This window comes from Zalophus californianus, chromosome 4, assembly GCF_009762305.2.
Source record: "Zalophus californianus isolate mZalCal1 chromosome 4, mZalCal1.pri.v2, whole genome shotgun sequence".
Taxonomy (NCBI): Eukaryota; Metazoa; Chordata; class Mammalia; order Carnivora; family Otariidae; genus Zalophus; species Zalophus californianus.
Genome location: NC_045598.1, coordinates 47,758,195 through 47,830,283, shown reverse-complemented (window position 1 = coordinate 47,830,283; position 72,089 = coordinate 47,758,195).

Sequence of the window (72,089 nt, the reverse complement as noted above, 5' to 3'; positions counted from 1 at the left end):
TGTTGGTTGGCTGGTCTGAGAGCACTTTTGCCCTCAAAGCTCACTTGGTGACCAGAGATAAATGACCTACCCTCAGCCCACTGGCAATCAAGCCCCTCTACAACTCAGGTTAGTGGCTCCACCTACGTTTTTAAGGAATTCATTTCCCAGAAGCCTCTCTTAGCAAGGATGAATAAGACATGGTCTGAGCCTTCTAATAGCAGCTCTCAGCAGAGTGACGGAGATAGAAACTATCATTCAGTGTTCAGTTCAAGAAATGGAAGCCATTCCAGATATTTCAAACAGAAAATATTTTAATATGGGGATTAGATGCTAATAAAATCATTGCAAGTTTCTGAAGGAGTAGGTTGTAGGCTCCAGTGACAACTTCCAGAGGGAGCTGTTACTGCTGCCCCAACAGGTAAGTAGAAATCAGGAGGACCCAAACTGAATAGGGAGTTCTAGATTCTAGAATCTGTAACAGATCACATACTTTTAATCAAGGGAATCAGAAAGGCAGCACTGGGAAGCTGTCGTGCTGCTGTTAAGACTGACTCTGGATAATCATGAAACTGTTGACTGGTTACTGGAATACAATGCAGAAAAATGTCAGGTCTCCACAACTGGGCTTGCCAGCAGAAAATCTCTAAAACAGCAAGATTTTCTTTGTTTCTTTTCTACTTTTCAAATCTTACATATGTGCATCTATTAGTGGAATTTAATTGGTCTGCAGAACCCTATCTCTCTACAGAGAAATCTGGAAAATGGTCTTATACTCCAGTCAATGAGCACGGATACTGGGAGCATAACAAGCAGTGTCTTCCATAGACTCATGAACATATGTGTGCACTAAAGTATAGAGGAAACATGCTCTACAAGGTATGACATGGGTCACAAAGAAGGGAGAAAACAGTTTTACCTGGGGTTTGGGGAAAGTGGCAGAAAAAAGACTCCTCCAGCCGGATCTTGAAGAATATCCCTTAGAAGTTTGCCTCAAAGAGGGCTGAAGGGCATTTGAAGCAGAGTAAGCATTATGAGTTATGGTAGAGAGTATGAAAAAGTATGGCGTACTTAGGATCAGCCTATGCTTCCTTCATCTGAAGCAGAAGGGAGAAAGAGGAGAGCATTGAACAATGAGGTCCACGGCAGGCAGGGCCCAGGTCAAGGCAGACCCCACATGCCATGCTCAGGAGCTCAGACTTTCTCCTGGGAGTGATGGGGGCCTTTGGAAGGTTTTACACAAGATAAGATGGGTTTTAGAAAGCTCCCTCTGGATGCTGTGTGGAAGGTACATTGGAAGGGGGAAGAATCAAGATAAAGAGAGCAGTTGGAAGGATATTGCAAAATGGCAGACTGGACATGGTCAGAACCTAAACTAGCACCATGAATGTTGGAATGGGAAGAGAGGGCTTGCAATATATCCGGAAGTTGAATCAGTAGGACTCAACTGAGCTAAAGTAATTAGGAACAACTAGTGTAGGCATACTATGTGCCAGGTTCTATTCTATATACTCTGCATTTATGAATTCACCCAATCCTTACAAAACTCTGTGAAGTAGGCTCCATTATTAACCCACATCTACAGTGAGGAAACTGAAGCATGGCTGGCAAATGGCAGAGCCAGGATTTGAAACCAGGTAGTCTAGTTTTAGGAAACAAATATTCAACCAATTTGCTATAAAACTGGTAAAATTTGCTTTCCTGTCTTTACTGATAAAATTCACTTTCCTGTACTTTGTGATTCTGCATTTCACTTATGAATTCCAGTTTTGACTGTGAATTGGGAGTTCTTTTAACCTGGATGTTCATGAATGAATTTGTGCAAGTCTAACGAATCCTGAAATTATAATCAAGTTTTTACATTTTTTTTAGCATTCGTGTAATTGTTTTTCTGGGAAGTGGTGGCAAGGCCTATCAAATGGGTTGTCAAGGATTCTCAAATGGATCTTTGACCTAAAAATACATTTAAGGATACATTTAAAATACATTTAAGAAAACATTTGCCTGAGAGCAGTAGTTCTCAAAGGATGATCCCTGAACCAACAGCATCAGCACCTCCTGGGAAATTGTTAGGAATGCTTATTTCCAGGCTCCATCCAAGACCTAGGGAACCAGAAGCTCTGAGGGTAAGGCCCAGGAATTTGTGTCAATTGATCTTCCAGCTGCTTCTGATGGATGCTTAAGTTTGGCACCCACTGCCCTAGAGCAAGGGTAAGCATGAGTGATATGGCAACAGGGGCCGCACCCCAGCCTCGGTGGGCCATTCACAGTGGATGTGGTATCAAGGAGGGCAGAGCAAAATCTTAGAAGTCTGAGATCTTTTTTAGATACTCTCAGGAAGGAAATACTGCAACATAAGCTCTGAAGCGTGCCAGTATTTTGCACAAGGCACTAAGGGCTTCTGTGATGCTCATGCATTTCTGGGAGCTGCTGTGCTCGGGACTAGCAGCTGAGAAGATGCAATCCGGGGACCAGGTACCAGTCCCGCGGCGCCTCAGATGCTAGCTTCCCCCTCTCCCACACCGTTTCTTCTAGGGCTGCAGTTTAGGGATCTTATTTCATCCAAGGTACACGGACCTCTAATGACATTTCAGCAGAGGATAACCTGCCTGGCTTTCAGGGCATTTAGTACCCACTGACACCTTAACTGCTCACAGGGAGGTGCCAGGGTCTCTGGTCCACACCTGGCCCAGTTGACACAACAGCTGTGTGATCTCTGCAGGATTTGTGTCTGCCAGTCTTTTTACGTCTTCTTGGAGACTTGAAAAGTCACAGAAACCACCTGCAGCGCTAGATAAGGGGAACCCCCCCACCCCACCCAAGGCTTCCTGAGCCCTCCTTTCCTGCGGCCCCTCCCTTCCAGAAAGGCCCAGCTCCTCCTTTCTGCTAAGTCACAAAGCTGGAAAGCTCTTAGGGTAGGGAGAGAGCATGTGCCTGCTGGTTGGCTCGGAGAGGTTCTGGGAATTCATTCTGATCTAAACAACTATTCCAGTTATTCATGTGACTCAGCCCCTGAAAGCGGGATCTTCCTGTGTCCACAGGGCTGGGTGTTGCTGAGTCAGTGCTGAAGAGGGCACCTTGTCAGCCCTCCTGGTCTCCCAGCTCCCCTCCCCCTCCCCTTCGTCCCCAGAGGACACGGAAAAGAAGCAGAGAGGGAGGGTGAGCTGCCCAGCTGGTTCTGTTTCATTTCTAAATAAGCAGCCAGCCTCCTCCCATTACAGTTGGCACCGCACACATCTGTCAGTCTTCTGGGCATTTTGGAAGGGACATAATCAGAAACAGTCACCCCTATGCATTCCCGTAAGCCTTTCACACATTTTATCCAGCACCTACTATGTGTCTGGCTGACTGTTAAGGGTACCTTTCAGGGGCCTGGTGGGGGAAAACGCAATAACAGTCATTCAGGAAGGAACAGAAAAAGCACTGTAGCAGAGCTATAAAGAGCTTTGAGAATGCCAAGAAGCAACTGACAACCCTTTCTAGGTACTTGGGATTTCTCTTTAACATGTGGAAAAATTCAGAGTGTGGATGAGAATTACTTCCGTCTGTGGAAGACAGAGAAGAAAATGCCAGGAACCAACATGGTACAAGAGAAGGACTTTCTGGAAGAATTAGGCAAGAACGAAGAAAGAGGGAAAAGGGCAAGAAGACTAAAGTGGTAAATTTTCCAGTTTTGCCAAAGGGCCTTTTCTTAACTTGAACCAGCTACACATTGTATCTACCAGGCAGGATGGCTCAATTTCCCCAATAGTAAACTGCTTGACGTTTTCTCCTGCCTTTGAGAAGGAGGAGAAAAGAAAGATCACATGCATGAAAATTTTCTGGATGAAAATTAAAGTGAAGACACTAATACGGATATTGACTATGTATTAAACCTTTATATGTATGATATCACACCTCATTAAATACTAAAAGAATACACACTCACGTACATACCTGGTTAGGTGTTGAGGCACAGAGGGGTTAGGTAAACTGCTTGAGGGTATCCGAGCTTCGACTAGGGCCCGTGTTCTTGCCACTTGCAAACTTACTGAGTAGGAAGATACCTAATATAAAGAGATGCTCATATCCCCATTTTATGGTTGGGGAAACTGAGGGTTGGAACTGTTAACTAAACTCTCCAAGGTCATACAAGTAGAAAGTGATTTAACAGGACTTCAGACCCAGGTCTGTCTGAATTCAAAGTCTGTGCCTTTCTACCACACCACCCTGTTTTTCTCCCTGTTTTGAGACCAGCTTTTATCTCTCTTTAGGATCTACTGTCTGACCCTCTAAAAATAGAACCTAATATCATCCAGGATTATGATTTTATAGACTGTAATGTTAGAATGAAAATGTTTCATCCTAACCCCAAGCACACTTTCTTATCACGCATTCCTTCATTCAATCGGTTTATATGGAATATTCATCCCCTTGTGCCAGACACAAGGTTCTGAGACTAGAGCAATGAGAAAGGTAGGCAGAGTTCCTTCTTCTCACGAAGCCTGCAGTATGGCAGGGAGAGGGAAACGTGAAGTAAGAGTTACACAACCAAGCAGTCTATGACAATTGCAGTAGGTGCTATAATAATGATAGCTAACCCTTCAATTGAACTTACTATATGCCAGGAATTATTCTAAGTGCTCTACTCAAAAAAATGCACTTCATTCTCCCAGGGCAATGAAGGGAAGAAGAGAGATCAATGAAGGCTTCCTGAAGGAAGTGTCAGCCCATCTGGGAACAGGAGTTAGTTATGCTGAGGAGAGGGGCAGACAGGAACAGGGGTACAGTCTAGGACTGTGCTGCCCAAGTAGCTACTAGCCACGTGAGGCTAGTGGCTACTTGAAATGTGGCTAGTCTGAATTGAGGTGTCCTATAAGTGTAAAACACATCCTGGGTTTCAGAGATTTAGTACAGAAAAAAATAATGTAAAATATCTCATTAGTTTTGTGTATTGATTACATGATGACATGATGATAACTTGGATATATTGGGTTAAATATATTATTAAAATTAGTTTTGCCTTTTTTAAAACTTTTTTTTTGCTATTTAAAAAGATTTTTTAAATGTGGTCACTCAGAAAATTTTAAAAGATGTATGTGGCTCACATTATATTTTGATTGGACAGTGCCAGTCTAGAAGGCTGGGAAGGCTCAGGGAGCAGGCACATCAGGGGAACTAGAGCCTGGAGGAGGTGTGGAGAAATGATGGGGGAAGAGGAGAGGATGCTGAAGGCAAATGTGAACTGCCAACCTTCCATGTGAAGGTCTGAAAGGGTGACTAACTGCAACCCTTGTGAGCCCCCATCTGAGATGCGGGGGTTGACTGACTTACTGAAAGTTGCCTCTTCCTCAAATCCAGCTCCAGCTATGAGCCAGGGAATGGTTAATGTTATTCTTGAGCCTCATGTTATAGATGGAAGAAGTAAGAACAAACAGGGCAAAATGTAAAGAAAAATGCAGGAACATCATAGGGTAAAAGTCAAGGCCCTAACAATGACCCACCCAACCCTAAAACATCTTCCTGCCAGCCCTGTACTCCTCGGACCTCATCTCCTATTCAGCTCCTCCTTCCACCCCATTCCACTGCAGTGACACTGGCATCTTTGCTGGGCCTCAAACATACCAGGCATGGTATGCCTGCCTCAGAACCATTGCATTGGCTGCTTCCCTTGCCTGAAGCATTCTTCCCCCAGCTATTGCATAGCCAACTACCTTAACTCCTGGTTTAAATATCACCTTCCCAGTAAGGCCTACCTTGACCATCTTATTTACAATCCCCATCAGCAATCCCTTACCCTACTCTTGTTTTTTTCCACAGCATCTTTACCTTTTAACATCCTCAATAATTTACTCTTGTTATGTTTACTGTTAATCTCCCTACTAGAAAGTATTTGCCCCAAGGACAGCGATCTCATTTTATTGCCTGCATTATCCCTGATACTGAGACAGTGCCTGACATACAGTAGCTGCTCAGTTAAGATTTTTTTTAAATAAATGAAAGTGTCGGTGGCACTGTGTAGGGCACCACTGGTTGATGAATAGGCATCCTCCATGCAGTCTTTTCCTTTTTCTCCCTTCCCTGCAGCCACACTTGGTTAACCGTGCTTCCCATTGAAACTTTACTGCTCAGGGTTCTGCCCTGCTCTGGATCCCTCACACAGGGATCCTCCCTCCCAAGAGACTATAGGCAGCAGCTGATGCTGCAGAAAGCGTCCCGCACCCCCATCTTCGGACTGGGAGTTGGGACACAAGGCCCCCTCCCCCTGTTTCTCCAGCTGTCAAGGATTCCAGGCTCCCTGGGAGGCTGAACACTTAGTGGATTAAGTGGAAGGGAGACAGGGCAGCAACTCTCAAGTGATGGTCCCTAGACCAGAAGCATCAGCATCACCTGGGAGCTTATTAGAAATGCATAGTCTCAGGCCATACCCTAAACCCACTGAATCAGAAACAGTGGAGGGAGGGTAGCAGTGGTGTTAATAATGATGAAATCATTGACTTAATTTATTAAGTAAAAAAATTAATAAAGCCTCCACATGATTCCGATGCACTCAAGTGTGAGAATCCCTGGGCTAGGGAAAAGGGGGGATTTTGTCGGAGCCTTGAAGGTTTAAAAGGTCAGGTGAGAGGTCCAGTCCCCTGGACGGGCTAGCAGTCGGTGGCCTGCTTGCCATCAGAGGACTGCGGGGTGGTCCCAGCCCCAGCAGGACCTAGGAAGCTAAAGGCTAGCGCTCCCAGGTCCTCCCAGTTCCACCCCAGGAAAGTCCCCACAGCGAGGAGGGCCATGACCTTCCTCAGGCTCAGGAGGAGGTGGCTGTGCCCTGTGCTCTCTCTTCCCTCCCGGCCCCTCCTGGGGTGAGGGGCCCGGCCTCCCTGCCCCAGCCAGCCACGTCCCCTCCCCTTCTGTCTGGCCCCTCGGTTTGGAGCCCTCTTTCTGCCTCTGACCGCCCTCTCCGTGTCTCTCCCCTGCCTGATTGATTTGTTCTCTCTGCCCGACTTGACTTTTTCATTCCCATTCAGTGTTTTAACCAAGTTACTAAGTGTCCACTGCGTGCCTTGGACATGCATCCTGGGCTCTGGGCGGTCAGAAGCCTGCCTCGGCAGGGAGCTCACTGGGCCTTGTTCTGTTTCTCTTCATCTTCGTTCTTTAAACAGTTATCACCCGTTAACACCTCAACCCAAATTTGTTTATTAACCTAATGCAGACAGCCCCATCCTATGGGTGTTACCTAGCTGAGAGAAACAAATATTTACCTACTTTCACCTCTGTGATAGATGCCCATTTGTTCAAGAAAATGTATGCATTCAGTCCACAATTTATTAAGTAGTTAGTGATCCAGATGTTGTTCAGGAGGATCACTGTTCATTAGAAATCATAATATAAACCACACAGTGTTCTCCATCGCGCTATGAAGAACTTAAAACAATTACATAAGTGATTGAAAATTACTCATCTAAGCCTTACAATCCCCCTTCAACTTGAATAATACTATATGACCATTTTATATATATGAAAACTGAGCCTGAGAGAGACCATGCAATTTGTCCAAGTACCTGCAGCGGTGAGTGGTATGGCCAAGACTCAGACCCCAGTCTGACCGACTCCAAGCTGGTTGCCAGTATCCTACAAGGCCAGGTTGAAGGCAAGGCTACCATACAGAAGAGGGAGATGAGGAAAGAGGAGTGGAATGGCTTTGGAGATTACTCTGCGCTTTGGTTTCCTTATCTGTCAAGTGGTGATGATCAGGTGCCTTCCTCCTACGGTCGTTGCCGAGAAGTCGCATTAAACACCATAGTGGCTGGTGCATAATAGGTGCTCTGTAGATTTCAACTTTTATTAATATTTCTGTCTTTCTTATTTGATAGCAAGGATCGGGTCTTCTCCTCAGTGCCCAGGCATATATAGGAGGGGTTCAACAGATAGTAGTTGAATGAATGACTCAGAATCCTACATGCAATGAATTCTTTTGTCTCTATTCAGCCCTCTCCCCTACCCCCTGGGTTTGCCCACTCTCCAGTTTTCCTTAGAAATGGGTCTTGCAGCTTCTGCTTTCCATTCAGTGCCAGTGCTACTTTCTTGGTCAGAGGCTCCCCCACCTCTTGCCTGGCTTCCTGTGTTTCTTTCTGATTCAGGTTCTGTTCTTCCTATCCCACTCCAGCCCATAGCTTGGCTTCAGACCCAACCTGCTACCACTCCTCCTCTGCTTCTGATCCCTCTGGATCTCATGTTACTGAATTAATTCAGACGACTCCACCCAGGGGTTTCAAGGTCCTCCAGCATTTGGGTCCCCCGCAACCATGGATGCACCTGTCCCTTTCTCACTGCTTGCCTGTGCCTTTCTCTGAGCATGGCAACCCCCTCACCATCTTAACCAGCCATCCACCAGAAGCACTCACCTATCTGGACTGATATCTGTGTCCCCCCAGATTCATCTGTTGAAGCCCTAACCCTCCATGTAATAGCATTAGGAGGCAGGGCTTTTGGAAGTAATTAAGTTGAGATGAGGTCATGAGGCTGGAGCCCCCCACGATGGGATTAGTGATCCTATAAAAAGAAGATACAACAGAGCTTCCTCCCTCTGCCTTATGAGGACCCAGCAAGAAGGTGGCCATCTGTGAGCCTTGAAGAGCGTCCTCAGTGCCTGACAATGCAGGCACCCTGATCTGAGACTTCCCACTCTCCAGAACCATGAGGGGAAAACATGCCTCTTTTTAAAACCATCTAGTCTATGATATTTTGTTACAGTAGCCAGAGCTAGGACACTATATGCCTGGCACTGCTTCTTCTAGTTCTGCAAACTTAGCTACATCCCCATTGAGCATATAGGAATGGGAGAGAAATAAGGGGAAGGACACTAGCCTTTACTGAGCGCTGGGCGAGGCAGTATCAAGTTTTCGAAATAAGTGTATTATCCCTATTTTACAGAGGAGGAAGCTCAGAGAGGGAAAGCAAGGACCACAGCCACAGTCACAAGGGGTGGGGTGAGGATTTGAACCCAGGTCACCAGGGCTCTGGAATCCCGAGATCTCTACCTCTCTCCAAAGCTCACCGAGTAAGCGCTTTAGGACTGTAAAACATGGCTCGCTCTTTTAAGAGAAGATGTTGTTGTTTGTGCTTAGAGAACGTTAAAGGAGTTTTACAAGCGCAAGGAATTGCTGTCATTAAATTTTCAACAGCCTCCAAAAAGAACGACCTTTTCCTGTGGATTCTGCCCACGTAAAAGGTCAGTGAGTGTTGGCTCTCACCCAGAGTGTTATCACAGCAGTTTCCAGGAACAAGGCTGGGCACAGGGCAGTCACTCAGCAAGCACTTGTGGGTGGGTCTGTTGGCAGAGAGGTGCTCCCAGCCCCCTGCCAGCCTGCACGGCCCCCTCTCCTGCGGGGCTCCGCCTGAGGAGGTTGGCAGCCTGTGTTATCACAGCTAGCAGAAAAGGGGTAGCGCCGAACTGCCACGTTGCCTGCCACCATGGGCCCTGCCGGCAGGACATGCACTCCCAGGCCCGGGGCGTTTCTGAAACTTCAAGAAAGCTTGAGTCCAGGCTGACTGCCCACCCAGATTATTCCCCTGCAGCCTAACGCTCCCCCATGGCACCCTGCACTGAAGGAATTCAAACCCAGGTTGAAAACCACTGGACTTCTTGCAAGGGGAGAGGGAACCAAGTGATTGGTTGGCATGGATTAAGGGAGAAAATATTTTTTCAACTAAAATTGTTTTCTCCTTGAAGGCAAGGACTATCTCATTCCTTGACTTAGCCTTGTAACTAGCGTTACCCTCCTCTCCTCTCCATGCCCTTGGCCCTCACCCTAGTCAAGAGCACCACAGCCATTGCCCCGAATCACTGCTACAGCCTCCTAATGGGTGTCCTCGTGTGTATCTTGTTCTGTCCTGGCTGCACTCAGAAGCCAGACAGGTGCTTCTAGATGGATTGCATTCGATCTCTGGCCTTTCTATAATTCTTCAACTGTTCTCCTTGATGGATTTTGAGATCTGACATTCTTCCAACTGCTCAACTCTCCTAACTTATCTCTTTATTCCTTATGCCTTTGTACCCTACGCTCTGGCCACCCCACCGTCCCCCGCACTGCAGGCGCCTCCCCTGTGCTCGTCTCCCCACTCCTGGCGCCCTCAGCTCCCCGCCGATCTCCTCCACAGCCTGCAGGTCTCGGGCACTAACACAGGGAACGAGTCCTTTCCCGGGACCCCTGCATCTCAGGCAGGTGGCCTCCTCTGGGCTCCGGCAGCACTCACAGCCTTCTTCGGCCTGTGTTGTAATTTTCTGGTACGTTTTCTGTCTTTCTCGCCAGCTGTAAGCTCCAGGCAGGATGTGTCCGTTTGCTTGCTTAGCGTCATCTTTCAGTGTCCAGCCCAGTAAGACCCTCACTCACATAAGAGGCACTTTATTGACGTGTTTCTGTTCCACCGAGCAGGGCTCTATTCTGAGGCCAGGTCAGACTCCTTGCCTCCTTCAGAGGTTGAAAGGCTTTGTTGCAGAAGGGCCCCAGCGTGGAAGCCATTAGCGAAACCTCCCCCTGCTCTTAACTGAATTTGCTCGGAGCAGGCAGGGGGCTTTGGAAGCACCTGAATCCTACTATAGAGCTTGGCCCTAAAGCCAGACATAATTGGGCCGCCTTCCCCACCTCCCCGCCTTTTTTAGCCAGATGACCAGCATCCTGTCCCCTCAGGATCCCTGCCTGCCTCTTCGCCAGCATGTTCTGGCTGTGACAGCGCTGTCACCGCTGAATGGGCAGCTGCAGTCGCATTCAGGGAGGGTGAGGCGGAGAGACTCCCTTCAACTCTGACATTCAATCTTTCTCTTGTGACTCAGGTTGCCACTTACCCCTGGGACTGCAGCATGCAAGAAGGGATAACCCTTTCATTAGCTATCTGTGACATGGGAAAAGGTCAGACAGGCGGGCTGGGCTGCTGAGTCATGGAGCGCGGGCGCCCACCCCTTCGGCTCCACACCATGGCGGGCCCATCTCAAGGGGCCCCCGGTCCCCTCGCTGAGGCCGGTCTGATGCATGGGAAATGGATTCAAGTCAGGGCATGCAAGGAAGGATGTTCCTTGTCTACCTCTGTAAAGGGAGGTGACAGTGATATAATATGGTCAGGAGGAAAGCCTGCTGTGTGTCAGACACAGCTGAGTTAGAATCCCAGCTCTGCAACTTACTAGCTGTGGCACCCAACACAAATTCCTTAGCCTCTCTGACCCTCAGCTCCTCCTCTATCAGGTGGCGGTAATATTACCTAATGCATAGGAAGATTGTTGTGAGAATACATGAGGTCAAATGTGTAAGCCGCTTAGCAGAATGTTTGGCCGGCAGTAAACGGTCCGTGCCCATAAAGGTGTAGGGTTATTACTGTACACCCTGGGTTCTCAGTAGACGCTTGCTCCCCCCCTTTACCCCCAGTCACCAGGCTCCAGCCCCTACTTTCCAAATCTGCAGTCACACAGTCCCGATTTTGGAACATGGAGTTTAAGTAGGCTGAGGTGGGAGGAAGCAAAAGGAACTTAAGGGCTGGTGACATTTGAAAAAGTTCACTATTTCAGATCGACAAACTGTTTCCCTGACTCGAATGATTCCTGGCTGTGTTTGTCGGAGGGGAACCAGTTGCACAGGTGGGCATGGGGACCGCAGGAGCCCAGAAAGCAGAGTTTTATGGAGGCAAGTTTTTGCCTCAGAGAACTAGAGAAAACAGAGCTCTGAGACCCCCAAAGCACACACACTTCCCTGCGACTCCCTGAATTCAGACTGAGGCTGTGCCCTTTGCTCTTGGCTCAACATCCTCTCCTGTTCCTCCAATACTTCTAACCCTCTGAATAGAGAAAAGACATCACAGGACTCTTTGGACCAACATGGAGAAGACCGAATTCACTCAGCGTCAGTTGGCAAGCTGTTTAACCTCCCTTGTAACCTAGCTATCTTTAGCCTCCTTGATGCTATTTTGAAATGTCAAACTAGCAAATACTGCTTCCAAAATGGTTCTGATCTGGGATGTGACAGGATGCTTGGGGGTGGGGAGACAAGGAGGAGGTGGGGACAGTAAAGGAGCCTTCTGGTAGAGGGTGAGATAATGCACCAACTTTACGACTGCCAAGACTCCCTCCCTTCTTCTGTCCCAGCCACCTTCTCCAGGGGCCGGCCCATTTAAGGGGAAGTGGGGCATTGAGTCCCACCTGGGCCTAATCTGGAGGGATGTCTGCTTATCTGACTCGAGCCAGAACTGGACGTCCCATTAGTCAATACAGCAAATAGACTCTTGGGTGCCCAGCCCAGTTCTAAAAATATTTGCTCATTCACTCACTCATTGATTCATTCAACAGGTATTTATTGAGTAGCAACTATGTGCCAGGTACTATAGTAGGCACTAGGGATATGGTAGCTTGAAAAGGTTACTATCCATTGGAATCGTCTGGGGAGTTTATTAAAATGCATGTTCTCAAGTCCAGCCCCCAGAGTCGATGCAGGAGGTTTGATGCACACCTGGGAGGGTGCATTTTTTTAAAAAAAGATTTTATTTATTTATTTGACAGAGAGACAGTGAGAGCAGGAACATAAGCAGGGGGAGTGGGAGAGGGAGGAGCAGGCTTCCCACCGAGCAGGGAGCCTGATGCGGGGCTCGATCCCAGGACCCCGGGACCATGACCTGAGCCGAAGGCAGACGCTTAATGACTGAGCCACCCAGGCGCCCCAGGAGGATGCATTTTTAACCAGCACACAGGCATTCTGATGCAGGTAGTTCAGGGTGTATGAGAAACCCTAGTCTAGCTTGTAGTCTAGTTTGTTTTCTAAGAAGTTTTCCAGTGTGGAAAGCTAGGACTATAGAAACACAGGTTATAGCCCAGACCTTGAAGAGCTCACAGTTCACAGCATCCAAGAGAGACAGAGAAATATCATTTCAGGTGCTAAGTGCTCTGAAAGCAGAGATTACAAAGTGCTATCATGTGCCGTGGAGGAGGTAACTAGCTCTGGGAGAGATGGAGAGGCTTTATAAAGGAGGTGATATTTGAGCTGGGTCTCGAGCATGAGGAGAGTTTTTCAGATAGAAAGAGTGGGTGCAGAAAATAGTTTCCAAAGACAGACTCATCAAGGTCTATCTCCCATCCCACCCTCTCTTCTAACAATGGGAATGGCATGCCTCACAGAAGTGGGGCTCTGTGTTCCCTGCTCTTGACTCTTGGTGGGGGCCTGTGACTGCTTCCACCCAGGGGGTGAGGCAGAAGTGACACCTGTGACTCCTGAGGCTAGGAAACCACCAGGCCATACAGCTTCTTCTTGGTTCTTTCTCTCTCGGGACACATGCCTCAGACGCCCTGAGCCTACCTGTAAGGAGTCTGGCTTCCCAGAAGCTGCCATGCTATTGACACCATGTGGAGAAGCCACATAGCTTCTCCATAGAGAAGGTATAGAGGGAGATGTCAAAGGAGCCCACCTTTGGAAAATTCTAGCCCCCAGCCTTTGAGCCTCCCGAGCTGACACCGAGTGGAACAGAGATGAGCTATTCCCTCTCAGCCAGGCTACGCTGCAGACTTGTGAGTAAAAGAAGTGTTTTCATGGTTTCAACCGCTCCATCTCGGGGCACTTTGCTGTGCAGCATTAGGTGCCTAGAAGAGGCTGTAAAGGCATTCTGGGAAGAGGAAATAATGGCAGTTCAAAGGCGTGGAAGGTGAAAGGTGCATTAACTCTTTTTGAAACTTAGATTTAATATCCTCGTGTAGAATTTAGGGGCCTTGATCCACTACAGACCAAAATGTACAAGGAAGCTCCCTGTGTGTTTGCCTCAGCAGGGAGGTCTGTGCTCTTTCCCGAGGCCTCGCGACCCACCCACTTGGCGACGTCCCAAATTGGCAAACATGGTTTTAACTGTCCTGTCTTTGTAGTGATGTAATTTTAAGGGTGTGGGTGGCACCTTCTCAATTCCTAGGGAAAGGATTCAGAGGCTGTTGAAACTAGTGATTGTGGACATTGCTGCTATGGACATTGGGGTGCATATAGCCCTTCTTTTCAGTATGGTGACTAATATAACATAATAAAAAATCATTAAAAAAAAAAGAAACTGTAGTGATTTAGGTGTCATTCAGTCTAATAGCCTTTCAAGTCTGACCACACCGAGCACAGTGCCCAGAGCACAGCGGGCCATCGACAATGTGACCAAGTGTTTAAATGAGGCCGGCGTGTGAGTAGCGACGTCAGAACCAGGGCCTGCGTCCGTGACTCGCGGGATCCCAGTATCTTGGTCATGGGAGGGATCTTCACAGGTCATCCTGCCAACAAGCCTGTTGATATGAAAGACGTGGCTACGTCTGCTTACACACCTCTTCTAGCAACCATTCCTGCCTATTACAAAGTTCCCTTTTTGACTGGAACCCAGCGATCTTCCCTGTGAGGTAACAGAAATCCAGTCCATGAGTGAGGAAATAGAAGCTGGGTGGTTTCTCTGAGCTTCAAAGGGATCAGCTAGATGTGACCCCCATAGCTGAATGTCTTTCCACTCCCATAGACTTGTAAAACCTACAAATGAAACAGAAGCCTACCACCTCTGTACTTTTGTCACACTGTTTCCCCACCTGAAATGGCTTCCCCATCTTCTCTCCTTTGAAGTTCCTGCTCTGAGCCTATCTCCTATGGGAGACATCGTTCACAAGTGTGTAAGACCCCAAAGATGAAGCCTGTGGCGAACATCAACCCATGGCCCTTTCCTCTATGGGGCTCCTAGGAAAAGAGCCAGCTGTCACCCATTGGGGGCCCATGTTCTCTTCCAAGTTCTCTTGTCCCTGTGGCTCTGAGATGACCACAACATTTAGTGTCCAGTCCAGCCAAGTACAAAGAAGATCTTTGTGCTTCTCAAAGGCTCAATAGGGCAAATTGCTTGGGTGGGAATTAGAAATTATACTGTGAATATTCCTTTCTGTATTTCCCCTGAATTTTAGGTTTTTGTCTTTTCCATGATGCCAGTAACAGTCTAAATCTGACCCTGTGATCTCTAGTTGCTCCTGAGCAGCCCATCACATTTATATTACCTCCTGCATGGCCCCAACCCCTTCTCAAAATGCCTGATTTAGAGCTTATACCACACCTTCAAGGTAATAAGTCTCATTTACATAATATTAATTTTTTTTATTTGGATCTCACAATTAAATTTTTATTTGATTTCTTGGAAATCATATGCATATAGATGAGGGGGATTTGATGCCTATTAACACATGAAATAAGGAGAGTTACTTGGGTTTTTAAGGAGAGAGACTTGTGCCAAGAGAAGTATGGCAACTTCCTGAAATAAGTGGAGATATTTCAGGCCCAACAGTTACAATTAGAGAATCCCAGCCAAATGATAAAGTCATACTGGAGAAACTAAACTGCTGTGGGTCAAAGGTAGTTGAATTTATGGAATGAGCACTAACTCCAGAGGCAATGGCTTCTAATGAAATGAATTATAAACCCAGGTTCTAGGTTGTCCATCCATCCATCCATCCATCCATCCATCCATCCATCCATCCAACCATCCACCCATCCATCCATTCCCCCACCCACCCACCTATTCAGGGAGATACCTTCCAGGCAGATGAATAGCATATGTTTTGACCAAACAGTAAGAAAAAGCATATCCTATTTGGGAAAAGATAAAGATGTTCCATATGAATGAGTTCAGGGATGGGGGTGGGTCAGGGCAATAAGAGATGGAGTTTGCTGGATAAGTAGAGGCTAACTTTTAGAGAATTTTGTAAGCCTTGCCCTGAAGTTTGTCTTTAAGGCAATGGCAGGAGTGGGGTTGGTGGTATCAAAGAGATGCAGGAAAAGGGAATACTTATGTTAATTCATCAATTTGTTATGAAAATACTTTGAACATTTCAGGAATATTTTTGGAGCTCTTCACATACTCTTCACGTTTTGGTGGTCCTGAGTTTGTAGAGCAGAGCCAGGAATTAATTTCATTTCTAACTCATAGCATGACTTGGGGAAGTCACTTCTTACTTGGGGTCCTTAGTTTTCTCACTTATAAAAGAAAAAGAAAAGGGATGCCTGGGTGGTGCAGTCAGTTGAGCATCCAACTCTTGGTTTCAGCTCAGGTTTTGATCTTGGGTAATGATCTTGGGTCGTGAGATGGAGCCCCACACTGGGCTCTGCAATCAATGCAGAGTCTGCTTGAGATTCTCTCTCCCTCTACCTCTGCCCCTCCTGCTCATGCTCTTTCTCTCTCTAAAATAAATAAATAAATCTTCAAAAAAAGAAAAAAGTGAGGGGATTGGCAAGTTGAGCACAATGAATAGTTTTACTTTACTGGACCATTCCCAGAGGGTCAACCAGATTTCAGTAGGTGTGATTAATAAATTACAAAAGATAAATAGAGTGCCTTGAAAGATTTTATGTTCCTTATTTAAATTTTACCTGTCTTTACAGCCTGCCGGGAAGCCTGTCATTCAACCCTTAGCAATAAAACAGCCCTGCACAAACGAAGACAAAATAAATCAGAAGCTATATGCTTTTAAACTCAGTAAATGAAAGCCCGGCATGCATGTGCCTCCCTCCAAATTAATCACTGGATTAAATGCGAGACATGCGCCCCAAATCAATAGCTTGTGACAGAGAACTCCTGCCTCTGCTTCAGGAAAATTCCACTTCCTTTCAGATGTTGTCGCTTGAAATGTCAGGAAGTCTCCATTCATCACCCACCCTTGAAAAGGCCACCATCACCATACTTCACATTTCCTTGCTGCCTTTCTTCAGGGGAATCAAGGCATATTGCCTAGGAAGCCTACTCATTGTCACAGCCTCTTCTGCAAAGAGGAGAGGTATAGAGATGCCCAAGTTAGGAATAAGAAAACCAAAGTATAAAGATGCCCAAAGTCTTGTTCAAAAGTCCCAAAGAAACAAGACTCATATATTCCCTTGGATGGCAACATAGCATAGTGGCAAGAAGATGGGCTTAGGAGTTTGAGAGACGTGGATTTAAATCTTGGCTCTAACACCACTTTGAGCTTCACTTTTCTTATCTGTGAAATAGAGGAAATACAAATGCAATGTGTCATGAGCTGTGTAACCTTGTGCAAGTTGTGTAACATCTCTGTGCCTGAGCATCTTCATCTGTAAATGAGGTGATGGAGGTTAAATGTCCAACCCATTGTCACAGCTCAACACATGATGAGAATGGGATGTTTCATCTCCAGATCAAAGCTCTACCCAATTTCTCTGCTTTTCAAAACTCAATTCTGCCATCACCTTCTCCAGTAGCCCCCAGATTGGGTTACGTCCCTCTTGCTCTGTCATTACAATATTATAAATAGTAATTAAGAAAGGGGCGCCTGGGTGGCTCAGTGGTTAAGCATCTGCCTTCAGCTCAGGTCATGATCCCAGGGTCCTGGGATCAAGCCCCTCATCAAGCTCCCTGCTCAGCGGGAAGCCTGCTTCTCCCTCTCCCACTCCCCCTGCTTGTGGTCCCTTACTCGCTGTGTCTCTCTGTCAAATAAATAAATAAAATCTTTTAGAAAAAGGTGGTATTTAAAAAAATTGTAATTAAGAAAAACAGTGATAATGATAACACTAAAAACTAACACTTATTGAACACTTACTACATGACAGACTCCAAGTTACTTGAATCTACTCATTTAGTCCTCAAAATAATCCTATAAGGTGTTACTGTGTTCTATATTTTACAGAAACTGAGGCAACAGAGTTTACATTACCTACCCAAGATCTCTTCACTGATAAGCGGGAGAACTGTCCTGTCTCCCAGCACACCCTGGGCTTCACTCTTTCTTGACTTGACTGTACGACTATGATAATTCCCTTTATACGACTTTCATCTCTACTGGACTTCAGGTTCCCCTGAAATAGTGACTGAGTGTTATCCAATTTTGTATTCCCAAAGTTTAGCACAGAGTAGGTGTTCTTGAATTTGAAATGAAAGGAAATTGACTCATCATGCAAAGATAATAGGCTACAAGTATTTAATACCAAGGGTTCTGAATTGAGAAGGTGACTTCCTAGGTCAGAATATTGCAGAGCTAGACATCATCTTACACGGAAGGGACTCAGACAGATTGGGACAAAGCAAAGACAAGAGCAGTACAGATGAGAAAACCAAAAACAAAACAAAACAAAAAAAAACCCCAAACCCACACAAAACTCTTCCATTAGTCACACAAATGAAAGATCCTTAATAGATGCTTAATATTGCTGGAAGTTGCCCTCAGAACTTCAGTGCATGGTATGTATGGTTGTCAAACACAGAGATGCCAAGTAAACTCCAAAAGAAAGCAGTCATTCTCAAAAAATTCTTGTGTCAGTATCACAATCTTGAGTTGAAACTTCCTGGAGTATTTGCAGAGATAGATTTTAGGACTGAGGGGAACTCATTGCAGTCAAGATTCTGATAGTTATGGCATGAAAGAAAAACCTATAAATATATAGAAAGGTGCTCAACTGCATATTATTCAAGGTTTGCAAAAGTTACAAAGATCAACAATATCCAGGTTCGTGAGGCTCTGAGGGAATGGGTATGATTATACCTAGTTAGTGGGAATATAACTTTGGAGTCTTCACCAAAATTCCATTTCTAGGACTCTATCACAGAAATACCTGCTCATGTGTTTGCAAATATATTTTCAAGTATGTTCATTCTAGTCCCATTTGTAATAGTAAAAAAACTAAAAGTTTCTAAAGTAGGGAAATGGTTTAAAAATTATGGTATATTCATACAATGGTTAGGGAATGATGACAACAAATTCAATGGGTCCATATGAATTGAAATGGAAAGATGGCCAGATTCTGGCAACCAAAACATGAACCCTTGTCTCCACAGGAGGCCTTTAGCAGTCTGCTTCAGCTCTTTGTTCTAATTGGTCCATGTTTGTGCCATGCCAGACACATAACTAAGTGATTATAGGGGATAGGAATGGGAAGGATCGGATGGGACTTTTTTTCCCATTTATATCTGTGACTTACTCCCTTCCTTCCTTCCTTCCTTTCCTCCTTCAGTATAATGAACATGCATTTTTTTTGTTATCAGTATTATTCTATCTGTTCTTTTTTTTTTTTTTAATTCTATCTGTTCTTTTTAAAGTTCTGGTATCCAGTGACGGCAAAGTCAGACTCATGATGAGTTTTAGTTCAGTGTAGGTATACCATGTGTTACACTATAATAAAAGTATGGACAAAGTCCCATGTTATTAGAGACAAAAATGTGAAACAAATAAGACCTCTGTCTGGAAGCACAGGGGAAGATCTCACAGGAGAGGAGGGTCTAAGTTTCAGCCTGAGCCTTGACCTGGGAATAGGAGCTCTCTAGGGGAAACAATGAAGACAAAGCTCTCCAGGCAGAGGTGCACAAGGGTCCAAAACTAGAGGCATGGAACAGGTGGAGTACTGTGGGTCTGCAGCTGGAATAACTCCCTTGGTGCTCAGATGGTTATTCCTTCTTGGGGTGGGGCACCAGAAGAAGCACAGTCTGAGGTGTAGCCCACATTTAACTCTAGCTGGGGAGCAGCCACAGGGGAAGGAGGCAAGGATGCCAGGATGGATGGGTTTGCATGCTGTTTTCATCTGACCTGCTGTGGAATGTGGCTCATAACTCATCTGCATAGGCAGCTCTTGGAGTGGACAAAGGAAACCCAGCCAGTGGAAATACCTGGGAAAGATGGGGCCCAAATAGGAAATGCCAGTCAAGAGATTTTACTGGTGCTAAGCTCAAGTACCGATGTTGTGGAGTTGTGCTCCTCAAAGATCCTGCTTGTCAACTGCAGAAGAGACACTGGCAACAGGGATATGGATAATAATCAGGGTCCCATTGGTATCATTCTTTCCAACCCTTTTGCATTCACCATCTAACTTGATGCTTTGAGAACCTTTGATCCAGGGGTGATTATCCTCATTTCATATACTTTGGAACTGAGACTCAGGGAGATTTAGTGACTTGCTCAAGGTCACATAGCTAAGGGACATTGGATGGTATCAGAAAAACAAAACCAAAAAATCTTTTACTTTTGGAATGATACAGACTTGTTTTAAAAACTTTATTCTATAACTCATTATTTGGGGTGATTTTGACCAACTTACTTTCCTCTCTGACTCCATTTTCCCATAGTAGAATGTGGATAACATTATCTACCTTATAAAACTGTTGGAAAAATGGAGCAAGATTATATATGCTGCCTACTTGCTACCTATTTGCCTGTTTCTTAGTGACTCAACCCTAATTTGGGATTCAGGGGGAAAGCAAATACATTCTGTTAAAATGTTCCATTTCCCAGCCTCCCTTGCACTTGAGAGTGGCCATATGACACAGTTCTGGCCAAAGAAATGTAGCAGAAGTCTCTAGAAAGGGTATCTGGTCCTGAATTAGAAAGTTAAACCTTTTTAGGAAAAGCCTTTCTCCTCTGCTTCTTCCTTCTTGGAATGGAACTTCATTCCAAGGAATGGAAGAAATGCAGATTCAGCAGTCATCTTGGAACGATGGAGGAACTTGCATCTCTGATGGTAATACTGGACTGCTTTTTCCTGGACTTGTCATTGCTTAAGACATATAGACCCTTGTTAGTTTAAGCAGTTTGCAGCGGTCCATATTCCTGATGGAGTAATCTAGGCTTTGACTTATCATACATACCCAAGGAATCATAGGCATTTTGATTAGAGCCAGGACCTTTCTCTGAGGTGGAGGAAGAATTCAAGCCCCTGTCTCCTACCCATAAAATAGCATTAACCTGCCCAACAATCCCCACCCCAGACTTATGTGTTCATTTCTCTCTTCTCTGCCTTGCTTACCTCCAAATTTGGGTACATAGCCCTCTCCACCTGCAGACCAATCCCAGTTTAAGTGAGATAAGATAATGAAATCCCTAGCATGGTTCCTGACACACAAGTGTAAAACAAGTGAGATTTCTTGTTCATTAGTCAGAAAGTTTTAAAGCAACCTCAGCATACCGGAATCTTTTTACTTTAACAAATACGTATGGAACAGTTTAGAGGGTCTCCTGATCTATAAGATAAACAAACCCAAGCAGCTTTAGCATGGCATTCAACTCCCTAACTCCTGTATACAGCTCTGGGTTTCTCTTCCTGAGTCCTTTGATAACGTCCCTTCCCTTGTCACAATAGCACTGTAAGGTTTTGCTTTCCATCAGCTATAGCACCCATGTGATCATAGTCACTGTGGCTGCCTCTCTTACTAAAGGTGAGGCTTGAATCTCATTTATCTTTGACTCCCTGGTAACCCTGCATGCACTTGATAAATTACTGCTGAAGGAATAAATAAGTCCCCAGTCAGTGCCTAGAAGTCAAGTCACATGGAGGTCTTGGATTTTGCTGAACACAGTTGAGCATTTTCATGCTTCAGAAGTTTTGCACATGCTCTTCCTTTTGCTTAGAATTTTCTTCCGCCATTTTATGTCTGTAGGATTGCTACTCACCCTCCTGCAGCCACCTCAAACATCACCTCTGCCAACTCTCTCAGTTGCTCTCTGTTCTCTCTTAAGGCATCTGATGCTTACTTCTGCTATGGCACATTACTTGCTGCTCATTATTACTATGATTTGTCCACATGCTTCTCTTCCTTGCTGGACAAAGAACTCTTAAGAGCATTTAATCATATTTTTCTGTCACTTATATTAAACATAGTTCCCGGCACATGGTAGGTATTGAGAATTTCAGTGAATTTAGTTACAAAAATTTTTGAATTTACACAAAATTGTGGTTTTGAGTTGTTGCCTATCCCTGGCTCTATAAGGAGGCTCATAACATCAGGTATTGAGGTGGGGAATGAAAGGAAATGAGCTTTTATTTAGTATCTACTGTGGACCGGACATTATTATTGTCCATGTTGTTTCCAGAGTAAGTATGAAACTCACCCTGAAAGAGCTTATAACTTTATTAGGGAGATGCACTATACTTATATAAATGCTTTAGGGATTGGTATAAATTTTGGTAACAGCCCCTTTGTCACTTTAGACCACACCTCCTGGGTCTGATGCACAAGGCACCCATAGTTCTAAGAAGCTTGTAGATAATCAGTGGCCCTGACTGTATTGTGACTCTTCCTGCACACCCTCAATAGAGACCTGAGAGTCTGACCCAAGCTGGCCCAGATTCTCTCTGAAATAAATATGAAATTTGGAATGGATTGCTGAAGAGATTGGAGTTGTTGGGGGTGAGTCACATGTGTGGCAGTCCTCCAGAGTGAAAGGCCATAAAGAATTCTGAGATACCAGAACTGCCTTGGGTTCTCCTATCTTGGTAGTTCAGCATTTCCTTTGATTCTCATTCTCTGAGACACCCCCAGCATCCTTCCAATAAATTTCCCCTTTGCTTCAGCTAGACAAAGTCCATTTCAGATGCTTACAGGTTAAAAAATAAAATAAAATAAAAGAACAAATTCAGTCTGAATGCCAAAAGAATTTCCTGTTTGGTCTCTGAATTGGTTAAGATTTGCATCAGCAGCAAATGACAGAAAACCCATAATAGTGGCTTTAAAAGGACATAAGATTATTTCTCTCTCAAGTGAATGTAGGCAACCAGAATTAGCTGCTTGATCTGCAGGAATCCAGATTCCCTCTATTATCAATCTCAGGATGTACTTTCTGTCTCAGGGACCAAGATGGCTGCTCAAATTCCAACCATCATGTCACCAATCTAGCCTACAGGAAGGAGGAAGACATGCCCCTCCCTTTAAAGGTGTCCCCAGAGCTGAACACACTATTTCTGCTCCATTCTATTGGCCAAAATGTAGTTACATAACTCTCATATGCCAGTTATCTTCCATCTGCCTGTCCAGACCCACTGTCTACTCTCACCTGCTCTCTGTCTTGAGAGGCTGGCCTGTGTAGACCATATCAATGGGAGAGTTTAACCTCTGGCTTTTATGGTTCTAGCTCAGACAACAGAGGTTTTGGCAGGAAATTAGAAAAAGAGAAGAGACTTGACTCTCTTTTTCTAGGCTTTGGTAGCTATTCCCTTCCTTCATTCCATTATGCCCTAAGGGAGGCAACAGCCTAGCTGCTATGAGCTCTGGATTACTGCACTATACTGACAATTCCTCCACACCCTATCTTAGTAAATAGCTCCTTTATAAATAAATCCTCCTTGGCTTATCCCATTTTGAGTGTGTCATCTCTTTTCTGTTGGGACTTTGACATACCCACAAAACTACAAGGTTTTTATTATGGGCCAGGTACTAAAATTTGAATCTATTACCAAAAAAGGAGAGGAGAACCCATATTATGGGACAACTGGCAGTTTTTGCCATAGTCCCATCAGTCTTTTTTGATCAGTCCTTATATCCAATTTTTATGGGTTGAACCTTCTATCCCTTACTCCTAATATCCATAAGGCAAGGTAATCACCATCCTTTTACCTTATACAAAGTTAAATAAAACTGTAAAAATCTACAGATACACATCTATATATGGGAGAGTTATAATTACTAACAACTGCTAAGGAAGGCTAGTAAAATCAACACATGTTTAGTAAATGTATGGATGAAATGATGAAACTATGTTTTCAGTTTTTCAACTGCAATATTGGTGCGTTATACCATATGATGCCCTAAGTCTTTTCCAGTACTGATCTCCATGTATTAGTTTGTTGGTTCTGTATCACAATTTCCCATGAGTCATAGAAAGAAATATGGTAGAACTGTCAAGCTGGAGGTACAAGGGCCAGGGAACACATAGGAGTGAGACAGATCCAAGAATATCCCTGACTTGGTAATCCAGGCAGAATCAGGAGAGCAGTCAGGAGTATTGGCTCATGCAGATTCTGACTGTTGAAAGATACTAGAGACAGAAGGTAAGCTTAGCAGACAGAAAGTAAACTCAAACACCAGAGGAAGTGCATAGGCCTAGGCAACCAGGAGGCTGGAATCACACACGTGGCAAGACAGTAGTCAACCTAGACAGAAACCAAGAAATCTGCTACCCCTAAAGAGAAAACTTGAGTCACCCAAGTCAAACCCCAGGTGCTATCTATGGCTCCTGCCTCTTTCCTTAACCCCATATCCAACCAGTCTTCAGACTCAGTTGATAATGCCTTTTAAATATCTCTCCATTCACTACTCATCTCAGTTCCCATTTCCAATAACAGCTCAGGCCTAAATTATCTTTGGCTTGCATTAGTTCTACATCGTCCTAGTGGATCATTATTTCACCCATTCAACCCCATTTCCCAAACTACTCCATGACATCTTTCTAAAATACAAACAGACCATGTTAGTCACCTGAATAAACAATTCAATAGTTCCTCAGTTCTCCTAGAATAAAATTAAAATGTTTAACAAGACCTTGTATTACTCAGCTCCTACATCTCTTTTTAGCTTCATTTCACCCCACTCCTCTTCTTCCCACTTGACACTTCAGCCACTCTGAAATACTTGTAATTTCCCAAAGAAATTAAATAGGCTTTTGCATGTGTATGCTTTACTCCCAACCCCTCCCGCTTCCTTCCTCTGATGCATTCTTACTCATCCATCAGGACTCTACTCATAAGCTACTATCTCCTACAGACAGTCCATCTTGACACCCCTACCTTCATTCACGTTGGAATAGGTACTTCTCTGTGTTCTCATAAGCTCTGGGCTTATCTCTACTGTATCACTTATCATAATCTATTATTATTTCCATGTTAGTTGTCTATTTGTCTCTGGTCTATGAGTTTCTTAAGGGCAAGAGCTATATCTTATTTAACACGCTATTTCAGTGTCTAGCATAGAGAAGAAAAAGATGGTGCTCAAAACACACTTATGAAATAAAAGAATGAACAAGACAATAGTATGCAAAGTAGGGCTAAGGGCAATATCACCTTCCTTGTCTTAGATACCACACTTCAATTAATGCAGACTAGGATGCCTTTCACATTTTAGATATTACTCTTTATATATGTTGTTTTGTTTTGTTGTAATATGAATATTCCTGCTTCCAGTCTTGAGGTTTACTCTCTTCTCTAATGTACAAATAAATCACAATAGCTGAACTTCCATTTCAAGCCATGATAGAGTGACAGGGTTCAGACGTATTCTCCCATCATAAACAATAAGGAGACTGGGAAAAATTATGTAAAACTGTTTGCCATTGAACAACAGATGGTATGCGATTATGATTCCCAAGAAAAGGGAAGTAAGTGAGATAAACACTTGGAATCACATTCTGGATCCTGTTGCAGGAAGGGAATCCTAAGCAGAGTACAGCAATCTCACTGTTGAGGAGACAGAGATCAGAGATCTGGGAGGTTGAGGTGACTTAAATCAGTGGAGCAGAGTTTCAGAGAAGAGCAACATAGAAAAATACTTCAGAGTCTTTGCTGAATATCAGGCCATGTATGCCTAGGACAAAACTCCATCAGACCAGGCAATGGATGACTGGGGGACTGTAGACGGAGAATTTCACAGAGATTACAGAATTGGGAGACTCTATCCACCAAGAGTAGAAGGTCCTTGCAGATCCCCTGGGACATTCAGTAACCACAGAAGTGTTATGTGTTAGTAGTGGGTTTAAACTATCCCTAGAGTAAAGACTTCTCTATTCTTGTCCTACAACATCTTTAAAAGAAGTCTGGAAAATATCAAGCTAATCAGCAAGTAACTTATCTGCCTGCTAGAACAAAGCTCAATACTCTTTACAGGATAATAACAAAATCCAGACACTCAACATAAAACACAATACTCAGTATCAAAAAAAAAAAAAAAAAAAAAAAAAGAAAGCTAGACATGCCAAGAAGTAGGCAAATAAGTGTGATCTATCCTTGGGGGAAAAATCAGTCAATAGGAGCAGACCCAGAAATAATAGAGATGATAGAATAGCAGATAAGGACTTTAAACCACTATTAAGTTATACTGAATTATTTTATTCAGATATTTTAAAAAGGGCAAAATGAAACTTTTAGAGATTTAAAAATATAATATATGCTTATAAAAACTCCTTTTGAAAGATGAAGCGTTTAATATATATTGCAGAAGAAAATATTAGTGATCTTGAAGTTATAGTAATAGAAGCTCTCCAAAATGCATCATATAGAAGAACATGATTGAAAAACATTAACTTGTGGGACGATTTGAAATGGTCTCACACAGAATTCTAGAAGGAGAGGCTGGGGCAAGGAGAAACAGAAACATATTTGAGAATATAATGGCTAAAAATTTCCAGACTTGAAAAATATAAGCTCAACGAACCTCAGTCAGGATAACAAAGAAAACTCTACCAGGGCACATTATAAGTCATTTTTAAAAATAAGTGATTTATGTGTGCAATGAAAATATTATATTGTATGTAAATATTCCATAAACCCTGAGCTTCCAGCGGTCTTCCCAAGGGTTCCAAAGAGAGGATCATTCAAATTTCTGGAGACTGCCCTGTGAACCTCTGCTTCTTTGTTCTACAAATTCCTCCACTGAAATTACCCACCCCCTTCTCACTCTCCCATCTTTGCTCCTCATGGTTGTTCTCTCTAGTATGTTCCACTGGAAAATCCCACCATGTTTCTCTCTCCTTCATCCCTCAGTGCACCATCAGCACAGAGCCATCTTGTATAGAGCATTTTACTAAAGGTTTAGTGATGAAGTGGGGAAGTCACGTCGCAAGAGAACAAACAATTAAAGCTAAATGTCAAACAGCATGTCAGTGGTATACATCATCCACTCCTTGAAGGCAGTGACTCACTGTCGCCTCACTCTTGGCTGCAGCCTGCTTCCATGGGGCCAGCCACGTTCCTATCTCTCTATAATTCAAACACTGAGACTCTGACAAGGACTGACAATGGGAAAACCCTCAAGTCCTATTATACTGTGAAATAGAAACATGTAAATCTCATCATTTTTTGACCTCTCTCATCAAGACGAGCCCTGGCATCTATATTTGCAGAACCCCAAAGGCCATTTAAAGTAATTTCTCAAGCAAAAGAGGATTTATTTCTTAAAAACAGAGTGTTCCTGGATTAGTATCTTCACCTGGGATGATTATAAAAAATTGCAAAGAACTGTGTTCACATCAGAGCCACTGAACAAGAATGCCTTGGCTTGGAGCCCAGGAATCTGCATTTCAACTACCAACCCACCTCAATAAATCTCCCTGCCTTGATTTTTTTTTTAGAAAGTTTAAAACAGAAAAAAAATCTCATTGTTTTGTGATTAATAAATCCTCCCAATATACTCCATAAATTGTCCTTTCAGCCAGGGGACTCTTACCCTTGATTTCAGTAGTCAATGTTTAAATTTTATGTACAGGATTGGTTTCTCTCCCGTTCTCCCTCTCCACAGCCCACCTTTGGACCACCAGCCTACCAATACTGCAGTGGGGGTAGAATCACAAAAATGTTGTTGTGTCATAGGCCTTTCTTTGCGTTCCAGATTGTATTTAAGTCTGGTAGCCTGGGAAACATCTTAAAAGTCCATAACACGAAGTCTGTCGATTCTGAAAGCACAACGTCACCCCAAACAATTATCACTGTTCTTACCCACAGATTATTGTGGGCTGCTTGTGCCCCCAGGACATTTTATGGCAAGCTCTGAAAACATGAGTTACCTTTTAGGATCTTTAGACTGGCAAGATCAGATTGAGATTGTTACCAGATTCTGGAAAAATGGTCTGGGCATGGGCTTTGCCTAGAGCCAAAGAAGTGCTTAAGGGAAAACCTTGAAATAGCAAATGACAGAACTTTCCCTGAAGTTCACAGATGTTCTCTCCAAATTCTAAAAGTATGCCAAGAGCTAAATTTCATTTTGGGGGCTTCCTATCAGCAAGCAGACAACGATCAAGAATCAACACTAAACATGTGGTTTGCTGTAAATAAAGTTCTCAAAGCCCCTCTGTTTGTCATTCTAATAATTGATTACAGCATGATTCTCTCTCCCACTCCCAGACCCTGCCGAATTGCTTTGATTTCTTCCAGGATTCTGAATGTAGAGACTGATGTATAGATGCATTAAACCTGTCTTTAGCCACAGGTCTCTCAGGGTCATGTTGTTCCTCGGCTCATGAAAATTATGGTGTTTCTCATGGCCCAGAGATCACTGCATTTTGTAAACTTCTCATTTTTTAAATATAAATGCTATATTTGTACTTTCCTATTGCAAATTTTCAATCTCACTGAATATATTTGAGGTGCTAGTTTTTACTAACCATAAGGATGTTCCCTTATAACTCCACAGATAATAACAGCAGCTAACATTTATTTAGTGCTTCTCTGTTAATGCCACCTTATGTGTCTATTATGGACTTCAATCCTCAACATAATCTTATGAAAAAGGTTCTATGTTCACCCTCATTTTGCAAATCAGGATAGTGAGGCAAAGTTCTCATAGCTTTGGAGTAAGGGCCAGGAGGTGCAACTTCAAAGCACACATGCCTAACTACGATGTTACACTCATTCAACAAATATTTGCTGAGTGTCTATTATGTGCTGGGCGCCATGATAGGCACTGGGGATACCATAGTGAACAAAAGAGATGAAGGTCCCTACCCTGATTGAGCCCCCATTTTATTTCACATCTGTTATGTAAATTTGTGATAATTTACCTAACTGATCTCTATTGTGGAATGTTTAAACTTTTTGTTTAAAGAATTATTTATTTATTTGAGAGAGAGAGAAAGCTTGTACATGGGTGGGGGGAGCGGTGCAGAGCGGGGAGGGAGAGAGAATCCCGAGAATCCCAAGCAGACTCCCCACTGAGCATGGAGCCCAGGGCGGGCCCAATCCCAGGACCCTGACATCATGACCTGAGCCAAAATCAAAGGTTGGAGGCTTAACTGACTGAGCTACCCAGGCACCCCTAACTGTTTTTGATGCAATGCCTTAAAAAAAATAATCACACCATGAGGGACAACATTCTGATGTATAAATTTATGTCCTACCCTGCAACTTCATTAGGAGAGTTTCCCAGCGTAGGAATTATAAAGTTCAAGGGTATGAATATTCATTCAAGTTCTTCACACCTATTGCCAGTAACTCTCAGAAAGGGTGTAGTAAGTTACAGTCCCACCAAGTGTGGCAGTTTCTGAGAATGTCCATTTCACCACAACCTTGCCAGCATTGAATATTCTTTCTCTCCCTTTTTAATCCTGTCGACTTGATGGGCATCATGTTCATAGCTCTGTAACAACAAATACCACACTGACTTCATTTTATTTAGAGAAAAATGAATGTCACAGGCTCAAAATAGTTGAAGAATTAATTTGTTTTAAAAACACCTTACATCCCCTCATAATCAAATAGAAAAAAATTCACTACTTCCTTCTTAGTGTTAAGCTTATCAATTCTTTCTGAATAATGCACGAAGTGCTTATGGACATATGAATCTCTCTGTGGAGAGGCTCATCTATATTCCCACACCTTTGTACTAGGGAGCCTATAAGCAGTTGGCTCCTTTGTGACTTAGTGACCTCCCCATCCCCAAAGTGATACAAAATTGTTCTGGAATGACATTTGATCTGGCCCTTTTTAGAGCCTTCCTTGAACTACATCTCTTAATTAGACATGGCTTCTTCCTTTTTGGGATTTCCAGAGCACATTTTATACAACTTTGTTATGCTACTTGACATATCCAGTCATGTTCAGTGTGTATTTTCCTTAGCTCTCTGACTAGAACAATAAAGTTAACAGCACCTGCCGTATAGATCTGTTGAGAGAATTCAATGAAACAATGCACATAATGCACTCAGCATGGTGCGTCTCACAGAAATACCCTCCACAACTACTTGTGGAATGAAGGAATGAATAGTCAATGCACAGTAAATCTTGGACGCTGCTACAGAGGAACTTGTGAAAATGTCGGATATAAGGGTCCTCCTTCAGGACTGCAATTCAGTAAGTCTGGGGTGGAGATCCAGGAATCCAGGTGACTCTGAGAGAGGTGGCCTGGAGATTACACCTGACTTTGAGAATCCTGGTGACTTGTGAGCTCTGTGGTGGCAAGGATAATAGGACATTCATCTGTAAATGGTCCCACATCTATTTGCTCCAGTCCCCAGTGTGTAGCAAGTGCTCAAAGACAGTAGCCTGAATGCCAATCTCATTGTGTAGAGGAGACATTGTTTCCAGACCTATCCACATGAATCAAACAGACAACAGATGATTCTAAAAAATGTGTGTGGAGCCTTATAACCTCCCCAACCACAATCTCAAAAACTTAGCCACTCTTGTCCTGGATTTGAATTTCCTTAAGTCTCATGTTCTTTTATGCCCCCTCTGCAGTGCCCTGTTTTGAGCACTTGACTATGTGCCAGTCACTTTATTTGAATTAATCCTTAGGATCTCTCCGAGAGGGAGGAAACTGAGGCTCAGTGTTTGTTACCCGTCTGAAGTCACATAGCAAGAGCTGGGTTTCAGACTAGGTGTGAGGGATTGCCAAGCCTGAGAACATTCCATATAGCTCCCTCGTGAGATGAATGAAAGGAATTGAGGAGCTTGGCCTGCTGGGGCAGGTGAGGCGCAGAACTCACTGTCAGTGTGTGTATGTGTGTGTGTGTGTGTGTGTGTGTGTGTGTGTGTGTGTGTGTACGCCCGCACGTGTACACATGTTGCCAGCAAATTCCTGATTGTAGTCAATTGCATCAAACAGAGGCAATTTTTCCCTTGTAAGTAGATATTATAAATATAGCATATTAAGCAACCCTGACTTCATCCCCAGCCAATCAGCCCCTGACAGTTTGCATGCTACATATGTACAGCATGACTCAAAGGACCCTCAGGCAGTGGGTGGGTTAAAAATCAATCAGACAATAATAATTTTCATAAGAGAGAACTCCTGGCTTCCCAGGAAGCCAGAGAACTGGCTTCCCAGTTGGCTGTTCAGTTAGTCCTGAGTCATGAATTTCCTTTTTAGGGTAATATTTACCATAGAGCATGGCTGGTTATAGGGAATACGTAATATCCACTATCTGATGGGAAACTTGTTATTAAAACATTACCTAATGATAGATTTACCTGAGAAATAATCCCAAGAATTAAACAATATAGGCTGGGGAGAAACTAGGGAGGGTCTGCAGGAAACAAAGATGAATAAGAATAAGCTGTGGTTTGGAGGTAAATAAAAATGTGTTCGTCTGGAGCTGGGTGTCAAAATAATCCTAACTATAATAATTAGAACAGAGGAGAGAGAGGGAGAGACAGACAGGGACAAAGACAGACAACAAGAGGAGGAGACAGTGAGGATGAACACTGGAATGGGTAATAATCATAATCATAAGCACCTTTTATTGCACTGTTAGTATATGCAGGCATTGGGTTTATCATCTGACATATATCTTCTTTTTTAGTTTCATGAAAATCCAGGAGTCACTCCTACAACCATCCCCATTCCTCAGATTCCAGACAGTACAGTAAAAGGGCTAAGAGCAAAGACCCTAAAGATAGAGTGTCTGAGTTTACATCTCAGCTTCCTATTTGCTAGCTGTGAAACCTTAATTTTTTTCTGCCTCAGGCTTCTCATCTGTGAAAGGGAGGTAATGGTAATTTTGTCTACCTTAAACAGTTGTTTAGGGGACTAAAGTATTTAACAAACAAAATCTTTGTAAACTCAATTCAGCTGCTATTTCAAGCTGAAGAATCTGAGATCAGAAGTTAATCACTTGCCAAGGTCACAGAACTATGAAATGGCAGAGCTGGGATTTGAATGTGGATTTGTCTGATTCCAGCCCCCATGTGCTCTCAAAACTTTATGCTTTTGTGGATGGAAGCAATAATGGTGGGCACTAAAGAAACATCACAGAGTATGTTTTCCAGAGCACATGATGTCAACCATTTGAGTCAAACCAGCCCAAATTTATGGACCATTTTATAACCATAGAATAGTCTCAAAGCAACCCTAGAGGAGATTGTCTCATCCAAAGATTGCAAACTGTCAGCTTAGGGACCTCTCTCTCTCTCTTTTTTTTTTTCCTTTTAAAATTTTTTTTTTTGAGAGAGAGAGAGCATAAGCAGGGAGGGGCAGTGGGAGAAGGAGGGAGAGAATCTTAAGTAGGCACCATGCTCAGCACAGAACTCAATATGGGGCTTGATCTCATGACCCTGAGATCACGACCAAAGCCCCAATGTGGGGCTTGATCTCACGACCCTGAGATCACGACCTGAGTCTGATGCTTAACAAACTGAGAAACCCAGGAACCCTAGGGACCTCTCATTTTCTAGTGATATGTTGTGTTTGGCTGCCTAGTGTTGGTTGGTGCAGAGTTATGAAAATTTTTGAATAAGACAGCACAACTAAAAATTGTCAGACTTAACCAGAAAACCTAGATTTAAATTTTCTCTAAAAAACCTGGAGGGTCTAGCCCCATATCTCTAAATGCAATAGTCAGTTATACTCAGCCACCTGAGTATATCCTCACCACTCCCTACTATCTCTTGCATCTGGCCCACTTCACTCAATTGTATCTTCATGACAGCCTGTTGAATATGGGATACCAGAACCCACGCTCTCTGAACCTCCTTTCCTCAGACTTGATACCTAGCTCAGTGAATTTTTCCAGAGGGTGAGTTTTTATTCTCCCCACAGCTTGGCCCCCTCTAGCCTTGCATTTCTTCAAATCCCTCTCAGAGGATGGGATGCCAAGAACTGAGCTCCCTCACCTGACCAGCACAGAGTACTGGGAGGCAGCTTACTCACATCTTTTGAGATCTTCTGAGATCTCCCATCAGAACTTCTCCTATAGACTAGTCTTATAGGTCGATGAGGACTTCCTGGTGACAAGAAAGCCCAGGCTCTCCCAGGACATTGGTCTGTCCCGGGGCCCAGCCTGGGTACTTGAGGAGCCTCTTGCCTGAAGTTACCTGATTCTGCAGCCACACAGTCATGCTGTCTCTCTGCTTCTGGATGTTTCAGTGTTTCCTCTTCCATTACAGAGTCAAGCCCATCTTGTGCAGGTGTTGACAAGATCATAGCAACACCATTTAGCTTGTATGGTGGCAAACAGTGACTGCCAGCTGACCTCAGACAGTGTGGCTTCCTTCAGGAGTCTCAAACTCAAAGCTGAACAAAGCGCCAGCCCCAGTGAACACCTTTTTTGTTCCAGGCCCTGTGCTGCTGCTGAGTACCCACAGAAAAGTGATGCTCACCTTGCTTCTAGCACCAGTTTATCTCATTTAATCTTCAGAATCATCTCCTCACTACTCTCTGAGGTATGTATGGGGATCCCCATTTTAGAGGCAGAGAAACTGAGGCTGAGCAAGTTTGCTCTCTTGTCCAATGACAAGTCATTGTAATCCCACAGTTCTGTGCTCTTACTGTCCGGTAAGTATAAAAACTCAGACCTGTGCTACAGTGGAGGGAATGAGAAATGCTCTGTGAGATAGGAGGGGGTTCAAAAGGAGAAGAGATGATATCTGACTGACAGGAGCAGGAAGAATACATGGAGGGGTGAACAGGAATGCAGCCTTGAGAAACAGGGAAGGTCCTTATGAGGGAAGAGAAGATTACATATGCAGGCCACAGCAATGTGAAGGCTCAGCGGTGGGCAATCTTGGGATATGTCATTTAGTTTACCTGGCCTGGGACATCTTCGCAGGAATAAAGAGACAGAAAAGCCCAGATTTTGAGTGTGCTGGGGAGCCTTGGACAGAGTTTAACAGTGACTAGTCATAATTGTTAGCCCCAGAGGGAGACACTCTGTCCTCCTCACCTTCCTCGCTCTGTTGTTGAGTACTCTTGCCATAGACGGGCTCTAGTGTGGGGCTTGTAGGAGGTGGCTCCTGTAGTAGAACATGCCTTGGAGGTTTTGGAGATTGCTTCGAGCTGGAGCAGGGAGGGTTGAACATTATTCATGGAGAAGGAGGCATTTGACCAGGGATATGGAGGACAGATGAGGCGTCGGCACTCAGAGATGAGGGCAAAGGGCAACCCAGGTGGAGAAACCAGCATGAGCCAAGGGACAGGGGCAAGGATTTAGCAAGTGCCCTTGGGGGACAGGGACTAATTTTCTCTTCTGAAATGGAAGGTGTGTGAAGGGGTGAGGTGTGACATGGGTATAAAGGCAGGAATAGTAGTGTTGATAAATGTCAAGCTAAGGAGCCTTTAATTAAAAAGGGAATCCTCGGAGGATTTTGAGCAAGGGAGTGATATTGATGTCTCGGACAACAGCGTGCAGGATGGATGGAGGACAGGGAATGAGGGACTTGAGACAGATGCCAAGGAGAAAGTTGGCCCAACCCTTCCCTTCCCATGAGATATGGGGAGCATGTGAAGCAGGAACAGAGGCTCTGGGGACACAGAGTTCCCTCTACCTTGGGCACCGGGAGGACTGCAGCCTGGCCATCAACCTGACACATCCTTGTCAGTAACATCGGCACTTATTTTGCTGTTCTCCTCTGCCTTTCTCTTGCCCCTCTACTTCCTCCTTCTCTTCTACTTTCTTCTTCTGTAATTACTTATCTCTCAATAGTCCTTTCAGATTTATTTTCACAGCCATTTCCTCACTGGGATGTTTTTGAATTTCCACTTTTTTCAACTCTGTAAGAATTAGGAGTGGATTCTTCCAGAGTAACAAAAACTCCAAAGTATCAGTGAAGCTCCTTTCTCTCTCAAGCAGGTAGGCAGTACAGGCCTCGTGCGGCGTTCCCGGGCTCTTGTTCTTCTCCTGCACTGTCATGCTCAGCCCAGGGCTCCTACCTTGAGTCAAGATGGCTCTCAAGCTTTCCCCATTAGGTCTGTGTCTCAGGCAGGAATTTGGCAGAAGAGGACACTCCCTGGAATTTGCACGCTCCAGTTCTGCATGCTTTGAATTAGCAGACTTCATCCCATTACCACACTGCAGGGTCATAGAGATTGGAAAATGGGGGCTCTATTCTGGGCTACTATTTGCTAGAGTTGAGACCTGTTGCATGGCAGAGAGAGAGAGAGCTACTCCCTGTCGGCTGGTTCTGGGGCCCAAGCAGAGGGAGTCGATTGCATCTCGGGTGAAGCCATCCCCCAGCAAACATTTTCTCACCACTGCCCTGGCAGGCCTGTGCTGGGTGCTCTGAGGGCTGTGGAGAAGTACTGAGTGTGGTATAGAGGCTGCAGATACTTACATGCATACACTGTAAAATCTCGTAGCTGGAAGGGATGGTAGGGGCCATCCATCTGTCCATCCCAGTTCAGTCTGTCTTTTCTTCCATCCTAGAAAAATCATCTGCAGCTTCTGCTTGCACATGTCCAGAGTCGGGGGCTACATCTGAGGCAGCTTACTACATGAGTCACAATGCTTACTTCTTACACTGAATAATATCTGCCTCCCGGTAACTTCTACCCAACAGCCCTGGTTGGGCTAGGGAACAGGTCTTGCTTATTCCTCACGCTAAAAAAGAACTCATTTGCTATGTGAAGGCAGCTCTCACGTCTGTCTGTCCATCTGTTTGTCCTCTGCTTTCTCAACCAGTCCCCTCCTTTCTAGAGGGGGTGTGCCATATGGCTAAGCTGACATGCTTTGGAGTCGTCAGGCCTGGTTCTCCTACCAGCTTACTTGATCTTGAGCAAATGACTTACACTTTCTGAGCCTTTATTTCTCTATGTGTAAAATTAGGCTGATGTTAGCAACCTCATGAGGTTATTATTGTGAGGCTTAAATGAGCTAATGAATGCAAAGCACAAAGCCCAAATACAATGGTTATAGTCATTGCTAGCATCTTCATAATTAATAACAAAACATCTCTGGCTCCTCTTCCCTCTTGAGGTATTGGGTAACAGAGGAGAAGAAACCTTGAACACTTTGGGGGCAGAAATTAGCATAAAAGTACCACCCAGGATTGTGACCAGGAGCCACAGGTTTTTGCTCCCTTTACCCATTTCACTGTGTTGCTGTTGCTGTCCATAGAAAATCGCCTCCTGGGATCTACGGTTTGCTCTCTCCATTTGCAAACTGCCTCCTGGGAAGCTCCATCTGTTATAATGGGCATCGGCATTCCTTGGGCTAATTTGTTGTTATTGTTAGCAGAAACAGTCAGAACACAAGTACACAAACATATGGAAGTACTCAAAGTCTGTCTGACTTGTAGAGGGAAAAGGAGTCAGGAAGCCTGGGTCCTGATTTCTACCTTAACACTAGCTGGCTGGGTGACCAGGAATAAGTCAAGGGGCCTCTCCAGGCCTCTGATTTTTGACAGCCTGCTCAGCAGCAGCATCCTGTGAGCAGAGAAAGGATTGACATGGCCTATGTTCCCCTGGAGTCTCTCTCCCCACCCAGGACTAGTCCATGTGGGACCATCATCCCGGTGGAGGCTGGGTGCATGCCCAGGCAGCCATGCTTGGTCTGTGAGCCAGGCAGAGCCCGCCTGCTACCAGGGTGTGATTGTTCTTGTGATTTGGCAACACCCAGCAAACGTGTCCCATCAGGGCTGAACTAAAAATAGGTCCTATGCTGTGGGGCCCAGGAAAATTAGCAGCCTAGCACACCCAAGTTTGGCTAACCAGGCAGAACCAAGTGGCCACCACCATCTTAGGGGCGCAGTGGCCAAAGAGAGAAAGTTTGGCTAATTTTCCCATGAGCATCCTCTTTCCCCACCTTCCTCCTGCACCCTATCCACACCAGGGCCAGAACCTTACTCTCCCTTTCCTCCCACACCTCTGCTTCTGGGAACACTGACTTTTGCAGAGGTGCTGAATGTGGCCACAGTGTACTGGAAAGAGCTGGTGTTCAGGCATCAGAGGACTTCGGTTCAAATCCTGGCTCTGCTATTTTCTAGCTGTTTGAACGTGAGCATGTGGTCCTCTTGAGCCTCAGTTGTTTCAGCAATAGAATGGAGTTCATTGCACCTACTGCTAAGGATTGTTATAAATACTAAAATCTACATGTGACTAAAGCATATGTGCTGACGAAGCGAGCATTACATGTGACTAAAGCAATGATTCAAATTTATCATGCATCTGAATCACCTGGGTCGGGGGAATCTTGTGAAAACTGAGATTGCCCCCAGGTTTCTGATTCAGTGGGTCTGGATGGTACTTATTTTCTTCCTAACAAGCTGCCAGGTGATGCTTATGCTGCTGGGCCAGGGATAACAACTGGGTTAAGGGTGAAAGTGTGTGAATTCTGGAGTCATACCACTAGGGTTCAACCGCTGGTCCTGCCATCTCTAGCAGAGTGATTTTGGGCACATTTCTAAACCTTATCTGGAAAATGGGGGATTAATCATTCCTACTGTATAGTGTGGATACAAGGATTAAGCGAGTTAATTCATATAAAGCACTTAACACAGGGTCTGGCAAACAGCAAGTCTGAGTAAACATTAACTTTTATTAGTATCACAGAGTCTGCAGAGACTATAACTTCAGTGCATGTTCTTTTTCTCTCTCTCCCTGTGGTTACTGTTGGCTTTGCTGGAATCTCTGTCTCCATGCTGCCCCTCCCAGGGTCTTTGTGTTCTGAGCCTTGCCTCGCTGGGAGGGCTTATACTGGGAGGATTTGGGGCACCAAGGAGCACAGATTGAATGTCAAAGATTGGAGATCAAAGAAGATCCTGAAGCCCTCAGGCTGAACAGGGCTTACCCAAGGGGATTCAGTCAAGATGGGCAGAACTGAAAGTAGACCCAGGTTTCTTGACTTCTCAGCCAGAACACTTTCCACAGCATTGTGATATGTCCCCAGAGGCAGCCTGGCTATCCCCAAGTGTGCTTAGGGAACAACCAGCTCCCCGCCCCACGCCCGCGCTGTTGCTAAGCACTTGGGTCGTTTCTCCTGTAACTGTTTATGATTGAAGAAGACACAGCTGTAAATATCTAACATCTGAGCATAAATGACTATTTTCTTTTGGGCCTTTTTTCTCCCTTGGCTAACGTCCTCAGAGTGTAATTGCTATGTCAAAAAGTACAGACAATGTTATAGCTAGAAGAAAGTTAGACATAGCAACCCTTCCAGGGGAAAGAGCTTCTCATTTCCCAGAAAGCATAAAACGGCTGAGGATGTTGGTGTTTGAAGCAAGTTAGGGAGCTCAAGGAAGGCCCAGATACTTAACTGACTGTGACACCCAGCTGCCCCAAGTCTGCATCTCTAATAAGGTTCAGGTGATGCAGATTCTGCTGATCCATGGGCCAAACTTTTAAGTTACAAGAGTTTAGGTTACCCTGCCTTTGTTCATGCTATTCCTCTGCCTAATCCTCCATTCCTTCTATTTTTCAGACCGAGCTTCAAACACTTCCTTGGACTGAGTTCACTAGGTTGAGCTACGTGCTCCTTTCCTCCTGTACCTATGACTATTGCAGCATTGATTATGCTGCACTAAATTGTCCATCCCTTCCTGAGGGCATGGACCAGCATTAATCATCACTATATTCCCAGCATCTAGCACAATGCCAATCATGGTTTAGGCCTAATTATTATGATTGGGTAAGTGAATGGATAAATAGGTAGGGTAGGGGAGTGGATGGATGGATGGTTAGATGAATGGATGGTTGAATGGATGGATGGATGGATTAATAAATGGCTGTGAGGAGAGGGAAATAGGAAGTAATGGGTTAGGAAAAGCATGGTGAACAATCAGATTTGGCCTCAAAATTATTGTTGTCTAACTAGACCATTTACTGAAAGCCCAGAGTCAGTGACCCTCCTCTGATCCTTGCCAACTTTTTGCTCTCAGAATGCTGACCCTGAACCAAGAATGAACTCAGATAAATGAATAAGATCCAGAAAGCTTAGAGGTGCCTCACAGGGTAGCTCTAATAAATACCAGAAAACAAAAAGCAGGTGTTGGCAATCTTTCTTCTGCCCAAAGAGTTATTTACACAAGTTTCCAAAGCAATCCCCTTCATCGTTTTTACATGCCTATTACATGATTCTCTGCAGAGAAAGGTCTGGAGTTGGTTAGCTCAGTGGATTAGAGAGTAAGTCCCTCAAAGCCAAGGGCATGGGAGCCTTTTCCCTTCCTCTGCTCAAGGCCTCAGGCTGACTACCCAGTCCTGGCCAGGGGCACTGTGGTCCTGCTTGGTCCCAGTGATTGAGAGTGGTCAGTATGAATCCATCCCTCCCACTCAAAATGGTAGGTGGTGCCGTGAAGAAGAATGAACTTGAGTTTTGATATTAAACATCCCTAAGAATGAAACATGGATACTTCATTCACTCACCAACTGTATAATCTTTCAAAAAAAAAAAAAAAAAAAAAGTCTTTTATTTTGAAATAATTTCAAACTTACAGAAAAGTTGTAAGCAAATTACAGGAAATGCCTGTGTACCCTTTGCCTGTATTTACCAATTTTTAATATTTTGCAACATTTGCTATTTCATTCTCTCCCTTCTAATTTTTTGTTTTAGTCCCTCTGCTTGAAGATGACAGATATTCATAAAAAACAAAAAAATTACATTCTGAAACAAAAATTAAAAAGTTATTCAAAAGTCACAAAATTAAATACATGTAAAAGAAATATAAGTAAACTTTAAAATGGAATTGTTTGTAAGTTGGTAGCATTTATACTTTCTAGAGTTATTCAAGCTTAAAACTGCACTCAGATATTTGGGATACTCTGTAATGTTATATAAGAATGTATACGTTATGTTTTAGAGCCATTGGGGAGTAGATTGTGTATATCATACCACATATATCGTACCTTTTAGTACTTTAGGGTGGATTAACTAAGAACAAGTACGTTTTCTTATATAACCTCAGGTATAGTTTCAGAAACTTTAATATTAATAGAATATTTATATATACAGTCTGTATTCCAATTTCTTCAATTGTACCAATAATGTCTTTTTCTTCCCCTCCAGTATGTAATTACTTGGTGCATTTATTTCTCTTTGTATTCAGTTTTACATTTTCCTTGTTGATTTAATTTTTTCACTGTGTAGAACATGAACATGCTTCCAAAGTCAAAATTATACAAAAAGCTGTACTCAGAGAAGTGTCCTTCCTCCCTCATCCTTCCTACATCATTTCCTCAACCTCCTGTGGATAACTAATTTTATGTGTTCTGGTTTATCATTCTGTTTTTTTTTTTTTTTTGCAAAAATAAGCAGATAGATACATATATGTTTTCTTATTTCTGCTTCTTTTTTACACCAAGGGTCGTGCCTTATCTATACACTTTTTCACTTCCCTTTTCTTCCTAGAAATCATTGCATGGCCTTTCATGGAGATGTGCCTAACTTTTTTACATGTGAGTATTTGTGGTACATTATCATGGTCACAGATTATTTGCTGCTCCTCCCTGCAAAACCCAGAGTCTACTTCCTCTCCCCTTGAATTTGGAATGACTTTGTGAATTGTTTTGAGCAATAGCATGTGGCATAAGTGATGTCCTAGAACTTCCAAACACAGACCTTCAAAGGACTATGGGCTTCTGCTTTCTTACACTTGGAAGGCATCCATCATGTTGTAAAGAAGCTTAGCCTTGACTGCTGAGGGTTGATAATTCATTAAGGTGGAGAGTGGGTCTGAAGAACAAGAGACCATCTTGCTCTTTCAGTGCCAGCTTAGCTCCCAGCTAAATATGGTCAGCTGAGTGGACTCAGACTATAGCACAGGGACAGGAAGAACCACCCAGCTGAGCCCAGTCTTACTCACAGAATCATAAATAATAAGTTGTATTTTTAAACTGCTAAGTTTTGAGTTGGTTGGCTACTGAAACAATAGTACTCTACCATGGGCAGGCCCAACCTTCTGTGTTTGGGCATTTAGGTAGTCTTTGCAACTACAAATAATTCTTCAGTAAATAACCTCATGCATATGTATTTTGTATTATTGGAGGTCTATCTTTAGGGTAAAATTCTAGAAGTGGGATTGCTGGATTACAGAAAAATGCAGTTATTTTGTTAGATATCACAAATTTCTCTCTCTAGGGAGTATATCATTTTGCACTTCTACCAGCAATGTATGCTTGTGATTGTTTCTTGAGCTTTTGAATTTTTGCCAGTCTGATGTGTGAGAAATGGTATCTTTACATAGTTTTAATGTGCATTTATATTATTATGAATGCTATCTATTGTCACATAATAATTTATCCCAAAATTTAGAGACTTGAACAATAAAAAATTATTATCTCACAGTTTTTGTGAGTCAGAGTTTGAACTGTGGTTTGGCTGGTGCCTATAGCTCAGGGTCTCTCACAAATCTGTGACCAAGCTGTTGACTGTGGTTGTAGTCACTTCAGGGTTCAACTAGGGGAGGATCCATTTCCATATACTGGTCACAAACAGGTCTCAACTGATACCAAAAGATTGGGATCATTCCCTGCATATTTTCAGACTACAATATTTTGAAACTTGAACTCAATCACAAGAGGAAATTTGGAAAGAACTCAAATGCATGGAGGCTAAAGAGCATCCTACTAAAGAATGAATGGGTCAACCAGGAAATTAAAGGAGAATTAACAAAATTCATGGAAACAAAGGAAAATGAAAATACAACTGTTCAAAACCTTTGGAAGGCAGTCCTAAGAGGGAAGTATATAGTAATACAAGCCTTTCTCAAGAAACAAGAAAGGTCTCAAATACACAACCTAACCTTACACCTAAAGGAGAAAGAACAGCAAATAAAACCTAACCCAGCAGGAGAAGAGAATCAATAAAGATTAGAGCAGAAATCAATGAAATAGAAACCAAAAGAACAGTAGAACAGAGCCACAAAACTAGGAGCTGGTTCTTTGAAAGAATTAATAAGATTGATAAACCCCTAGCCAGACTTATCAAAAAGAAAAGAGAAAGAACCTAAATCACTAAAATCATGAATGAAAGAGGAGAGACCACAACCAACACCAAAGAAATACAAACAATTATTATTATTATTATTATTATTATTTTAAAGATTTTATTTATTTATTTGACAGAGAGAGACACAGAGAGAGAGGGAACACAAGCAGGGGGAGTAGGAGAGGGAGAAGCAGGCTTCCCACTGAGCAGGGAGACAGATGTGGAGCTGGGATCATGACCTGAGCCAAAGGCAGACACTTAACAACTGAGCCACCCAGGTGCCCCAAAATACAAACAATTATATGACCATATTATGAGCAACTATATGCCAATAAATTAGGCAATCTTGAAGAAATGGATGCATTCCTAGAGATATATAAACTACCAAAACTGAAACAGAAAAAAAATAGAAAACCTGAACATACCCAAAATCAGCAAGGAAATTAAAGCAGTAATCAAAAATCTCCCAACAAACAAGAGTCCAGGGCTGGATGGCTTCCCAGGGGAATTCTATCAGACATTTAAAGAAGAATTAATACCCGTTCTTCTGAAGCTGTTTCAAAAAATAAAAATGGAAGGAAAACCTCCAAACTCTTTCTATGAGGCCAGCATTACTTTGATCCCAAAACGGGACAAAGACCCCACCAAAAAAGAGAATTACAGAGCAATATCCCTGATGAAAAAGGATGCAACAATTCTCACCAACATACTAGCCAATAGGATCCAACAGTACATTAAAAGGATTATTCACCATGAACACTTGGGATTTATTCCTGGGCTGCAAGGGTGGTTCAATATCTGCAAATCAATCTATGTGATATACTATATTAATATAAAGAACCATATGATCCTTTCAATAGATGCAGAAAAAGCATTTGACAAAATACAGCATCCTTTCTTGATTAAAACTCTCCACAATGTAGGGATGGAGGGAGCATACCTCAATATCATAAAAGCCATCTATGAAAAACCCACAGCAAATATCATTCTCAATGGGGAAAAACTGAGAGCTTTTCCCCTAAAGTCAGGAACATGGCAGTGATGTCCTAGTGGACATCACCATTGTTGCTCAACATCATACTAGAAGTCCTAGCCTCAGCAATCAGACAACAAAAATAAATAAAAGCCATCCAAATCGGAAAGAAGAAGTGAAACTCACTCTGCAGGTGACATGATAGTCTTTGTGGAAAACCCAAAAGACTCCACCCCCAAATTGCTAGAACTCATACAGGAATTCAGCAAAGTGGCAGGATATAAAATTAATGCACAGAAATCAGTTGCATTTCTATATACTAACAATGAGACAGAAGAAAGAGAAATTAAGGAGTCAATCCCACTTACAATTGTGCCAAAAACCATTTGATACCTAGGAAGAAACCTAACCAAAGAGGTAAATGATCTGTGCTCAGAAAAGTATAGAACACTAATGAAAGGAATTGAGGAAGACACAAAGAAATGGAAAAACATTCCATGCTCATGGAGAGCAATCAACACATGCAGAGCAATCCCTATCAAAATACCATCAACTTTTTTCACAGGGATGTAACAAATAATCCTAAAATTTATATGGAACCAGAAAAGACCCTGAATAGCTAAAGGAATGTTGAAAACAAAAACCAAAGCTGGTGGCATCACAATTCTGGATTTCAAGCTCTATTACAAAGCTATCATCATCAAGACAGTATGGTATTGGCACAAAAACAAACACATAGATCAATGGAACAGAATAGAGAACCCAGAAAAGGACCCTCAACTCCTAATGTCCACTAATCTTTGACAAAGCAGGAAAGAAAATCCAATGGGAAAAAGACAGTCTCTTCAACAGATGGTGTTGGGAAAATCAGACAGCCACATTAAGAAGAATGAAGCTGGACAATTTTCTTATGCCATACACAAAAATAGACTCAAAATGGATGAAAGACCTAAATGTGAGACAGGAAGCCATCAAAATCCTAGAGAGCAAAACAGGCAGCAATCTCTGTGACCTTGGGAGGTCAAACCATAAGAGACTCTTAATCGTAGGAAACACACTGAGGGTTGCCGGAGGGGACGGGGGATGGGGTGGGGAATGGGGTAACTCGGTGACACAATGTTACTATGTCAAATGTATCTCAATAAAACTGAAAAAAAGGTACTTAAAAAATTCGAGTAATCAAATTTATCAAGTTTTTCTTTTATCACATCTTGATTTTGGGTCATAGAAAATCTTTCTCTATACCCAACCTATAGGGAATTCATCCATATTTTCTCCTTGTACTTGTATAGTTTCATTATTTTACATTTAGATCTTTGATACATTTGGAATTTACTGTTGTATATAATGTGAGGAATGAATCTAATTTTATTTTTTTTCACATGCCTTACTTGTTGTTCCAACACCATCTATTAAAAAGTCCATTTTTGTCCTCATGATTCAAGTTAATTCTGAACTCCATAGATGATTGTGTCTATTTCTGGACTTCCTAATCTATTCGATTGGTTTGTCTATTCATATCATAGTACTAGACTGTTTTAGTTACAGTGGCTTTGCAGATGTTTTATATTTGGTAGAACTCTTAGCTTTTACCTTTCACTGTTTTCCTAGCTATTTTTGTATGCTTCTTATTCCAGAAGAATTTTAATATCAGCTTATTTGGTTGCCCCCCAAAACAATTTGTTGGTATTTTTTATTGGAATTACCATAGTTTAATAAATTAACTAAGAGTAGACTGATATCCTGGTGATGATGAGATATCTAAACCGAGAACAAGAGCTATTTTTCCATTTGTTCAAGTCCACTTGTGTGTCTTTCAAGCGTGTTTTATAGTTTTCTTCATATAATTTCTGAACATTTCTTGTTAAAAAATCAGTAATCTTAAGCCAGTAACTTCTTCTGAATCTCCTGTTTCTCATCCATAGAAAAGCGGGATTATATTACCTTCCTTGAAGAGTGACTGTGAAAAGTAAGTGAGATGAACTGCAGAATAAGTGCTGTGTAGATCCCGGTTTCCTTACTTCTTCCTTTGAAGCTCATGCTTGTTCTTGAGGAGGGCCTGAGGAGCATAATTTGTCACATATCTCTAATAAGGACATCATCTAATACAGTCAATAAGTCAATCAATATTGTGGAGCTCACCGTGTACGAGGGGCTGCAAAAGTTGCTGGGGATATAATGGTAAGAATATCAAACATGATTCCTGCTCTCATAGAGCTCTCGTTCATGAACATTTCCCATTAATCATACGAGATTTTTATAAAATCAAACTACAAGCCCAATTAGCAAGCCAGACCCTGCAAGTCAACAGATTCTAAAATTGCACAGCATAGGGAAGTGGAGGCTTTAAATACTTTCATAATCCACATCCCAGTTTGAGTCATTGTGCAAGGTGGTATTACCTAAAATGAGAGAGAATCAGAGCTAAAAGGAACACGTGGAGGAGGGAAGAGGAACAGTGGGTCATGATCTGACCAGGTTCACGCAATTAATGAGTGACTGAGCTGGGACTGGAAACTGGGTATCCAGGCTCCCAGGCTGGGATACTTTCCAACATGCACCCACTGTCATTCTACTTGCCATCTGCATCTCTTGTCACTGCCACATATGTTATCAGGGTTTCAGCTATCCATGCGGGTCATCCAGGGAACATTGGCCAGAAATGAACAGCACATTTCTAGGAAAGACCTGATAACACCAGGGTCATTACATCATGAGGTTGCAACTCAACTCACAAAGAAGGGAATTTAACAAAATTTTACCAATACATAGAATGGGAATGTCGATCAAATGAAACAAAATTAGAATCACTCTAGCTAGTAGTATAGCATTGTTTGAAATCAAATAGATACAATAATTTATTGCCTGTGTGACCTTTACCTGGCTGTTTAATTTCACTGAGCTTTGTTGTTTCTTACCTCAAAAATGGGCATGTACCTGTGAGCTCTGTGGAAGAAACTACTCATTTCTCAGTTTGGTTTCCCCCTTCCTCCGTAGTAATAGAAGCCCCTTCTTACCTGAGCCAATGATTGTGTGAAAGGAAGACTATTTTTCCTTGGTTTTCATTGTAGCTATGCATGGTCATATGACTAAACTCTGCCTAGTGGGATGCCAGCAGAAATGTTAAGTCCAACCTCCAGGAAATGTCCTTAAAGGGCAGAAGTATGACTTCTACTTTTTACCTGCCTTTGGTAGGGATTTAGTGGTGGAAATTTGAGCTGGAGAAAGTATGAGGCACCAAGAGGTAGTCTTGGGGATGAGGGCCATGTTCAATAAGCACAGGATAGAAGAAGTCTGGACCACTATGGGCTTTGCCTTTCCTAGATAGCTTACTGATATTCTTCTTTTTTTTTTTTTTTTCAGCTCACTGATATTCTGATGCAGGATTTTTTTCTATTGTTTTTAAATCACTGCTACTCTAGGGACTAGGATATCTCATGTAGTGATGGTAAGACATGATGGAAGGTCCAATATGAATGTTGTTTTTTTAAAGATTATTTATTTATTTATTTAAAAGAGAGTGAGAGAGAGAGCATGAGAAAGCATGAGCAGGGGGAGGCAGAGGAAGAAGCAGACTCCTGGCTGAGCAGGGAGCCCAATGTGGAGCTCAATCCCAGGACCCTGAGATCATGACCTGAGCCCAAGTCAGATACTTAACTGACTGAGCCACCCAGGCGCCCTGCATTATGAACTCCTTACTCTAATGGGTAGCCATTGCTTTTGTCTGCCTGGTTTCCACTTCTGCTACTTTTAGTGATTGCATTTCAAGTTTTCTTTGAGGAATGACCCAATCCCCACCCTGCAGCCTTAGTGGAACTTTGAATTAAGTTGCATCACCTTCTTCTGAGCCAGGCCAACTGGACTCTGAATTTGAATGGAATTTTAATCGTGGGCAGTGTAACCCAAGCACCAAGAGTATAAGAAGTGGATATGTCCTGGAGGTGGGAAAGCTCTTTACTGAAGAATATCAATTAAGAAATGTAGCAGAAAAGCTAAATAGAAAAAGTCACCATAAAACTGGATTCAAGCCAGAATCATCAATGAATGCTTATCAACTACACAAGCATAAAGCGGGCTCCACAATGGAGGGATCTGGAGAACACCCTAGTCAGATGATCAAAGATAATATCACCAAGCGCAGTGCATCTTGTGGCCCATGACGTGTAGCCCTGAGGGGGTTACATAGCATCACCTATGTAGTATTCACAACAAAACTGACTAACTGGATCTCATTAAGAAGAAATAGTCAGAAAAATCTAAAGTGAGGGACATTCTGTACAACTGGCCTACACCCTTTAAACATTTCACCAGTGCCAAAGACTATAAAAACAAAAAACCCTGGGCAATGATCTAGATGAAAAGACACACTAAAAAAATGTGATAATTAAAATGTATGATCCTTGATTGGATCCTGGATATGACTGCTATATTATATTATATTATATTATATTATATTATATTATATTATATTATATTATATTATCTTATATTAGGTTATATTGGGTTAGGTTACATGTTATATTTTTATAATGGCTGTATATTATATGATAGTATTGTATCAGTGTAAGTTTCCCATGTGTGAGAATTGTGGTTATATAGGAGAATATTCCTGTTTCCTTGTTCTTAGGCGATCCATGTGAAGTATTTGGGGTAAACTATCATGATGCCTGCAAGTAATATTCAAATGGTTCAGCAAAAAAAATTAAAATGGGTAAACATGCAGGTGAGAGAGAGAGAGAGCCAGAGGAAGAGGAGGAAGAGAGGAGAAGAGAGAGAGAGGAAGAACAAGAGCGACAGAAAGAATGTTGACAAATGTAAACACTTGGTGGGGCTGCTTGAAGGGCATACATTCATTTTATTATCTTGCAACTTTTCTGTACCTTTGAAATTTTCCAAATAACAAGTTGTGTGTGGTCCTCTCTTTTCCTTCTTCATCCTTGGAGTGAAGTATAAAAACCTTTAAAGCGATGCCTGCCTCTTGTTGCATTCCCTGAGCCCTGCATGTTGGAGAAGCTGGGGGCCGCAGTGGGGTGACCCCTGCCCTGTCAGCTCTGAGCCGCGGATGCTTTCTCCTACAAGCGACACTTGAGGGTGTGTCTGTTGAGTGGGTTCAGTCTGTGTGACAGTGACCTTTAGATGCTGCCCAGGCAGGCAGAGCAGCATTACAAGAGGGAAGGAAAGTGAGGACATGGGGGTTCATCTCACCAGTGATGAGGCCCTGCTGCTCTCTCCAATCTTATTTCTCAGGCCCCTCCCTTCCCCCCAAATCCCTCGCCCCACAGACGTTCCTTAATCTCCTCAGACAGGCTCTCTGTTGCCACCTCAGGACATCTGTCCTTGATGGTCTCAGGGTCTGGAATGCTTTTCCTCCTGAGCCTTGCATGGCTACCTCTGTCTTGTCATGTATTCTTGTCCTCGCCTGTGTGCCTCTCAGCTGAACTACCACCTCCTCACCGAGACCCTTCCTGACCACTAACTCTAATTTTTCCCTCCACCCCTGCCTGCTCCAGACTCACCCAGGCTTCCTTTGCAGCCTCCGTCTCTATCCGTACTCTCCTGCTTATTGTCTGTCTCCCACACTGAAATGTGAACACCACAAGAGCAAGGCTTGTCTGTTGGGTTCATATCTGTGTTCTAACGTGTACACTGGTGCTTGGCTGCTGCTGGGCACTCAGGACTTAGAGGGGGCCAGGCTTTGGTGGAGCTTACACTCAGGCGGGGGACAGAGGCCCTGGAGAAGCCGGCAGAAATGTGTGCGGTTATGACCTGTGGATGAGCAATGGGGCTAAGGGCAGGCACACAGTCTGGAAGCTGGTGGGTGGTGTGCCGTCTTCCAGGGGTGGAGTGATTCCCACCAGGGTGGGGCTTCTATTCTGCTTACCTCTTGCCTGATAATAAAGTTACAATGAGAGACTCCGTCTTGTTGAAAGTCCCTTCCCTGGAACTCACTGTATCAGGCACCTGTGCCTACAGTCTGCTGAAACTCTGCTCTCCAAGACTGCTAGTTGGCCCACCTGCCTGACCCACTGGTCACTTCTAAGGCCTCATCTCCCTTGGTTTCCCTGTGACATCTGCAGGATATTCTTTTTTCTTGAAACTCTGTCTCCTTGGGTTTTCTGTAATGCATTCTCCTGATTCTTCAACATTTGCTAAGCTCTTGATAAGTGAAGGTTCATCCTTCTGTGCTTTACTTGATCCTCACAACGATCCCGAGTTAGATGTTATTGTTCGCCCCATTTTGCTGAAGAGGAAAAAGAGGCTCAGAGGTTACACTGTCCAAGCTCACAGAGCTCATAAATGACAGAACCTGGGCTCAGATCCACACTTGTACAATGCCCCAGACTGTGGCCTTAGCTGGACTCCTTACCATCTTTTCTCTCTCTACCCCTCACCCTCCGATCCTTCCTGATCAGTCTCCACCACTTCCCAGCAACAGGGAGTGTTCACCAGAGTTGTATCCTTAGGCCTCTTTGCTCCCTGTACCTTTCTTGCGAACCTCAGCTACCATCAGGTTCTAACTACCTACATGCTGATGACTCTCAAATCCTTATCTATAAGGATACAGAACAGCTCCAGGATGCTATTGAACATCTGTTATGAATGTCTGTGTCCCTCCCCTCCCCCGACCCCAAATTCATATGTTGAAACCCTCCCCTACAGGGCTGTGAAATTAGGTAGGTAAAGCCTTTGGGACATGATTAGGTCATTAGGGTGGAACCCTCGTGAACTGGATTAGTGCCCTGATAAAAGAGACCCAGAGACATCTCTGGCTCTTTCTGCATTGTGAGGACACAGTAAAAAGATGGCCATCTATGAACCAGAAAGTGGGCTCTCAGCAGACACATAATCTCCTGGTGACTTGATTGTGGACTTCTCAGCATCCAGAACTTTGAGAAATAAATGTTTGTTTTTAAGCCACTCAGTCCATGGTATTTGTTATAGCAGCCTAAACTGATGAAGGTGACATCTCTTGTCCCCCGGGTATCACCATTCCAACATGCCACAATCTGAACTCATCACTATTTCCTGAAATGTGCTCTGTTGCCTCCCTGTGTTCTCTGCAATGGTGAAGAGTGTGGATATCCACCCCACTGCCTGAGTCTCACCCCCTACATTCAAGCAGTTACCTTCTCCCAACGCTTGCTCTCACCGCCCTTGTCCCAGTCCTCATCATCTCTCCCATGGATCACCATCTTTGGATTAGTTTCCCCATATGGACACCTCCACCTTCTCCTCCATGCAGCCTTCAGGGCCCTAAAACATAGAGACCATCACCTCACATTCATGCTTCAATCTAGTCAATGTCTCTCCAGATACAACAGTTGGAACCCAAGTCCTTTCCATGCAGAGAAGGCCCTGCACCCTTGTGCTTTATCCAGATCTTCTTCCACTCAACTCTCTACCAAGTTTTTGTTCCTATGCACAAACCGTTCTAAACACTCCGCAGTTTCCCAACATCAGTACTTGCTGCTTCACATCTCAAGGCCTGCCTGCCTTCCTGACCCAGAAGTTAGTGCTCCCATCAGTCTCCCTCACTCACTGGCCCCAGTACATCCTTCCTCTCATTCTGTTAAGGCTCCCAAAGCCCATCTCTCATGATTAGTCTGCTTCCCCCATGATCTTGTGATCTTCCGGGTATCAGGAATGGTGTCTGACTAATTCCAGTTTTGAGAGCAATGTCTGACTTCAGGTTTGTGAATGCATGCATGAATGAATGAATGAATGAATGAATGAACAAATGATCAAAGACCCTAGGTTTAATAATGGTAACCTCAACAACAGCAATGCTATTGATGATAAATACTTATTGAGCACTTACTCTTGCCAAGAATTATACTAATTGCTTTTAACCAAATTATTTAATCCCCAGAAGAATTGAGGGGCATTGGCTCCAAATAATAAAAGCCAATTGGTATTGAGCTATTACCACATGTGTAAGCATTTTGCAGTACTCGTTCATTAAGCCTCACAATAGCCTTACAAAGTATAATAATACTATTACTATTTCTTTTTATAGATGATGATACTGAGGCCTCAACAAATAAAGTTGTTTCACCTCAGGTCACACATCTAGTGATGGAGTGCTGGGATTCACCTTCCTGGAGTCAATGGCTCTACTACAACATACCACCAAATACCCTTGTCAATATATTTACAGTAACAATAACTGTAATGAATAGCTTTGAATATTCAGTGCAGTCATTGCCAACAATCCCAGCTTCAAAACACATTTTTGGGGTTTGAGAATGTGCTTCACATTGCCTATGCACAACAGCACCTCTGGGTTGCCTGTCACTTAATCCCAGCCACCATGATATTTGACATTTTTGGTTACATCAGCTAGAATAGGTAACATGATAAGACCTCTTCACATGGATAAATGTAGAAGATGTGATCAGGAGTGCTTTGGAAAAGCCATTTGTTCTGGATTCCTAAGTCATAATCCTCTAGTAAAAGGGCTTGAAATCCAGACTTGCTGGAAACAAACAATAGACTAAACATTGCATGCTCACATCCATGCCAGAAGACGGGATGTTACAGGAACTGGGCTTGCCAGCTTCAATCTCTGGCCCCTTGGAATACAGAGCGAAGCAGAGTCTGGGAAGTCCACAGTGTGTGCATTGATTCAGCATGCATGCTTGAGTCATAAGTGGACTTCAGAGTAGAGACAGTCTAGGGACTGTAATTTCTAAAAATATGGAAATTTGGGGAGGTAAAGTCAGAGAGAAGGAGTTGGAGACAGTAGATGCCGTGACAATAAATGTGCAGCCTTTCAGTTTGGGGGTTGAATTCATACTCTATGATTTACTCTCAGTGTCAGCCTGGACAAACTAGTCAACCTCTGTGAGCCTCAGTTTTATCAGCTGTAAAATTGGGATAATAGTTCCCACCTTATAAGTTTGTGAGAATTAAATGAGAAATGCCTGTAATGCTCTTACTAATAATACAACACTTCCACTGCCAGTCATTGCTTTAAGCATTTTTAAAAATATTTATTTATTTTAGAGAGAGAGAAGTAAGCGGGGTGGGGGAAGGCAGAGGGAGAGAGAAACCAAAGTCAACTCCCCACTGAGTGCAGAGCCGGACGCCAGGCTCAATCTCATGACTTTGAGATCAGACCTGAGCTGAAACCAAGAGTCAAATGCTTAACTGATTGCACCACTCAGAAGCCACTTCTGAATCCAAATTTTATGTTCTCTGCCATATACTAGAATGCCTGGGAGAGACAGAAGGGAGGACACTTGCTATGGTTTTCCACAGCCAAATGCCTTGCATGCCTTTTCAGATACATGGGGTGGTAATAGAGCTCAGGCTTGAGAGACACCCAGTTTGTCACTTACTCGTAAGACTGTACTAGTTGTTCAAGTAGCAAAGACTGAGATATTTTCGTATCAATTCATAAACTGCTGCTGCCCTGAGCCCCTCAATTGTCCTCTCTGCTACTTCAGCCACTCCAGACCCTCTTCCAAGATTTCTCTAACCTCTCCTTGAGTTAGCACACATTTGGGGGCCCCCAGTAACCTTAATCCAATTCTTTGGCCCATCTGTTCTGATTCACGAATATCTATCAGTTGTTAATAATTTTGGATATTGTCTCTGCTCCAGCCTCCTACTTTGCCTCCCTCACAGACCAGGTTCATCTATAGAAAGTCTTTGCTTTGCTAGGTCATCTTTGTTACTAGGGGTCCTTGATGTACATGATGCTAAATCTGGAAAATGGGCAGAGAGAAACAGACCTAGGAAAACAGAAAGAGAAACTAAGTTGATCTATGTAATAAAGAGTTGATGAGGAGAGATAAGAAAGGAAATAGAATCTTGAAGGCTAAAGTTTGAAAGATGGTGACTCTATTTGCCAAGTGTATGGTTCTGGAGCAACAGTGTAATTCAATGAATTAGTAAGGGAGGAATGGTTTCTTGAGAAGTATTGCTGAGCATTGGTCTTCTTTAAAGTTCCCAAGAGACATAAGAAAAAAAAAAAGGAATTTGTTCATAATTACTGTTGGGCTATGCTTACTCATAGTCTACTTGATGTAGTTACTAGGCCACATGAAGCCCTGGACTTATGAAAGTTACAGCTTGTAATCTCTAAGATTCCTTCTAATGTCAACCATAAACAGAATACCTGAATTGACCCCTCAAAGGTTGTTCAACTTCTATGGGTTCTACAGGTAAGATGATAAGCACTGAACTCAGCAGGTCAGTTACAGTCTTGGGTCTACCCATAGTCTACTGGGAGGTCTCAGAAAAGAAGCTTACCTTTAGGAGTCTTGTTATGTTTGCTTATAAAATGGGGAAGATCATGTTTATTGTTTTTGCTTTCTTTGTAGTTGTTTTTGTCGTTGTTAGTGTTTTCTGAGTTCTAACTGTGTACCACTCTGTTTGGTGTCTATCATTTAACTAAATCCTTATGGTAAATCTGTAATTTATGTGTGATCATTTCCTTTTTGCAGAGTAGACTCAGACAACATGAGAAACGTGCTCAAGGGCTCCCATCTAAGCAGTGGCAGAGCTTGGATTCACAGTGTCCTCTGGCTCCAAATCCAGTGCTTTTCCTTTTGCAACATATGGCTTCCCAACCTGTCTAAAGAACCTAGAATGAAGTTGTGAATCAGCTTTTGTATGGGAGAATGCTTTGAAAAATGGAAAATGTCATGGAACTATCTGGGGGTTAAAATATATTACTAATGACTCATCCTATATGCACCCATCTGTCCTATTTTAAATTTCATCAGAAATTGCTCTTCCTTATTTGGGGTGGACTGGTTTGCACCACCCGGATCCCCTTTCAATGAAGAACTTGTTACTACTCCTGCCACTGGGAGTGCTGTCTGCAGGCAGGTGCCTTCCCAGATGCTGCAGCTGAGGAGAGCCACCTCCCCAAGGTCACACCCCTTCCGGGGCAGCCCACATCCAGTGACTGATGCACGCAGGGCTATAAAGGCTTGGCCATCTCGGCCTAACTTTGGACAACTTTAAAGGGTCATTCTAGTTCCAGAGCTTACATAATGTTTAAAATTTGCCAAATACTATTTTAAGGGCTCTGAATGTATCAACTCAATTGCTCTCACAAAAATCCTAGGAACTTATTATTGTTGTGTTGTTGGTATTGTTACTCCTATTTTATAGATGAATAAAGGGAGGCACCTAATGGCTGTAAGTTCTGCCCAAGATCACATATCTAGTGGTGGATCTGCCCCTAGACCTGCTCCTAACTGCTACTCTTTACCACTTCTTGTATCCCTGCATGTATCAATCTCTCATCCACCAATTTTTAGAGAATGATTGAAAAGTGCTGGGTAAGGGGAGAGAGAGGGATAGTTCTCTATTCCATGATGCCTGGAATTATCTGACCATTTCCAGGGATTACATGTCTGCTTTGTGTGTCTAGACCGCAGGCTTGGCATATTTAGGGTGGAGGGCTCTGAAGCCCCCCCAGGTGATTTGGGGGCACAGTGAGTTCTGGGAAGCACTGATGCCAGTGGCACTTTCAGGCACACAGGAAGGATTTATAAAAATGCCAAACGGAGGCCCAGGGATGTGAAGCGATCTGGCAGTGGTCACCGTGGCAAGGAGAGAGAAGCCGCCAAGACTCTCCTCTGTTTCAGGGCCCAGCCCAGGGCTCTTTGAGCTGTACTTCCTGAGGCTGGGCCAGGAATCTGCCCTGGGCATGGGGAAACCACATACCTCACGCGTGCATCTAATGATTACTCAGGAAGTGGAGGCTTTGGGGCTGACAAACGCTGCACCGGAAAGGGGAGGGGAGGGCCCTTCAGGAGGGGTCAGCAGAGCCTGCTCCCTCAAAGCATTGTCCTTTCCTTCCTCCAACAGGATGCCAGGAGCCCCACAGAAAAGGGACTCGTTTGTCTTCATTCCCAGCACAATAACTTGCTGCTGGCCTTTCTCTTGGGCCTTGCTTAGAGCAACAGGATACAGTCTCTGCCAGGAAAGAAGGAAGGCAAGGAGGGAGGGAGGGAATGACAGGGGCTCAGAATCTCCAGGCCCCCAGCCTGGACCCTAAACCCCCCAAAAGACTCAGAACTGTGAGGCCTAGGACCTAGCCTAGGAGCATCCCAGACCAACTGGGGAGAAACAGTTTTCAGCTGCAGGACAATCTTTAATCAGATGTAAACTAAGCAGCCGTTACAAGCTGAGCTGTAATTTCTGGGTGGCCTCTCTCCAATTTTTATCTTAATCTAGTCTTTGCACATTTAGAAAAGGAGAATAAATAGGGTCAATGCAGAATGAAGTCTTCTCTCCTTTTTCCTTTGGTATTAAAAAGAAGAATGTATGCTATGGAGCTTTTTTTTTTTTTAAAGCTCTTTTGTAGATTTTTCTGTTCTCACCCCAGACGTGCAACATCAGAAACTCTGTGTGTGTATGAGGGGGTGGGTGGGTAGCATGACAGAGGCTTAGCCATGGCAGAGATGGAGGGTGGTGTGGGTTGAAGAATTGGAATCAATATTGCAATCTACCATAGTAGGTATTATCAAAATCAATACATTTTAGCAGATGTTTATTGAACTCTGAATATATGCCAATGTTTAAAATTTGCCAAATATGCCAAACACTGCTAAGGATGAGTTGTACATCGCTAACCCAGAAGCTTACAGTTCAGTGGTGACTCAGGTGAGTCACCAGTCAAATGGGTAATAGACAACCAGGAGTGTTAGAATTACTTATACAGTGAGAGTCAACTGGCTAGGGGTCTGAAAGCCCTTTGTGAAGAGACCCCCTCCCCCCAGATAAGCACATGGGGAAGGTGAACAGCTGAAAGTGAGTTTACAGTTGCCTTCCTCAAGAGGGATGGTTGCTAAAGAAAGTGGCATTCTTTTTAGATTAACATTCTAGTCTTGCCTCTAAGACTCTTCCGAGGAGCAAAACAAAAAATCCAACATAGTCAATTAAAACATGGGCCCTTGATGTGAACTCTGCTGCCTGTCAAAGAAATCATCTAATTTTTTTCTTTTTACTAAACGTATTCAGATTTTAGCACAGACATGCTTTAGTGATTGGGCTTGCACTCTTGCTCTCTCTCTTTTCCATGTTTGCAAGCAAGAGAGTCAGAATGCAGATTTAAGACTGGTAAGAGAGCCTGAAGAACCCTCTGTGGTGGGGCCTGGGGAAGAAGGAGCTGTAACAAGTTCCTGGCCTTCCCTGTGTGGCTCTCAGTCTGGCTGTAGGTCAGAGTTGAAAGTAGCAGACCGGAACAATTCTAGATGGACTCAATCTGACCCTGGGCACTTGTCATCTCTCTGCCACTCAGGGTGGGCTTTGGATGAAACTTCTCAGAAGATGTGAGAGAAAAGGTAGTGTCAGAAAGAAGAAAGGGAGGGAGAAACACTCATTTGTTGAGTATGCACTCTGTCAGGCACTTCACACATACAATATTTCTTAGTTCTTCTTCCATCCCCATGAACTACAACCCTCATTTTCACTAGGGCAAAAAGATGGAGGGATGAATGACAACAATTCACTCAAGGGCACATGGCTGATAAGGAGCCCATTGGGATTCTGTTGCAAATCAACCTCCTTCCAAAGTACATGCTCTTTGACACAAAATCCTTTCCCGGTTGGTTGTGTACCATCTGATGGAACACAGATGTGACCGGATCTTGGATGTTGGATGAACTTCTGAGGAGGAGCCTTTCGAATCTCCAATAGTAAAGGTGGCCTCTTTCAAACCAACAAGAGAACTCTTTCAGAACTTTAATTCTTTTACAACTTGTAATTTCTCCTTCTCTCCATAGGTCCCTAGTAAGTGTTCCTTGATAGTGGCAGGAAAGGAGGAAGTTTTGCTTTTTAAGAGTGACAGGGTTTTGCTACCCAAAGTGTGGTCCCTGAACCAGCAGTCTCCGCATCGTTTGGCTTGTTAGATGTTTGTTGGAAATGCACACTTCAGCCATGGTCCTCCAGAATAAAAGAACCAATGTTTACTTCAGTCCTGGTATCCAGTAAGCTATCCATAAATGGTACTTCCTTTCTACTCCCATCTTCCTTTCCCCTAAAAAAAAATAATTTCTTCAAGAGTGAGCACACTATAGGGGTGCCTGAGTCGCTCAGTTGGTTAAGCATCTGACTTTTTAAAAAAAATTTATTTATTTGAGTGAGAGAGAGATAGAGAGTGTGTGTGAGCTAGGGGTAGGGGCAGAGAGAGAGAGAGACAGGGAGAAGTAGACTCCCCGCTGAGTGGGGAACCAGACCAGGACTCCATCCCAGGACCCCGAGATCACAACCTGAGCTAAAGTCAGAAGCTTAACTGACTGAACCACCCCGGCACCCAAAGTGTCTGACTCTTGATCTCAGCTCAGGTCTCAATCTCAGGGTTGTGAGTTCAAGGCCCACGTTGGGCTCCACCTTGGGTGTGGAGACTACTTTTAAAAAAAAAGAAGAAGAAGAAGAAGCACACTATAGAATCTGTGCTCTAAGAGAAAGAAAATGCCTCTGAAATACTAATCATATCCATTAGACCTGTGCTTTCCATTAAATACCTGTGGCTATATTAAAATCACTTAAAAATAAATAAAATTTATTTGGCTAATGGCTACCATATTGGACAGCACATAGAACATTTTCACCATCATGGAAAGTTCTGTTGGACAGCACTGCTTAGATTCTTCCTATTTCTTCTGGGCATTTGCTGACCTGTAGCCTAGCTGTTCCCACAGTAGGAGCTCAATTAATGCTCCTTGACTTGAATCCTGCAGTTTCACTTATTGGAAAAGAGAAATGGCATATGAGAGTCCCAAGATCTGTTTTCCAGTTCCTACTCTGTCTACTCAGGAGACATGGATCCCTGGCTAAGTCACTTCCCCTCTCCCTCAGTTTCATCATCCTCAGATTTATTGAGGAAGAGGTAACAGGAGTAACCCATATTAGTCTGGAAGCTCTTGCACTTTTTATCTCATAGTTTTGCCAATCTTAACAGCCTGTAGGGTGACCAACTCATTCTAGTTTGACTGGGACTGTCCCAGTTTTAAAACTGAAAGTCCCATATCATGAGAACCCCCTCATTTCATGCCAACCACAACCTCTAGGTCCCTTCCAGTTTTAAAATTCTATTAACCTGTGCAAGCCTAAGAAAGGTGGGTGCTAGGAACCTCAAAACTACTGCACACTGTAGTGTTTAGGAGGTTAGGCTTTGGAATCAGGTAAACCTGGTTTCTAATACTGATGCCACTGCTTGATTTCTGTGTGCACTTGGGCAAATTAATTTCTCTGAGACTCGGTTTCCCCATCTGCAAAATGAGACTGCTGTTAATAGTTCTTCCCTCTATGTAACATTGGGAGGATTAATTTAGCAAAGTTTTGCACAGTGCTGAACACTCAGAGCAATGTAAGAAATTATTAATTCAGCATACTCTGAAAAGTGGGGTGGGTAGGTCTATTTTTAGAGAGACTGTGACCCTGACATTCACTTATAGCCCAAAGTATTAGCTAAAAGAAAATGACTTGCTTATGAGCTATTAAGCTCTTCTTCATCCCAAACTCCCACAATGCTTGCCCCAGACTAATCTCTAATAAGTAATAGCTCAAACTGGTTAAAGAGAATGCATTTCAACTCCCTGTGCCCCTGCTGGGATAAAATGACTCTGAAGAAGCAAATTTATTGAAATACAAACTAATCATTCCTGTTGCCAAAGTAGGCTTTTGGCAGAGCCCTGTGAAGAAAGAGAGAGAGAGTGAAAAAAATGTCCTGAGCTGCTGAGACAGCAGTGTATTTAGACAATTAAATTTGGAAGAGCAAGACAGTTCCTGTAACTACCTCCCACACCCCCTACTCCAAGAACAAAAGGTTTTGTTGAAAGTATTCATATGGATATTAATACCGACACTTTAATGAACCCCTCAGTAAACTCATCAGCAATAATTACACCCAGCCATGGTGCCACCAGTGGGAAGGTACAAAATTGTGCCTCCAAAAATTAGTCACTTGTAAGTTAACCCCACAGTCATGTCAAGCAGCCTACACTTGATGGCTGATTCACAAAGATTCCTTGACACTTCTATAGTTAAAGGGGCCAGATCACCATGGGAAGTCTACAGAAAGGGAAAAGTTCACATTTACAAAAGACCTGCATGTCAGAGCAAAGAGTTTTGAGGAAACCAGGGACAGGGTTAATGATAGCAGGTAGCAATGATAGCAGCAATGCACTGGCTGAGTGCTTGTTATGTGCCAGGCACAATGTGGAGCATTGCACCGGTCCAATCCAGTTTAATCCTCACCCGAATTCTGGAACAGGAATGTTTCTATGGTGCCCATCTTACAGATGGGTAAACTGAGGCTCAGAGGACTGGAAGGGTTTTGTCCAAAGTCTCAATGATACAATGGCAGGACTAGAGATTTGCACCCAGTTTCTGGGTGAGATTTGAGCCTCACCTATAAAATGGGGATTGGAAAAAACAACAAAAAACTCGAGCGTTTTCTTCTCACTTACTGGAGACATTTTAGAGGTTGGATTTTGCCTTGGGTCTGGCCTTGACCCTCAGTATGTAAATTAATGGAGGAAAGACTCTGCCTTCCTAACCCTCCCTACTTGCTCTCTGATTTTTTGCCCTCTGAGGCTCAGAGTCCACATGAAATGCCAGGGTCAGACCTCTTGTCTACTGCTCTGGCTGCCATAGCTTTGTTCAATCTTCCCCCTTTCCTTTTCCCTATTTAGAGAAATAGCATGGTCTGGGACAGACCAAGAATGGAAAAGAGAGAGAACGAATAAGAATAAGAGAGAGGTGCCTCAGTGGCTCAATCAGCGAAGTGTCAAACTCTTGATTTTGGCTCGGGTCATGAACTCAGGGTTGTGAGGTCAAGCCCTGCATTGGGATTCTCCCTCTCCCTCTGCCTCTGCCACCACCCCCTGGCCCCCCCAATATGGACGCTCTCTGTCTCAAAAGAAAAAAAAATTAAAAAAAATGAATGAGAGAGAAAAAGAAAGGGAAAGAGGAAGAGATCAGGCTTTGAGGTCACCCAGACTGGGTTTGAATTATTGCTTTAACCAGCAGTACAATTCTTAGTAAAGCTCTCTGACTCAGTTTCCTCATCTATAAAATGAGTGTGATGCTACTTATCTCCTTGGATTTTGGTGAGGATCAAGTAAGTATTGTCCACGCATTTCCTGCCACCTAACACACACTCAAACCTACCTACTTCCTTCCTTCTTCCCTCCCTCCCTCCATCTTCAGGCACCACTTAAACCCCAGGTACCGTCCAAGGCATCACTACACACTTTACCTGTTTAGCCCTGGAAACAACTCATGAATTGTGTGGTATTATATTCTCATTTTATAATGAAGCCTAAAGAAAGGAGGTTGTAAACTAGAATCACCCAGCAAGTGACACTTCCAGTCAGAATTCCAAAGCAGATCCGTCTTTCTCCAAGAGCGGGGAAAGAAAGAATAAGGTGAAGGGGAGGAGGGTGCATCTGAACTGAGGGGCTTTTAAGGTTTTCTTCTTCAACTGCTCCACTGGAGGGCTGTTGAGAAAATTACCCAAATCATGTTAATGAGCAATTGAGTGCTGGAGTTTCTCTGAGGGAAGAGAGTGAAAACAAAAGCTCTGCTTGGGGCTGGCAGCCACTAGTTGTGATCACTACCTCAGCTGCTACCACCAAGGGGCTCTCACTCAAATAATTAACTCAATTGCCTCCTCTCAGGGGTGAAGTGGGGCTAATAAAACTTAACCACCTAGCTGTGGAGAAAGGATTCGGTGCTTATTGATGGAGTGCTTTCAAGACCATCTGATGCAGAGTGGTGTCATTGCAGAAGCTGTGATGAGTGAGTACTGGCTGGGCTTAGGGAAAGCCTAGAGTACACTGAAAGAACCCATCAGAGCCTTGATGTTGGTTCAACAGACATAGGTTGGAATCCAAGATCCACCACTAATAAACGTGAGATGTTGGGTGCAGCTTTCAATTTCTTTTGAGTCTTGGTTCCGTCTCTGTAAAATAGAGCTAACAGAATTTACATCCCATCAGAGGTGTTGGGTGGATATAAAAGAAAGATCTTGATAAAGAGCCCTGCACACGGTAGGTACTCCGCAAAGTTCAGGGTCTTCCCCTAAAGCAGTTCTCTTCTGGGAAGGAGAACAAGAATGGGAAGGAAGGAGAAATGTAGTCCCTGTAGACAGAGAAACTCATTTGCATCCCTTCTTTAGGGAAATGACAGTTTCCCTGCTCTAAGACATGTGGATTGGAGTAAGCAGATCACTCTTACTGATGGTGTGGGTTTAAATGATTTCATCTGGTTGGTTTCTTCCTTCTTCTCACTGCCCCACTACTACAGAAATTTCTCCTTTTTTTTTTCTCACCATAGTCCCCCTTTATTAAGCGTCTATACTGTGCTAAATGCCTTCCGAACTTATCTCATTTTACAATATTTAATGAGTTACTTCATTTTCTCCCCACCAACCCAGCGGAGTAGCTTCAATGGTTACCCCCAGTTTACAGTAAGGAAACCGAAGTGCAGAGAAGTAAAGAAGTAGGCCCAGGGTTGTGGAGAATATCAGTAATAGGAGGGAGAGTTAGATCTCTCACACAGATCTGTCTGATTCCAATGTGCTTTTAGCATGACTGGGGGCCTGAACCCTTTCTTAGAATATCCTGCGAGCATCCAGCTGACCGGGCTGAGCAGCTAGTCTGTTCAGGAGTTCAGTCACTCCTTTGTGGAGTGTGATGTCCTACCATGCTACCCTTCAGAAGCAGGTTCAGAGCTTCATTCAGAAATCACTGGTTACCTTTCTCAAAGCCTCAGTAGGGTTGCCTGATGAATAAGACTGCACTGACATTGCCATGCTGAGTAATAGCCCATCTCCTGTCACTCAGCCTGTCTCTCCTCCTTCACCTTATTGACATATGGCCATTTTTTCACCCACAGCACACTTGGCACACAGTAGGTACTTGCTCTGGGCCTCCAGGGTCTATGGTCTGGGCTCTTGCCTGAGCCTTTGGCTCAGGTCAGGTCCAAACTCCTCAGTAGAGCAGTTGAGGCTCTTTGTGAGCCCAAATGCTCTCAGATGACTGCACTATGGTGCTTTCCCTGCTTTTGCTTATGCAGTGCCCTCTGCCTGGAAGGTTCTTCCCAGTCTTCTCCATCTGGAATCTCACTCCTTCAAGACTCAAATGCCATTTCAGTGAAGCCTTCTCTGATTTTCGTCTGCCCACCACCCATCCCTCCCAGCAAATTAAGCACTCTCCCCTAGATCCTTCCCAGTGTACCTGGGATGTCAGGGAGAAGGTCAGTCCCGGCACTAACCATACTGCATTGTCTATTTTCCATGAGACTGTGAGCCCCTGAAAGTGATGGGGGAACTCAACTTAATTAATACCTAGCACAGTGCCCAAACACTAGCACTTATGATTCTAGCTTTGGATTCAATGTCACACCATCTCTTGGAGATGCTATCTCCAATCTTCCCATCTTAATGAGGGCTCCTCACACACCTCATGCTTCACCATCACAGTACCTAGCAAGATCGTCAGCTTTTTTTTATTATGTTAATCACCATACATTACATCGTTAGTTTTTGATCATCAGCTTTCTGATAAACCCTAGGGTTAGAAGTCTAGCTCTCCTGTCAAATGCTGAAGATCAGGTCTTTGCTTAGTAATTTGTTAGCTATGGGACCTTGGACACATTGCCTCATTTCTCCAAGCCCCTGTTTCCTAATCTGTTAAATGAGGCTAATTACACAGGACCTGGTAGGAATATCACCAAGACTAACTAATATTTGTAACACACTTAGCACAGTGTCTGCTACAGGGAATGCATTCAAGCTGGCGAGGTGTTTTTATTTGTTGCTACCTCCAGAATGTTTATGACACAGAAAAAGGACCATGTTTCTGCCTTTTTCGCGCTTGATTTTCCAAGGCTTAGCAGTATCTTAGAAGAGAATCAATAAACATTAATAGACTGCATGATGAGTAGGAAAAGGGGCATGGTTCCTAGGAACCTCTTCTGTAACAGGGATGCCTCCTTCACTGAGGGGCAGTAGCTAAGTTCTAGAACAGTCAGCCTGCCTGCATCTGACTTCTCACTCTGCCTCTCAGCAGCTTTGTTCCCCATGACCGGTTGTTAATCTAAGTCTTTGATTCCTTATCTGTATAAATGGATAATAACTACATCTTAGAGTTGTGAAAATAATATTAAAATAATATTATACCATTATTATACAATAATATTAATGTAACAGGCTTGAAATATGACTGGCATGCAATTATTGTTAATGACTATTACTCTACATCTGATAATTCTGTTTTATATCACACAGTAAGGTAATTCTTTCTCTCTCTCTTTCTATCCTCATTAAACTGTGAGTTCCTTGAGGGTAGAATAATCTGTCTGCCTCATCCTTGTGTATCTGTACCTAGCATAGATGAGAGATGCCAGTAAATTTATCTTGAATACATTATGTTTTTCAATATATAACCTCAAAGATCTTCCAGGTGACTAGGGCAGGCATTATTACCTTGTATTTAAAGATAAACGCATCTCTTTTGCCCTGAAGCGCAAAGATGAAGTACACTGCCAAGATTCCCCCCACCACTTTAGTAGCCTGAGCAACTTGTTGAGATCTGATGAGCCACCATGAGGCTTCTGATAAGCTCTTTCTCCCTCCAGTCACAGGAAGGGGAGAGAAATCCAAGGTTGGCAGCATGCTCACACATAAGCAAGCACAGCCACCATTCCCTACTGGAGTTGTTCTAGAGGTTGCACAGCCTGGGTGCCCATTTCACCTGGAAGGTACATCAAGATTCATCTACTCATCCCTACCCTACTACTTCAGCCCTGAGTCTCAACCCAAACCAAGGTAGCTCCAAATTCCAGGAGGCAGCTCCTTCCCCCTCATCTCCCATGTGGATCCATCCCCCACATGCTGTAGTCAGTTGATCAAAACTCCCTTCTCTGCAGGTCTTGGTTCTCTTTGAGTTTTAGACCCACTTCCATAAACAGGCATCAATGAGCTTCCTTTGCCCTGTGTCCTCCTGACCAGAGAAGGGTTCAAATCAATTCAGTTATACCAATATCTATTAAATAATCATGTCACATTTGTTAGGTGCTTTACCATTTAAAAATAATCTTCATGCTCATTTTCATTCCAGTGCCAGGAACCAGTTGCCAGGGCTGTGGAGGGTGAGTAAGACATGGCCTTACTCTCAAAATACTGAAAACCTCTAGGGGAAAACAGAAGTGTGCAACTATCTTAATACTATAGCAATACTACTGCTAACTCTGACAGCCACCATTTATTGTTAAGTTACCATATACCTACCCAACAGTATCCAAACTCATTTAAGTTTTACCATACCCCATGAGGATAAGTGTTGTCAAATATAAATATGAACACCACCAGAACTGAAAACAACAACAACAACAAAAACAAACAAAAAACCCAAAGCTGAGTTTATTGCTTGCCAGGCAGAGGAAAGTTATATACTCAAAACATGAGTTTAGGGCGGAGGAGTAGGAGACCTGGATTTCGTCTGGTCTCAGGAATTCAGCTGAATAGGGATCAAACCATTCTGAACACCTACGAACTCAACAGGAGATCGAAGAGGAGAGTAGCAACAACTCTCTGAACAGAAAAGCGACCACTTTCTGGAAGGTAGGACGTGAGGAGAAGTGAATCCGAGGTGATATTTGGGAGGATGGACGGCGGGGGAGGGGGCCTCCGTCAGCCGATTCTGGCAAGTGATAGAGCAGCGGAGCACAAAATCCGAACTTTTAGAAGTCGGCTCTGCTGAGGGGCGTAGCTCCAGTGGCAAAGCTGGGGTGGAACCCTCGCAGGACACTGTGGTCTCAGGACCCTCGGGGTCACAGAAAGACCAGGGGTGCCTGAGTGCGGCAGAGCTCCCCGGTATCAGAGCGGGGAAGCCGGCTGCAGAGACGGAGCCGAGGCGCAGGCTCTCGGCTCGGGGTTGCCATAAACTGTGATCAGTGACAGTTGGGCCATTGCTCCTCCAGCAGAGACCCAGTAAGCAGCAGAGCCGGGGAGACTCCCCTTCCTCCCCGGGGAGGAGCGGCGCGGGAGCGCACTGCAGGGATCTGCTGGGCTTGGAGACTCCACATGGCGTCGGGTGCCAGAGATAGAAACACTCAGTCACAGGCCGGGTGAGCACGGAGTGCGGCCGGAGACCAGGGAGACGGGAGTGACTGCTTTTCTCTGGGGGCGCACTGAGGAGCGGGGCCCCGAGTTCTCGGCTCCTCCGGGGGGGGAGATTGGGAGGCCGCCATTTGCACTCTTGTCCTCCAAAGCTGTACGGAAAGCTTTCAGGGAACAAAATCTCCAGAGAGCAAACCGGGGCAGATTGCTTAGCCCGGAACAGCAAGGGCAGGGCAATTCTGCCTCGGCAAAGACATTTGGGAACCACGGCAACAGGCCTCTCCCCCAGAAGACCAGCAAGAACAGCCAGCCAAGACCAAGTTTACCGATCAATGAGAACAAAGGAACTCCAGCGCTAGGGAAATATTGCACATAGAATTCATGGCTTTTTTACCATGATTCATTAGTCTTTCAAAGTTAATTTTTTAACTTTTTTTTAATATTTCTTTTTCCCTTTTTCAACCAACGTCTTATCAATCCCTTTTAAAAAAAAAACATTTTTATTTTTCATTTTTAGAGTCATATTCTATCTCTTCATAGTAGTTACCCTTATTTTTGGCATATATATATATAAGTTGTTCTCTCTTTAAAATTTTGAGATACAGTTTCTTCTAACATATCAAAATATACCCTAAATCTCTAGTGTATGGCTTTGTTCTAGTCTCCTCCCTGATCACATTCTCTCCCCTTTTTTTTCTTTCTTTCTTTTTTTAATCCTCTTCTTTCTTTTTTCAAACATCTTATCAATTCCTCTTTTAAAATTTTTTATAATTTTCATCTTTACAGTCATATTCCATCCCTTCATTGTATCAACCCTTATTTTGTACATATATAAGTCTTTCTTTCTTTAAAATTTTAGGAGGCACTTTCTTCTCACAGACCAAAATACACCCAAAATCTAGTGTGTGGCACTGATCTATGCACTAGACTGATCATATTTGATCATATTCTGTTTTTTTGTTTTGTTCTGTTTTTGTTTGTTTTTGTCTTTTTCTTTTTTTTTTCCTCTTTCTTTTTTCTTTCTTTCCCTTTCTTTTCCCCTGGTTTCAGGTCTTTTCTGATCTGTTTAGAGTATATTTTCTGGGGACGTTGTTAACCTGTTAGCATTTTGTTCTCTCATTCATCTATTCTCCTCTGGACAAAAATGACAAGATGAAAAAAATCACCTCAAGAAAAAGAACAAGAGGTAGTACCGTCTACCAGGGACCTACTCAATACGGACATTAGTACCATGTCGGACCTAGAGTTCAGAATCATGATTTTAAAGATACTAGCTGGGCTTGAAAAAAGCATGGAAGTTATTAGAGAAACCTTCGTGGAGAAATAAAAGAACTAAAATCTAACCATGTGGAAATCAAAAAGGCAATTAATGAAGTGCAATCAAAAATGGGGGCACTAACTACTAGGATAAATGAGGCAGAAGAGAGAATTAGCAATATATAAGACTTAATGATGGAAAATAAAGAAGCTGAGAAAAAGAGAGATAGACAACTACTGGATCACCAGGGCAGAATTCGAGAGATAAGCGATACCATAAGATGAAACAACATTAGAATAATTGGGATCCCAGAAGAAGAAGAAAGAGAGAGAGGGGCAGAAGGTATATTGGAGCAAATTATAGCAGAGAACTTCCCTAATCTGGGGAAGGAAACAGGCATCAAAATCCAGGAGGCACAAAGAACCCCTCTCAAAATCAATAAAAATAGGTCAACACCCCAACATCTAATAGTAAAACTTAAGAGTCTCAGAGACAAAGAGAAAATCCTGAAAGCAGCTCGGGAGAAAAGATACGTAACCTATAATGGTAGAAACATTAGAGTGGCAACAGACCTATCCACAGAGACCTGGCAGGCCAGAAAGGACTGGCATGATATCTTCAGAGCACTAAATGAGAAAAATCTGCAACCAAGAATACTATATCCAGCTAGGCTGTCACTGAAAATAGAAGGAGAGATAAAAAGCTTCCAGGACAAACAAAAACTAAAGGAATTTGCAAACACAAAACCAGCCCTGCAAGAAATATTGAAAGGGGTCCTCTAAGCAAAGAGAGAGCCTAAAAGCAGCATAGACCAGAAAGGAACACAGACAATATACAGTCACAATCACCTTACAGGCAATACAATGGCACTAAATTCATATCTTTCAATAGTTACCCTGAATGTAAATGGGCTCAATGCCCCAATCAAAAGACACAGGCTATCAGACTGGATTAAAAACCAAGACCCATCGATATGCTGTCTGCAAGAGACTCATTTTAGACCCAAAGACACCCCCAGATTGAACGTGAGGAGGTGGAAAACCATTTACCATGCTAATGGACACCAAAAGAAAGCTGGAGTGGCAATCCTTATATCAGACAAATTAGATTTTAAACCAAAGACTGTAATAAGAGATGAAGAAAGACACTATATCCTACTTAAAGGGTCTATCCAACAAGAAGATCTAACAATTGTAAATATCTATGCCTCTAACATGGGAGCAGCCAATTATATAAGGCAATGAATAACAAAAGCAAAGAAACACATTGACAACAATACAATAATAGTGGGGGACTTTAACACCCCCCTCACTGAAATGGACAGATCATCTAAGCAAAAGATCAACAAGGAAATAAAGACTTTCAATGACACACTGGACCAAATGGACTTCACAGACATATTCAGAACATTCCATCCCAAAGCAACGGAATACACATTCTTCTCTAGTGCCCATGGAACATTCTCCAGAATAGATCACATCCTAGGTCACAAATCAGGTCTCAACCACTACCAAAAGATTGGAATTATTCCCTGCATATTTTCAGACCACAATGCTTTGAAACGAGAACTCAATCACAAGAGGAAAGTCGGAAAGAACTCAAATACATGGAGGCTAAAGAGCGTCCTACTAAAGAATGAATGGGTCAACTAGGAAATTAAAGAAGAATTAAAAAAATTCATGGAAACCAATGAAAATGAAAACACAGCTGTTCAAAATCTTTGGGATGTGGGAAAGGCAGTCCTGAGAGGAAAGTATATAGCAATACAAGCCTTTCTCAAGAAACAAGAAAGGTCTCAAATACACAACCTAACCCTACACCTAAAGGAGCTGGAGAAAAAAACAGCAAATAAAGCCTAAACCCAGCAGGAGAAGAGAAATAATAAAGATCAGAGCAGAAATCAATGAACTAGAAACCAAAAGAACAGTAGAACAGATCAACGAAACTAGGAGCTGGTTCTTTGAAAGAATTAACAAGATTGATAAACCCCTGGCCAGACTTATCAAAAAGAAAAGAGAAAGGACCCAAATCAACAAAATCATGAATGAAAGAGGAGAGATCACAACCAACACCAAAGAAATACAAACAATTATAAGAACATATTATGAGCAACTCTATGCCAGCAAATTAGATAACCTGGAAGAAATGGATGCATTTCTAGAGAGGTATCAACTACCAAAATTGAACCAGGAAGAAATAGAAAACCTGAACAGACCTATAACCACTAAGGAAATTGAAGCAGTCATCAAAAATCTCCCAACAAACAAAAGCCCAGGGCCAGATGGGCCAGATGGGCCATGGCCAGATTCCCAGGGGAATTCTACCAAACATTTCAAGAATTAATACCTATTCTCCTGAAACTGTTCCAAAAAATAGAAATGGAAGGAAAACTTCCAAAGTCGTTTTATGAGGCCACCATTACCTTGATCCCAAAACCAGACAAAGACCCCATCAAAAAGGACAATTACAGACCAATATCCTTGATGAACATGGATGCAAAAATTCTCACCAAAATACTAGCCAATAGGATCCAACAGTACATTAAAAGGATTATTCACCATGACCAAGTGGGATTTATCCCTGGGCTGCAAGGTTGGTTCAACATCCGCAAATCAATCAACGTGACACAATATATTAACAAAGGAAAGAACAAGAATTATATGATCCTCTCAATAGATGCAGAAAAAGCATTTGACAAAGTACAGCATCCTTTCTTGATCAAAACTCTTCAGAGTATAGGGATAGAGGGTACATACCTCAATATCATAAAAGCCATCTATGAAAAACCTACAGTGAATATCATTCTCAATGGGGAAAAGCTGAGAGCTTTCGCCCTAAGGTCAGGAATGTGGCAGGGATGTCCACTATCACCACTGCTATTCAACATAGTATTAGAAGTTCTAGCCACAGCAATCAGACAACAAAAAGAAATCAAAGGCAACCAAATTGGCAAAGAGGAAGTCAAACTCTCACTCTTTGCAGATGATATGATACTTTATGTGGAAAACCCAAAAGACTCCACCCCAAAACTGCTAGAACTCATACAGGAATTCAGTAAAGTGGCAGGATATGAAATCAATTGATTTTATATCAATGCGCAGAAATCAGTGGCATTCCTATACATCAAAAACAAATGCGCAGAAATCAGTGGCATTCCTATACACCAACAACAAGACAGAAGAGAGAGAAATTAAGGAGTCAATCCCATTTACAATTGCACCCAAAACCATAAGATACCTAGGAATAAATCTAACCAAAGAGGCAAAGGATCTGTACTCAGAAAACTATAAAATACTCCTGAAAGAAATTGAGGAAGACACAAAGAAATGGAAAAACGTTCCATGCTCATGGACTGGAAGAACAAACATTGTGAAGATGTCAATGCTACCTAGAGCAATCTACACATTGAATGCAATCCCCATCAAAATACCATCCACTTTTTTCAAAGACATGGAACAAATAATCCTAAAATTTGTATGGAACCAGAAGAGACCCCGAAAAGCCAGAGGAATGTTGAAAAAGAAAAGCAAAGCTGGCGGCATCACAATTCTGGACTTCCAGCTCTATTACAAAGCTGTCATCATCAAGACAGTATGGTACTGGCACAAAAACAGACACATAGATCAATGGAACAGAATCGAGAGCCCAGAAATGGACCCTCAACTCTAGGGTCAACTCATCTTTGACAAAGCAGGAAAGAATGTCCAAAGGAAAAAAGACAGTCTCTTCAACAAATGGTGTTGGGAAAACTGGACAGCCACATGCAGAAGAATGAAACTGGACCATTTCCTTACATCACACACAAAAATAGACTCCAAATGGTTGAAAGACCTAAATGTGAGACAGGAGTCCATCAAAATCCTAAAGGAGAACACAGGCAGCAACCTCTTCGACCTCAGTCGCAGCACTTATTCCTAGAAACATCGCCAAAGGCAAGGGAAGCAAGGGCAAAAATGAACTATTGGGACCTCATCAAGATAAAAAGCTTTTGCACAGCAAAAGAAACAGTCCACAAAACCAAAAGACAACTGACAGAATGGGAGAAAATATTTGCAAATGACATATCAGATAAAGGGCTAGTATCCAAAATCTATAAAGAACTTATCAAACTCAACACCCAAAGAACAAATAATCCAATCAAGAAATGGGCAGAAGACATGAACAGACATTTTTCCAAAGAAGACATCCAAATGGCCAACAGACACATGAAAAAGTGCTCAACATCGCTCGGCATCAGGGAAATCCAAATCAAAACCTCAATGAGATACCACCTCGCACCAATCAGAATGGCTAAAATGAACAAGTCAGGAAACGACAGATGTTGGCGGGGATGTGGAGAAAGGGGAACCCTCCTACACTGTTGGTGGGAATGCAGGCTAGTGCAACCACTCTGGAAAACAGTATGGAGGTTCCTCAAACAGTTGAAAATAGAGCTACCATACGATCCAGCAAATGCACTACTGGGTATTTACCACAAAGATACAAACGTTGGGATCTGAAGGGGTACGTGCACCCCAGTGTTTATAGCAGCAATGTCCACAATAGCCAAACTGTGGAAAGAGCCAAGATGTCCATCGACAGATGAATGGATAAAGATGTGGTATATATACACAATGGAATAATATGCAGACATCAAAAGGAATGAGATCTTGCCATTTGCAACGACATGGATGGAACTGGAGGGTGTTATGCTGAGTGAAATAAGTCAATCAGAGAAAGATATGTATCATATGACCTCACTGATATGAGGAATTCTTAATCTCAGGAAACAAACTGAGGGTTGCTGGAGTGGTGGGGTGGTGGGAGGGATGGGGTGGCTGAGTGATAGACAGTGGGGAGGGTATGTGCTATGGTGAGCGCTGTGAATTGTGCAAGACTGTTGAATCACAGACCTGTACCTCTGAAACAAATAATGCAATATATGTTAAGAAAAAAAAAGAAGAAGAAGATAACAGGAGGGGAAGAGTGAAGGTGAGTAAATCAGAGGGGGAGATGAAGCATGAGAGACGATGGACTCTGAAAAACAAACTGAGGGTTCTAGAGGGGAAGGGGGTGAGGGGATGGGTTAGCCTGGTGATGGGTATTAAAGAGGGCACATTCTGCGTGGAGCACTGGGTGTTATGCACAAACAATGAATCATGGAACACTACATCAAAAACTAATGATGTATGGTGATTAACATAACAATACAAAAATTTAAAGAAAAAAAAAAAAAAACACATGAGTTTAGCTGGTCTCCCAGAGCAAAAATCAAAAGGGCTGCATGATATGCCAAAAAGAAGTAAGCTCACCCCACAAGGCAGGATTCTGAGCGGAAGTTGGTTGGCTCATGAGTTGGATTATTGCATTATACATTCTTACTTTGTAATTTCAATGGTGTGGGTCACAAATCCTGGGCACAGTTCTCAGTGAGGTCTGAGGTAGATTGCACCAAGTCCCTGCTGGGTCCAGAGTCCCTTGGCAGGTAAATAGGCATGTATGTAATCCTCAGCCTGCCAGTGGTATTCAATGGTTTGTTTTTATCTCCATTTGATAGAAAGGGAGACTGAAGCTTAGACACTAAATCAAACTTCCAAGGTCTCCAAATTAGTAGAAAAAAAATAGCATTTAAATTGAGATATCCATCCCAAATAAATCCACTCATTCACTCTGGATATAATTAAATTATGTACTGTGGAAGCACAGAAAAAGGAGTAGTGAATTCTAATTAAGAAGAGGAGGCTTCACAAAGGAAGCAGCATTTGAGCCAAGACCTGGGGCATGAGGAAAATTTCCCCAAGTGGGGAAGCAGGGAAGGGTACCCCATGCAGAGGATGAGCAGCAAGCTCTTTAGTGTATTAGCGAGAAAGAGTGGTGTGGTCATTTGTCATCGGGACAGGTGATGACCTGGTCTTTCTCTACTGAGACAGGAAAAGGTTAAACTCAACTGTAACAATCATAATTAATAAGGGTACAGCCCTTGGAGTTGACAATGTGTTTCCACATCCAAGATTATATTTGATTTCAGCAACACTTGTCTTTGCAATTGTCTTGCAGAGGAGGACACTAAGACTCTCCAGCTGAAGAAATTTGCATATTGTCACTCAGTGAGAAAATGGTAGAGTTAGAAATTGGTTTCCAAATTCCAAGACCCATACTGCCCTTCCCGCTAAACTGTTTTTGAATAGTTGATCCGAGCACATGCAGTCAACTAGACTCTGGCTCTAGAATTCTGGGCTGCGTCGGCTATACAAACAGATGTTGTTCA